This window comes from Sorex fumeus, unplaced genomic scaffold (assembly GCF_029834395.1).
Source record: "Sorex fumeus unplaced genomic scaffold, SorFum_2.1 ptg000043l, whole genome shotgun sequence".
Lineage (NCBI taxonomy): Eukaryota > Metazoa > Chordata > Mammalia > Eulipotyphla > Soricidae > Sorex > Sorex fumeus.
Genome location: NW_026606100.1, coordinates 39,605,122 through 39,676,226, shown reverse-complemented (window position 1 = coordinate 39,676,226; position 71,105 = coordinate 39,605,122). Strand labels below are relative to the sequence as shown.

General features: G+C 50.3%; 1 protein-coding gene across 1 annotated transcript; it reads right to left on the bottom strand.

Annotated features, from left to right (window-relative positions):
• Nucleotides 1–33,567: 33,567 nt before the first annotated feature.
• Nucleotides 33,568–48,523, bottom strand: DUSP5 (dual specificity phosphatase 5). Its single transcript, XM_056120533.1, has 4 exons — nucleotides 48,041–48,523; nucleotides 41,289–41,437; nucleotides 37,979–38,198; nucleotides 33,568–34,495 (listed from the first exon to the last, which is right to left on the bottom strand). The coding sequence occupies exons 1-4, from the start codon at nucleotides 48,417–48,419 to the stop codon at nucleotides 34,089–34,091; spliced, it is 1,155 nt and encodes a 384-aa protein (XP_055976508.1). The 5' UTR covers nucleotides 48,420–48,523; the 3' UTR covers nucleotides 33,568–34,088.
• Nucleotides 48,524–71,105: the final 22,582 nt, after the last annotated feature.

The window sequence follows — 71,105 nt, the reverse complement described above, 5'->3', positions numbered from 1 at the left end:
TGCTGGAAAGCGCGGAATAAAAGACCAACCACAGGTTCCACCTGTGATCAAGATAATGAACTTGGTAGGTAGAGATCAAAGCAGGCTCAGTTTGGGATTATTTTAAATTATTTAATTTTTTTTTATTTGGGGGCCACACCCAGCTATGCTCAGGGCTTACTCCTGGCACTGCTCTCAGGAATCACTCCTGGCACCACTTGGGAGACCATGTAGGCTGCCAAGGATTGAACTTGGGTTGGAAGGTAAGCATCCTGCCCACCGTACTATCGTTTCAGCTCCTGCCTCAGTTTTTGGAACGCTGTTTTTCGAAATAAGTCACAATTTCCCTTCAGACATTCATCTGGGGAGTGACAAAAAAAGTGCTAAGGCCCTTCTTTCTACACTGTTTCTAACGGAAGATGCTCAGCAGCATGGGGTTGGTCAGGTACATCATGGTAGGGCCACAAGGTAAGACCCTCTGCTAGCCACTCAAAAGAGCCTTTCAATATACACGTACGTGAGAAGAGAGGCTTACAAGGCCACGTGAGAGGGAGTAGGACTCCATTTTTATTTTAAAAGATAATAATACAGAATTGAGGATGTGGCACAACAATGAAGCTCATGCCTTGCATGCCTGCGACCCTGGTTCAATTCCCAGCATTGGGAATAGGAGGGGTGGTTGGTGGGGGAATAATAAGAGAAAAAAAAAGCCTTAAAAGACAGTGCTGGAGTGATAGTACAGCGGGTAGGGCATTTGCCTTGCACTCGGCCAACCCGGGTTCGATTCCCAGCTTCCCATATGGTCCCCTGAGCACCGCCAGGAGTAATTCCTGAGTGCATGAGCTGGGAATAACCCCTGTGCTTCGCCAGGTGTGACCCAAAAAGCCAAAAAAAAAAAAAACACTAAACTGCCACCAACTGTTCCCTCTGGATCACAGAGTAGTGGGAGGCTTTCATTGTTTCCTTTCCGTTTCAATGAATACATTCCGTGATCAATAGCTAGCAAATGTTAGGGAAACTTTACAAACGAGAGGTACTTCTACACATAGTTAAGGGAAGTGACCACTGGGTACTCTCTCGTTTGTGCCTGGATGTTCCCATATGTTTCATTTCAGTTGCACCGTAAAATAGTATGGGTTAGATATTGTTGGGTCAATTTTACTGACCAGGATACTTTAAATAATTTGCCCCAGGTTAAACAGCTAATAAACGCTGGAGGCACAGTTTGACTCAGGCTGTCTCTCTCTCCTACACTACCTGCCTTTCCAGTAACTTTCTGCTCACAGAGTTACTGGGAGCTGCCCTCGTCTTGGCATTGACAACGCTATCAGCTCAGGCATCTTTCTGCACTTGACTAGAGGAATTGCTTCCAAGCTAACACATCCTTTCTGATTTTAGTATTCCTTTTCTTGTTGATTATTTAGAAAAACTGAACCCCTTGGGGCCGAAGTGATAGTACAGCAGGTAGGGTACAGTGCCGAGTATGACCCCCGAGCTTCACTGGGTATGACTCAAAAAGCAAAAAAAAAACAAAAACAAAATAACAACAAAAAAAAACAACAACAACAAAAACTGGATTCCAGGGCCAGGGGAGATGGTATAAAACTCTAAAGTACAAGCTTTGCCCGTGCAAACCCCTCATTTGATCCCAGTACTGCATGGTCTCCTGAGAGTCCCATCACAGAAGTGACCCCCCGCCTCCACACCAGGAGTAGCCCCTGAGCACAGTTGGATATGGCTCAAGCCCCACCAAAGTGATTTCCAGGCTGATTGGGGGGGGGGGGCATCCAGTGAGTGGGGTTCAGGGTCCACGTAGGCAGGTTCTGGTGACCCCAACTGGTTTTCCACCTGCATGCCCCACTCTGGTGTCCTGTGGTTACTTGGATTAAGTGTAACTTCTTTTGGTTTTTTGGTTTTTGGTTTTGGGGCCACACCTGGCATTACTCCTGGCTCTGCAGTAAGGAATCACTCCTGGCAGTGTTCGGTGAACCACATGGGATACTGGGAATCAAACTGGATCGGCCACATGCAAGGCAAGCGCCTTACCCTCTGTACTAAATAAGTGTAGCTTCTTAATACAGAAAAGGCGTGTTCCCCAGGGCATTGGATAAGTGCTTAGTTTTCACTGGGCAAATTGGCCAAATTGGAGGGACTTGTCTTAATGGCATGGAGGAGACACTCACTTCACACAGAATGAGTCTGTGGCCACTGGCCGAGGGCCAAGTCACTGTCCTTGGAGCAGCTGTCCCCTTAGTTCAAACATTGCCCAAGGGGCAGAGAACTGAACAAGCTATTAGTATTTGCTGAAGTCTCACACTTTGTCCTGCCACCTAAAATGGCCCGAGGAAGGTGACAGAAAAGAGCAGCTTTTCCCTCCTCCCCCTCCCTTTGTTGTTGCTGAGATGCCCGGGACTCTCACACATTTGGTCTCGAAGCCCCTCTATTCAACTGTGATGCTCACCAGGGGCTGCACATCTGGTTGTGGTGCTCACACACTCGGCCAAGGTTGTGCTCTTCATTGTGCTCCTTGCACAGTGCTCTCGGTGGGAAATAAAAGAGATGCTCTAAACATTCTGGTTGTAGTGCTCCCTAGGGGACTGTTTCAGTGCTTACACAGTGCTCAAGAGGTGGAGGTTGGGGCTGGAGAGATAGCACAGCAGGTAGGGCGTTTGCCCGGGTTCAATTCCCAGCATCCCATATGGTCCCCTGAGCACCACCAGGAGTAATTCCTGAGTGCAGAGCCAGGAGTAACCTCTGTGGTCGCCAGGTGTGACCCAAAAAGCAAAAAAAAAAAAAAAAAAGAGGTGGAGGTTGCAGTCCTGATCACAGTGCTCCTATATCTTTAATGTCTGTGTTTACTCACACTCGACATCACAGTGCACCAGAAATTGCAAGCTGGGGATTCCCGAGAGCAGAGTGGTAGGGACCACACTCAGAGCATGTGGGGTCCACTGGGGGTTCCAGTTTGAGGCTTCAGGCTTACAAAGCAAGTGCTTTGTCATTGAATCATCCTGAGGCCCCGAAGCACAACTCTTGAGTAACAAGGATGAGCATTCTGCTCTTTCCAATAGTCAATCACTCATTCATTCAACAAATATATATTACCGCTGAATGCTTCCTATGCATTAGGTTTGTACTGAATGTTAGGAGAATAAGCAGGAAAAGAAGAATACCATGAAAGGAACTCCTAAAAGAACAGATTTTTTAAAAAAAAAATTGCTGATGGGATAGGGATGTGACTCAAGTCAATCAGCACATGGCTTGCATGTGCAAAGCCCTAAGTTCTGTCCCTGGTACGTCATGGCACCCTGAGCACCACTGGTGATCCTGGTAGTCTCTGAACACTTCCAGGCCTGAGCACCAAACCATTAATCACACATCACCTACAAGCATCTAAGTAATGGCCCCAGGCCCCTTCCCAGCATGGCTGGTTGTGATCCCTATAAAACTTTTATTGATAAATTATACAGTAAAATTGACTTTTTTTTTCTGGGCTGGAGAGATAGCATAGTGGGTAAGGCACTTGTCCTGCAAATGGCCGACCAGGTTTCAATCCCTGGTACCCTATCTGGTCCCCTGAGCCTCACCAGGAGTGATCCTTGAGTACAGTGCCAGAAATAAACCAGAAGCACCACTGGGTGTGCCCCCCAAAACAAAAAAAAAAAACAAAAACAGACTTTTAAAAAATTTTTGTGGGCAATTATGCACATGTTAATACATAAGAGATTCAGATAGTAGGATGAGAACCAGGATACAAAACCAATCGTGGGAATTTTATTTATTTATTGGTGAATTTTATCACGGTGGGAACTTTAATATCCACTTGTTTGTTGAAGAAATTGAAGTGCTGAGAGTTCGAGGTATGCCCCAAGATGAAGCAGCTCAATGCTAGCTCAGCTGACAGAGGAAGTAGGGTTTTGCCCTTGAACTAAGGAGAAGTTAAGCAGGGGCTGTGAGGGCCGGTACCGGTTCTTGAAGTGGATACCCCTTTTTCATGGGTGGTTTGCAAACTTCTGGAGGAACATGAAGCTTACCCTGAAGACTTTGGGAAAGCTTCTGTGAAATCAAATTTTGGAAATGAAGGGCCACACCCATCGTGCTCCGGGGTTACTCCTGTTTCTGTGCTCAGTGATGACTCCCGGTAGTGTTCAGGGGACCATATGTGATGCCAGGATGGAACCACCACGTGCAAGGCAACTGCCTTAAGCCCTGCACCATCGCCCTGTATCCATGAAGATTTAGGATTTCACTGAATTCAACTGTTTGCTCTATCTTCAGATATGTCTTCTCTGGCACAGCTAGTTTGTAGGAAAAAAGTATTTGGGTAGACTTGACTTAGAATATGTGAACAGAGGGCTTGGCAGGGGGCAGGGGATATCCCACCTGCTTGCAAATGGGTAAGGTGGGAGTCCTTGGAGAGAACAACAACTACTGAAGGGAAGGAAGAGAATGAAAGAGGGTGGGAGGGGTAGTGAATACGAGACTCTTTTTGCAATAAGTCCAGGTCATCTTTGTGACTGTCAGCTAATATACCCCAAAGGAAGCTCTTACTTACCCCTCTCAAGGCAGCATGTCTGCCTGCCTTTATCACAGGCCTGCTTTTTACCTAATGTGCTTCCCACTGGAAAAGAAAAATTTCAGTATTGGGGCAATTATTTGGGTTTTATTGTTACTTATTGGGGCTTGGGGGGCAGGGATACGCCCAGAGGTGCTGGACACTTAACCCAGGTTGGCCACACACAAAGCAAGCACCCTACCTTCTCTCCTATTTCTGTAGCCCCTAGGACAATTATTTGTAAATGAAAAGACAATACGTTGGGGAAAAAAATGACCAAGAATTCTTTTTATTAATAACTTTTATTATGGTTTAGATGGTAAGGTTAAAATAGTGTTCAAGTTTCTGGTGTTGATGTATGAAAATAGTGTCCATCCCTGCCACCGAAGTGCCCATGATGTTGCCCCATCCTTATGTCCACTTAGAGTCAATGTTCCTTCCCTCACGCTCCTGCCCTCATTATTTCTAAATGGACAGTTATGGTTTTGGTGCAGACTATTATTTCGCTTTATACCTCTAAGAACTTTTTAAAAGGAGTGTCACACACATGCGATACTCATTTGATTAAAATCTCTTGATTCACGTACTCTGGTGGTTGAAAGCATTTTGGAAACTTTTTTTTTTTAATTTTTATTTTGGGGGCCACATTCAGTCATGCTCCTGACTTACTTATGGCTCTGTGCTCAGAGAGCACTCCTGGAGAGACTCGGGAGACCATACAGGGTGCCGGGCATCAAACCTAGGTGAATTGTGTGCCAGACAAGTGCCTTATCTGCTGTAATATTCCTCTTGTTAAAATCAGTTAATTTTTTTCTAAGTACTTGGATGCCATGCAATGCCAAGGACCAAATTACATGTGAGTCACACCCTGGCCCAGACTTTGGAAATTCTTTAACTCGGTGTTTTGATCTTAGTTTATATTACTAATATGTGTCCATGATAAAAAAAAGGATGTTAAGCACAATGAGGAGGGCAGGGGGAGTTGGGAGGAGACGGGACATGGGGACAATAGAGACAATGGTGGAGGGAAGCGGACCCTGGTGGAGGGTGTGGTACTGGAACATTGCATGCATGAAACGTTATCATGAGCAATATTGCAAATCACAGTGTCTTGGATGAATAAAAGAAGAACGTCAGTTTCCTTTCCAAGCCCAGATTCCCCTTGTTTCTTTCTCTGTCTCTGTATGTCTCTGTCTCTTTCTCTCTGTCTCTGTCTCTCTCTTTATCTCTCAAAAAACATCATAACCAGCTCACCATGTGTCCAAGTCATTGAACTGGAAGGCATTTTATTTATTGCCTAAAGGATTTATGAACTGCCTAAAAGAAATATACCATCCCATTTCTCCCAACTCTGTTCATTCAAGTAATCCAACTAACGGCCTGCACCAGGAACAAAGAACAGTTGGGTAGTCCTGACTTTTTAAAAGTTCGCGGAAGGCGGGTTGGAGTGCAGGTGATATTAGCTTTAGCTGGAGTCCTTTGGCCTTGCCCATGGGGTCCTACCCATCCACTCTAATGCCAATGTGTAGCTATGGCTGGTTTTCCAAGGGTGGCTAGAGGGTTGTTCTTGGCTTGCCTTCCCAATGAAAAGGAAATTATTTCCTACAAGTCCCCGATAGGATCCTAAGTCCCAGGCCCACAGCTGGGGCTCGTTTGCTTGAAATAAGTCTCATGGAAATTTTCCTACTCCAGCACTTGGCACCCCCACTCTGGCTTCATTAGACCTACAGGGACCTTAGAGGGTCCCCTTCCAGGTGAACCCTCCCACACATCCCATCCCCATCGTAGGGAGTTCTGGTCTTGCTGGGGATGGGAACACACCAATGACAAGAAGAGATGTCCCTGGGGCCGCCTACTCAGTGGTGACACAGTACAAACACAGCTTTCCTCTGCTAATGGATGAGCAGCCCAGTGCAAACATTTTATTTCAGCCTTCCTGGGGCAGGCTTAGCCAAAGGACCAACTGGGACAAGGCCGTGACATCAGGCAGGGGCAACTGCAAGCTTACATTTCCCTCACAAGGGCCCTGATACTTGTGATACTTGGTGGTATATATTTTTTAAATGTAGGAGTACTGCTATTTATTCAGCCATTGATTAAGTTGATTGAATTGGGCATGAACTCCACATTACTTTTTTTTTTAATCACCAGGAGGTACAGTTACAAAGCTTTCATGTTCGAGATTCAGCCGTACAATGATCGAACACCCATCTTTTCACCAATGCACACTTTCCACCACCAGTGTCCCCAGTATATCCCCCCCCACCCCGCCCCATCCCGGTCCTCACCCTGTTGATGATATTTAAAAAAAAAATGTTTCGGGCCAGATAGTACAGAGGGCAGGGTGCTTGCCTTGCATACAGCCAACCAGGTTTGATCCCTGGCACCCCATATAGTCCCCTGAACCCTGCCAGGAGTGATCTCTGAGTTCAGGACCAAGAGTAAGCCCTGAGTACCACCGGCTGGGGCCCAAAACAAGCAAAAAAAAAAAAAGTCATGAAGTATCATCTTGGGGACAGAAACTAGGACTTTACAGGGCTTCCTGATAATCTGTTTGTAGCATGGCTTAATTTTGCAATTTGGAATACCAAACTCTTTTTCAGAGAAGTAGGGGCACTAACAGCTACCAGTGCTCAGGGCTTACTCTTGGCTCTGCCCTCAGCCTCTTGACAAGGCTTGGGGTACGGGGGATCAACTGGGGACACCCATACAAATAAAGTGACTTAACCCCTATACTATCTCTCTGGTTCCAAGAACTACCAAACTCTTTCAAAGCTGAAGGGTTCTAAAGATCTTCCACGGGCCCCCGTGGTCCTAGATTCTGTGTGCCCCAAGAGGAGATATCCTCCTCCAGACAGTCCCCCGAATAGCCAGTGACTCCCTCCTGGTTCCTTCCTTGCCGTTTGTCAGCCTCCAGGAAGCACATTCTGAGCAACTGGGAGAGAATTCGGATTTCTCCAAGACACATAATCCTGCTGTCCTCCGTGGTGGGCCCAGAGTGCGTGCCCACGGGGGGCCCAGGGCCAGTGACCACTCCTTTCCTGCATGACTGGACTGCAAGCATCGGTCCACCTCCTCCATTTCCCTCTGGAGGATGGGGACTGTCTTCTGCCTCCACGACATGACAACCGGGGGCTTCCACAGACCTCTCCCGGGAAGGGTGGTGACACGGGGCTGAAGCTGTGAACCCCTCAGCCTGCTAGAATGTGGGTGTAGGAAGGGTGACTCAGTGCCCCCTGCCCCAGAGTCCCATGGGTCATAACTATTCTGGCTCCCAAACGGGGCCTGGCAGAGCAAAGCTCCTGACAACAGGAGGCCCTAAACGGAACAGGAAGTGGTCACTGTGATTCAGCCCCAGAGCCTTCCCCTGCAAGTCATCTGTGAAGGGTGACACAGTTTTGGGGGAAAGTCACTCTGCTACCGTGGGGGCGGGTGATCAAAGTTCTGGGTTGACGCTGCCAAGGAAACTGGGTAGTGGCACCAGGCAGCAGAGTAGCCCCCTTTGCAGCATCCCGACCATGCTGGACCCAGGGCTGGGAGGCGGACACCCTGCTTCCTAGAGCCCCCCCACTGGGACAGGCGAGTGTCCTTCTCAGATGCTCTATTTCCTTGTCAATGAGAGAAATCTCAGTGCCCACATGCAGGGTCACTGGAAAGCAAATGAGATGCTCTGGGCTTATCACTCAGCAGAGACTGGAGCATGATACCTGGTAAGGAACAGTAGCTGTTAATATTTTATGTGTATTATCTATTATTGGGCTGGAGCAATAACACAGCGGTAGGGCGTTTGCCTTGCGCACAGCCAGCCTGGCCGAGCTGGGTTTGATTCCTCCGCCCCTCTCGGAGAGCCCGGGAAGCTACCGAGAGTATCTTGCCCGCACAGTAAAGCCTGGCAAGCTACCCGTAACGTATTCAATTAACAAACACAGTAACAAGTCTCAAAATGGAGACATTACTGGGCTCGCTTCAGCAAAATAATGAATAATAGGTGAACAGTGTTTGCTTGTTTTTATATATTATCATCAGAGAATCTCAGAGATAGAAATCTTAGTCTGAATAATCACACACACACACACACACACACACACACACACACATACACACACCCTAAAAAACAAAATCAAAATCCTGAAGTGTCAAGAGGGGCATGAATGGGGAAGGAGGGACAGTCCAGGGGTGAGGGTGAGTGTCTTGCATGTGGCTGACCCCAGTCTGATTTCTGGCTTCACACCATCAAGTGCAGCCCCGGGGGCTTTCCAGGGTGCCTGGGTAACGCCTGGCTCGGGAGGGCCCAAGCAACAGCATGTCTCAGCCCTTACCCTGAACCTCCAGCTCAGCCGGCCAAGAACGGCCAGGAAGGACACCAGGACTCCTGAGATATTTCTGTTCAAAAACATTAAAAGTAGGCTCCCCCCTCTGGAGAAGCCTGTGTTCTCTCTTGAACATGTGTCTCTCACTTTCTTGCCTCTCACATTTCTCTAACTTTCTTTTAATAAAGCTACTTAAAAAACAAACAAACAAACAAAAAATTTACAACAAGGAATAGGGATGATCCTAAGGTCTTAATCGCTACCCAGAGAAGCCACCGCGCTTCTCAGTTCTCAGGGTTCACGTCAACTGTTTCATGTATGTGATAATTCTCATCAGTAATACTCAAAGAAGTCACAGATCTGGTCCATCTTTCCAGTGTCACATTACTGAGAATTACTCACAATTTCTTTAAACTTGGTCCCAATCTCTTTCCCCCTTCAGGAAACCCTCCTGGTTTGAACATTCCCCCACTTTCTGCCACCACCCACCCCCACCCCCCCCCCCCCCCCCCCGCCACCCTGCCATCCCTATCCTACCCCTCCCCCTCCCCCCACCTCCCCAGGATTCTAATCCCTCCTTTAAGTCACATCCTTTCAATCATTATCCCACAGCCTGGACTAGCAGGTCCTTGCGCAATGATCAATAATTAATACCGGAGTCCTTTAAACGTAGGGAGAGGGAAGGCTTTCAAATCATAACAAAAATTTATTTTAAAAATATTTTAATAATAAACATAATGCAATAACAATATTTTTTCTAAGTATGTCTTTAGTATGTTTATATGCCAGGCTCTCTTGTGAGAGAGTTACACACATTATCTCTAAAGACGCATCTTATCACAGCGGGTCAGGAACATCCCTCCAGTTTCTCTCCTTCCAGGGTTTCCCCTGTCTTCCAGGGGCTCAGCCAAGACGGAAGCATCTGCGGGCGCTTGTCATTAGGAGAAATCCAGTCACAGATGAGGTCACAGAGCGCCACTGTGAGAGACTGGGAGACAAAGAGACAGAGAGAGAGAGACACTGGGAGACAAAGACTGGAAGGGAAGCAAACGCCCCAGGTATATCTGGGGACAATCAACCACCGATATTTATTGTGGGTTCAGTTTTTTATTTGGGGGCTGCTCTCAAGCAGTGCTTAGGGGTCCAGGGGCCAGTCCCGGTGACAGTCTGTGAGCCTGATGGTTTAGAACTTGGTGCTGCATAGCTGTTCCAGCCCACTGGAGCTCGCGGACCCTGGAGTATTAGGGAGCAAACCAGGAACCTAGTATATGCGAGAGCTTTAGTCCTTTCTGCTAGCTCCCTGATACTTTAGGCTTTTAAAAAATTGTTTTTGGTGAACCAAGGTAGTTTATATTGAAACTTATTAGAAAGATTGCCCACACGGCAGAGTCTGGCACACTCCCCGTGGCGTACCCAATATGCCAAATTCCAGTAACAATGATGGGTCTCATTCTCCTAATCCTGAAAGAGCCTTGAATATGGCACATTTTAAAAAATCTCAGGGCTAGGACGAAAGAGACGTGCTCGAGGCAATCGATGAACAACAGGATGGTCGTGATCGTGATTGTGATTAGAAAGATGTAAGGAGAGAGAGACAGAGAGAGAGACAGAGAGAGAGAGAACACAGGCTTCTTTTTTTTCTTTATTTCTTTATTTATTTTTATTATTATTAGTGAAACACCATGAGGTACAGTTGTAGATTTACAATTTTTTGTGCTTGGGTTTCGATTATACAATGATCAAATACCCATCCCTCCACCAGTGCCCATTTTCCACCACCATGGATAATATCCCTCCCACCGCCATCCCTCCCATCCCACCCTGCCTCTGTGGCAGGGCGATCCCTTGAGAGAACACAGGCTTCTTCAGAGTAGAAATAAGCAAGCAAAGAAACAGAGACAAACAACTGAGATACAATTCAAGGGAGAACAGGAACTGGAAGAGCAAGATTATTCTAAGCATATTTCTGAGGAAAGACCTGCCCTCTCTGATTTCCCTAGTTTCAGGGAAATGTCAATCTGAGCATCGTTTACCAGGCCTTGGGTGTAAGTGCAAAATTCTTAAGAGCATTCACTATGTCTTGGTGGGCTCTGCATTGCCCCCTCCTCTCTCGCTAACCTCTGCCACTCACCACTCCTTCCCCAGGGCTTTTTAACCCCACCTCTTATCCATCAATCAGCTTTGTGCAATTTCCGCTAATAAACCTGCAGTGTCAAATAGCTGGATTTCGGCAAATTTCCTTTTCTTCCCGGAACACCAATCCCCTTACTCCTTCTACCAGGCTTACCATCTGAGGACATTTATGGGGAGTTAAATATTCTAATTGGGCTATCTCCCCACAACTAAACTATGGGCTCCTCAAAACAGGGAGAGGTGGGGGGAGGGGGATGGTATACTCCTGGACATGCTTGGGAGATTATACAGTGCGAGGGATCAAATCCAGGGACTCCCACATGCAAAAAATACATTCAGGCCTCTGAGCCATATCCTCTGCCCTGGGATTTAATCTTAACAATTTATGGGACCTGGAGCTGGTGCAGGGGTAGAGCACTGGCCTTGCAGATGTGAGGTATCAAACTTGATCCTGGATGCCTCCCCTCAAGCTCTTCCATTTGGGATGCCCGGTGCTACAGGCCGTATACCAAAACATGAAAACTAAGTGTGCAACCCACGTTATGGAAATAACAAGGGAAAGGAAGGGGAGGCGTGTGGCAGAAGAAGACTTTACTTCCAAATGTAAGCTGCAGGTTTATGGAACACAATATGCTGGTTTCTTTGAATATGGCATTAAATTGCCACCCTCCACCACTTAGAGTTTGTATTCACTGAGAAAACCCCAGTCTCCTCACTGTTTCCTGCCATTTGTTTGCATTTGTGGAGCTCGGCAAACTCCCGGGTGTGAATGGAGTGGGAACGCAGAGCTGGGAGGCCCCGGCCTTGCCACACTGACTCAGGCGAGTTCCTTAATTCTGCAAACCTGTTTGCTCAGCTGGAAGATGCACAGCCCATAATCAATGACCTAGCAGGATTCTTCCGGCAAACACTTAACCAAAAAAAAAAAAAAAAAAAAAAACCTCTTAAAGTAATAGACTGAGGTTAGAAAGATGGGTTTGTCTCAGCTTCCTGCCCTGCAGTTGCTCACAGCTGAATGGATTTAGTAAAGCTCTGAGCCTTTGCTTTTTTTTAACTCTGGAAAATGGGGTGATTTTGCCAAGGGCTGTTGGAGAAGACAAGTGTCTACCTCATTTCTCTGTGTTCTCTCCAGCTCCAGAAATGGCTTGCACAACTTTACTATAATCCAGCTGACAACAATCCTCACCTTGCATTCTCTACCAGACTGTGCACCGAACTGATTTCAACCCTGCCTGGGAATTTACTGCCTGCGTAAGTGGTTCTAAGTTACTCCTGCGACAAGTTACTCAAGTTCCCTGGGCCTTCTTTCCTCCTCCGATGAATGGGAGTTAAGCTCAGGCTTCACCTTGCAGCATTGTGGAAAAGGTGACTAGAGATTGCATACATAGCAGGGCCTTGAAAAATGCCCCGTTTAGGAGGCCAGCCAAGATTCCCTCCACCAGGTAGGTGTCTAAGTGCCTTCTCTTCCTCCTCTGTCATGCCTGCACCCAGCATATATACCATTTCTTACAGGCACAGGAAGAGACTCCTGCCTGAGGAAGCTTAGCTCCTGGTAAAAAAAAAGGAAAGCAAGTAGGACTTGAGAGCCAGGCAGCAAGAGGAAGTTTGGAAATTGAGTTATTAAAGCCACAGGCAGGGGCCAGAGTGATTGCACAGCAGGTAGAGCATTTGCCCTGCACACAGCTGACCTGGTTCGATCCTGGGCATCCCATATGGTCCTCCCGAGCACCGCCAGGAGTAATTCCTGAGTGCAGAGCCAGGAGTAACTCCTGAGTGTCACCAGGTGGGACTCAAAAAAGCAAAATAAATAAATAAATAAAGTCTCAGAAAGATAGTACAGAGGCTAGAGCACTTGCCTGGCATGCAGCTGCCTGGGGTTCCATTCCCAGCACCACTTATGGTCCCCTGTCCAGCCAGGAGTGATTCCTGAGCACAGAGCCAGGAGTTAAGTCCTGGGCACTGTCAGGTGTGGCCCCCAAACAATAGCACCGTCTGTCCTCCCATTGTTCATAGATTTTCCTAGAGCGGCACCCCCAAACAATAATTAAAAAAAAAATCAAGAAACAAAACAGCAGGCAATCAACTTCAGTGTTTCCCAAAGTTCCAGCTCCTCTTCTTAAGTGGCCATTGAAGACCATTTGGGGTTGCAGGGTAGGGGGGAACGTGTGCTTGGGACACACTCGGCCATGCTCAGGGAGGGGGGGCTGGGGAACTATTTACAGTGCCCGGCATCAGGGTAGCTGCAGGTGAGGCAAGTGCTTACTCTTGAATGGTCCCTTCTCAGCGGAAATTTGAGGAGAGCAATTCACTTGAGGAGAGCCCAGTTTCCTTGTTTATAAAAAGACAAGAGGTGGACACCAGGGTCGACCCCAGCCCCCATCTCCACCCCCTGCTTCTCTCCGGCTGGAATAGAGCCTAGGAAGGGGGAGGAAGAGGCAAGGATTTCCCTTTGTCCCCTCTCAGAGGCCCCCCCCACACACACGCGCGTCTGGCCGCAGCAGGAGCCTTCTCAATGCCACGTGGGTGTCGCCTGGGTGTCGCGGCGCAAGAGCCTGGGGGGGCAGAGGTGAGCGTTCCGCCCCTCTGGCTCATCTTCCGTCTGGCCGGCCAGGCCCCGGGTGCCGCATTGCCCAATCGTCGCCCGAGAATGCGGCCGGGGCAGTTCCCACGGGGCTGCCAGCCTGGGCCGGGATCCCCTCCTCGGCGGGGCGATCAGAATCAGGCTGGGCAAAATATTAATTATCGCGGCTTCTGCAGCCGCACCAGCGGCGGGGCCGGGCCCTGCCCCGGAAGCGCCGATCGCCACCCGCGGCGGGGAGCCGGCGCACGTGACCCCCGGCGGCGGGACTCGGCGGTGGCGCGGGCACTTCCGGGCGCCGGGCGGGGCGGGGCGGGGGAGGAAGGGCGCGCTGCGGCTGGGCCCCTGCACTTCACACCCTGCCCTGCTCCCCTGCCCCGCTGGGCGTGGCCACAAACAAGCAAACCCCAAACAAAACAAAACCTATAAAAAAATTGACCAAGTTCGGGGAGCTGGAGTGAGAACACAGCAGGTAGGGCGTTTGCCTTGCACGCGGCCGACCCGGGTTCGATTCCCAGCATCCCATATGGTCCCCTGAGCACCGCCAGGAGTAATTCCTGAGTGCAGAGCCAGGAGTAACCCCTGTGCATAGCCAGGTGTGACCCAAAAAGCAAAAAAAAAAAAAAAAAAAAAATTGACCAACTTCCCTCCCATCACCCCTCACACACACACACACACACACACACACATTATGGCAGGCGCTTTCTCTCATTTGCAATATTGATACTGAAAGGTTATCAAGAATATCCCTTTACCTGTCATTGTCCTCCCGTTGTTCATCGATTTGCTCTAGCGGGTCGATCCTGTGCAAGGCAAACGCCCTACCCGCTGTGCTATCAATCTAGACCCCCTTTACCTACCTTTTTTTTTTCTTTTTGGGCAACACCCATTGATGCTCAGGGGTTACTCCTGGCTCTGCACTCAGGAATTACTCTGGGCAGTGCTCAGGGATGCCAGGGATTGAACCTGGGTAAGCCGTGTGCAAGGTAATAACTCTACTGGCTGTACCACTGCTCTGGCTCTCCTTTACCTACTTTTCACCTCCAGATCTTGTCCCGCGTGATCATTCCCAGCAATTATTGTCATGGGAAATGTACACGGGACGGGTGTTGGAATACTGTATGACTGAAATCTCATCCTGAACAGCTTTGTCAGGGTCTATCTCATGGTGTTTTGATTAAAAAGTTCAAACGAAAATTGACCAAGCTGTAAGTTGGCAGCGCAGCTCTGCCCTGCCCTGCTCTGCTCTGCCGGCAGGTAATTTTGCCTGCAGGAGGAATCATCCCAGAGCGGCCTGTGGGTGAGCGAGCAGATCGGGAACGTGAGAAAGCAGTGGGCAGGCCGGGGTGGCAGGGTGGCTGCGCCCTCCTCCAGGTGGCAGGAAAATTGCCCCGTCAGAACCCCAGGAGGTGGGTCGAGGTTCCCAGGGTCAAGCCTCCAGACCTGCTGCATCTGATTGGTGTGGATTTTAGGAAACAGCTTCGTGAAAGAGCCTCGGAACAAAGTCAATTGCTTAATTGCCCTCAATTAGCATCGTTTGGTAAGCCAAGGAAGCCCTCCAGAATCAGGGCTTTTTGTTCTTGAAAAACACACTCGTAAATGATTGCCTTCCTCTCCCAACCCCTCTCCTACAACTGGGCCAACACCACCACGTGGGAAATGTTTCTCTCCTCCTTCGGCAGGCTGGTTTGCAGCTGCCTAGGATAATCGTGAAGAGTCTTTAATAACTTGAGGAAATGTATGTGCTATAAGGCAAGATATACAACTGTGCTGGGCTACCAACTTGGGTATGGGTTTATTGGAGGGGGGAGGGATTGTTTGTTGGTTTGTGGCCACACCCAGCTGCTCTCAGGAGCTGGAGGAGGACCAAAGGCAGAGGGGCTCCTGTGCCATGGAGGGACCACAGATGAGAGGAGCTCTTGGGAAGGAAAAAGAGAAAGGAGGAAAGATTCAGCACCTGTATGTAGAAAACAGACTGTCAGGAAATGTCAAGCTTAAGCAGCGGTTTTCTGCAGGTGACAGTGGAGTTTCTGTTTTTCTTTCTTTTTTTTTTCTTTTTGGGTCACACCTGGCGATGCACAGGGGTTACTCCTGGCTCTCCACTCAGGAGTTACTCCTGGCGGTGCTCAGGGGACCATATGGGATGCTGGGAATCAAACCCGGGTCGGCCACGTGCAAGGCAAACACCCTACCCGCTGTGCTATCTCTCCAGCCCTGACAGTGGACTTTCTTTCCCAAAGCCTTGGAACTTTTGAGTATTTCTCAATTTTTTGATCAATGCCATGTCTACTTTATGGTGAAAACTATGTGCTTTACTTGAGTAGAGAGAAAGTGGATAATAGTAATACTAATATTTGTAATGACAACAATAGTAAGCTGAGTGTATGGAGCACTTAAGCGATGTTTGGCAGGGTACTAAGTAAGCACTTTAATTCCCTTTTTGAAAAATCTTTGGAGCAGTCCTGTGAAGCAGACATTATTGGTGTCTGTTTTACAAAGGCTCCAAGAGCTTTAGGGTTTGGGGGTGTCTAGGCTAGGAGGAAGCAAACACCCACCTCCTCCAAGGAGGCAAGGGCAAATCCTCCCTGCTCCACTTCCTGGCAGTGGGTGTGGGTGCGTGACCCATGTCCAGCCAGTTGCATATTCCTGCTGCTGCAGCCCTGGGTACTGGGCCTCTGAGTGCTGGAGAGTTAGAACTGCCCTGGTACCTGACAGCTGTGGCGAGAGAGGGTTCTGAGCCTCTTGCCACCCTAGGTCTTAGCGCTGCTACCTGCATGTCTGCGTCTTTCCCGGGAATTGCACCTTCGGTTGCATTGGCGCCCTTCTCTGTTGAAGAGTGGCAGTCTCCATCTGTGGTCGGGTTCCAAGTGCCCTCTTTGGTGAGTTTTCCGGAGCAGATGGCAGAAACAGGACTCCAACCCGAACCTGTCCATCCCTAGCCCCGCATTTAACTCACTCTCCCCCAGAGTACATTTCCTGAACACCTAGAAACAGCATCTTGGAGGTTTAGTGTAGAGAAAGTGGTGGGCCATCGTTCACCAGCTGAGGGAGCCTGACAAGCCTGTTGTGAAAGGCAGGAAGCTGGAGGCAAAAGCCAGGGCAGGGAGGAGCCTCTCAGCTCTGGTGACTGGGGCACGATGGGTTTGGCGAGGGAAGTGGAGGCGTCCCTGGCCTCCATGGCACTTCCTGAGTGGTGCCAGAAGACTGAGTCAGCTGGGGGGTGGAGGTTGGGGGAGACTCTTCTCCCTAGAGTCTTCTTTTACTTTTGGAGGTTGACTGACTCCTCACATTTCCCTCTCCCTCACCAGGTTATGGTGACACTTTTTTTTGTTTTGTTTTTTTGCTTTTTGGGTCACACCCGGCGATGCACAGGGGTTGCTCCTGGTGGTGCTCAGGGGATCATGTGGGATGCTGGGAATTGAACCCGGGTCAGCTGCACACGCCCTACCTGCTGTGCTATCGCTCCAGCCCCAGGTTATAGTGACTTTTGTTAGTCTATCATTCCTCAGCAACCATGAAGTTGTAGAGGATAAAGACTAGGTTTTATTCCCCTCCCCCGCTTTTTTTTAAATTCTGGGGATATTGTCCAGGGTTCTCACCTGCAAGGGATCAGTCCTGGCAGGACTCAGAGGACCATATGAAGTGCCAGGGATTGAACGTGGGTCAGCTGTGTACTATTTACACTCTTGGCCCCAAGACAGTGTATTTGCCTCTGAATTTCCCTTGCCTGGTACATAGGTGTTATTGGATTGCATGAACAAAAAGTTTTCCCTATTCCCACATAAATCCTTGGACTTTGCCAAGATATCTTGGCGAACTAGTACAGCCTCTAGGCTTTGGAGGTGAAAAATGTTCCTTCGAACACTTTCTTACACAAGTAGATATTTCCTGAACCTCTCAGGACCTGGTTTCTCACCTGTGATATGGGGATGGCCTTTCACACTAAGCTAAGGGAAGGTAGGAAAAGTGATGGGGGCACAGTAGGGCCTCAGTCTTTTGTGTGGGGGCCACACCCAGCAGTGCTCAGGGGTTACTACTGGCTCTGCACACAGGAATCTCTCCTGGCAGTGCCCGGGGGACATATGGGATGCTGGGGATGGAACCAGGATGGGCCACGTGAAAGGCAAACGCCCAACCTGCTGTACCATTGCTCCAGTCCCAGACCTCAGTCTATTTTAGCTTGCTTCTTCCTCCCAACACTTTTTTTCTGACTTGCTTCCTTCCCCCTGCCCCCCACCCAAGTAAATGTGCAACAGTAAAGAAAAAGTTAAGTAAACTATGGCATGTGGATAAAATGAAATGAAAAAATAAAGATAAAATGTTAGTCAATTGAAATGTTGTTTAGCTGCAGAGACACCAATCTGCGAATAATTTCAGGTACCCCGTGCCCAGGGTGAGAACTCTTGTGTTCTTTTCAGAGTCAGAGTGGGTAGCCCTCCCCCATGCCCGCCCCCACCCCCCCAAGCCTCCTCTATTTCTGGAACCTCTGGCAGCCACACCCAATTGCCACAACCTCAGCTATGCCAATTCACACACCGGCCCTGCTCCACCAAATCCCAACTAAATCTCCCAGGAGCTCCACACCAACCAGCTAAGCTTCATGCAATCACTGGTCCCCACAGCTGAAAACTCTGGAGCATCCATGGGAGGCACCAGGCCATAGATCGTGAAGTCTCTGGACACCTCCTAAAGCAATAAACAGCTTAATAAATCCTTAGACAAGTACTTAACAACCTATGATCAGATATCACAATGTTCACATGCATTGATTTTCTAGATCTATTGATATTGCAACTTTGTTATCTAATCCAGTTTAATTCTAGAATTGTTTCAACACTTGTGACTTTTCCCCTACATTAAAAAAATATTTTTTAATAGAAAAAAGATATTTAACCAATTACTTCTTTGGTGTGTGCTAGAGCAGGTAGGGCGTTTGCAGGTAGGGCGTTTGCCTTGTATGCAGCCGACCCGGGTTCAATTCTTCTGCCCCTCTCGAAAAGCCCGGAAAGCTACCAAGAGTATTCTGCCCGCATGGCAAAGCCTGGAAAGCTACCCGTGATGTATTTGATATGCCAAAAACAGTAAAACAATGGAGACGATACTGTGTCCGCAAACCGATGAACAATGGGAGGACAGTGCTACAGTGCTACTTCTTTGGTAGGGCGTGCACCCACCAGATCCTCAGGAGGATACCCCCAGCTCGATGCTCAGGATAACTCTTTGTGGTACTCAGGAGACTGACCCCTGGCTCCTGCATGCAAAGTGTGTGCTCCAGCCCCCTGAGCTCTCTCTCCAGCCCTTAGCCTACAATTTTCATCAGAATAGAAGATAGTCTTGTGTTCACATGAAGTGATGAAAAGGCTACACTATTCAGAGAGTATGACCTCAGTCATGTAAACTGTGAAGCGAGTCTCCGTGAGCGTGCCTGTATGCTCGAGACAATTTCTGGAAGGATACACAAGAAAATCCTAACAGTGACTTCCTCTTTGCTGGAAATACAAAGTTGGATTGGAATTTGACTTCTCGCTTTAAGATCTTCTGTTCTATGATGTTTCCAAATATCGTGGTAGAATTTATACCTTTTGCCCTGTTATATACGAAGTTTTAAATAAAAGCAGAAATACATAGCCAACATATACATGCTGTAAGATTTCAACAGTGGTTATTTGCGGGGGGAGTTGGGAATGATGGGAGCATTACAATCATTTCTCCCCTTTCTATTTGTTTCCAAGTTTGCTTCTTTGTATGTGGATTATTTCGTTTGTTTTGGGTTTGGGGGTCACGGCTTACTCCTGGCTCTTTGATTAGGCATGATTCAAAGGACCATATGAGGTGCCCTGGATTGAACCTGGGCAAGACAAGTGACAAGTGACCTACCCACTGTACTCTCTCTCCGGCCCCTGTATTTGCCCAGTTTTAAATGATAACTGTATAGTGCCTCCATAATTATCTGTGGCTATTTTTTTCTTAGAAGTCTCACTTGGGGAGTCAGGGGCTGCTCCCAGGGGACCAACCAGTGTCAAAGATCCAGTCTGGGGCCTCCAGCATGCCAAGCATACACTCAGCTCTGAGCTATCTCTCTGGTCCATCTCTACTCAGCTATGAGGCAGGCAGTGCTTGGAGTCAGTCCCCTGGGGAAGGGGCCAGAGGGGAGGAGCAGGTGACCATGTACAGAGGGCAAAGCGAGCAGGAGGTGGAACTGGACAGAGGCAGTTGTATTTTTGGAGCCATGTGGTTCCTGCTGAGTCAACTAACTAGTTGTTTGGCCCCAGCCTGCCCATGGAGGCAGGAAATGCTCCCACTCCTGCCCTGGTTCACCCTTAGTCATCCTCTGGGAAAGAGGGTGGGCATAGGGGCAGGAGGTGGCAGTCTCCATCTGCCCCTCAGCCTTCTGGACAGAGAGGTCCTGGGAAGGAGGCTAAGACCGAGGCATCTGATCGACCTCCACTGCCATCCTAGAGGTAGGGCGAGCAGGAAGGGTGGGGAGGGACTGGAAATGCCCCTCTGGCCTTTGGCAGACAGCTCAGCACCCTCCTGTGGGAACTCTGTGAAAATTAATTACCGTTTGTCCAGGGCTTCGAGATTCCCCAGATGAAAGACTAGGCAGGAGTGTCATGATGAATAGGTGTTTATGGTATTGACTTTCATCCGGCACCGGCAAGACAATCACGTGCCTGTCCCCTGACTTCCCACTGCCCCAACATCCTGACACAAAGGCAGAGCTTGAGCATCCGTGTCAGATTTTGCTGAAGGGGAGGTGGGAACGAGGGGAAACAGATGATCCCCCCTGTTTTCCTGCATTTCAGATGGGGAACACAGAAACTGTTACCCCATTGAGTAATAGGAGGATAAGAAAGCAAGCTTGGAAAGAAACCTTGGAGAGAGAGGCTGTGGGTATTCTGAGCCTCCGGTTCAAACTGTGTCATGGTAAGTAGGTTCATCACTAAATGCTCCCAATAGTTGGAGTTCATTCCCATTTCTGGCATCTCAAGCAAAAGACATGATTCTTTTTTTACTGATTCTGAGCATTTGACCACAACTGAATTCTGTTGCTTCATGATTCTGTGAACTTGAGTGGAAATTTTGGATTTTTGAGTTCTTCTTGGGTTGGAGCAATAGCACAGCGGGTAGGGTGTTTGTCTCGCATGAGGCCTATCCGGGTTCGATTCCTCCGTCCCTCTCGGAGAGCCTGGCAAGCTACCGAGAGTGTCCCGCCCGCATGGCAGAGCCTGACAAACTCCCTGTGGCGTATTCCATATGCCAAAAACAGTAACAAGTTTCACAATGGAGACATTACTGATGCCCACTTGAGCAAATCAATGAACAACAGGAGGACAGTGCTACAGTGCCACAGAGTTCTTCTCATTCTGTCCTTCCATCTTCATTTTCAACAAGAAGATAGTGGATCTGTAAAGTTGCCTAAGGTGTCTCTGGGCAGGTATGCAAAGCAATGGAAAGAGAACCATGATGTGGAGAGCAGATCGTGAAGGGCTCAGCCCTCTCCTCCATGAGACCACGTACTTATTGAGAGACTGATCTTTACTCTCTGAAGATAGGCGGGCAGGAAGAACAGAATAGCTGTGGACGGTGGCCTTCTGAAGGTTTTTCTAGGTATGGAGCTACTAAAGGGATACATCTACGTGGTTGGATTGAAGATCATTTTAGGGCCAGAATAGAAGGGTTGTGTGAGAATAGGTCAACAGACAAGAAAACTGTGGGATGTGAAGACTGAAGATCCTTGGATGCCCAGCTAAAGAATCGGGATTTCTGTGAGTCAGGAGCCAGCTCAACTGTCTCTCTAACTCGCTCAAGGGGTCAAGTTGGATCCCTGGCACAGCATGACAGCCTTCTGCCCAGCAATGCTGGAGGCCCTGAACCAAGCCAGGCCTAAGCAACTCCAATCCCTGGCCTGAGCATTGAACCCTCTAGCCCAGTTGGCCGAGTAGAACCCAGGAATGGCCTCAGAGCTCCCTGAGCACTGTTTGAGAGGTCTCCCATGCATGGTCCCCTGCACTACTCTTCTAAAGAACTGGGATTTTGTCCAGAGGGCAGTGAAAACCCACCCAGAGTTTCCAGTCAGGGAATGATATGGTGTAGAGCTGGAGAGCCCTCCATTATTTTCACCAGGAGGTGAATCTTAGCTTCTCTGAGTCAGAGGCACTACGTGAAATTCACCATCTTCCTCCTCAGGCCAGCCCTGGTTTCTGTTTAAGTTCACAATGGAAGCACAAATGCCACCTCCCTCCCGTGTTCTCTGACACACCACCTAGTGTTATTTTCCTCACAGCACTTACTGCCTTTGCAAATTTTTTTTTTCCCCCAGGGGGCTGTATCCAGCAGTGATCAGGGCTAACCCCTGGTTCTGTGCTCAAGAATCACTCCTGGTGGGGCTCAGAGGAGACCATATGGAATGCCCGGGATCAAACATGGGTTGGCTACATGCAAGGCAAGTGCCCTGCCCTCTGTACTATGGCTTCAGCCCCTGGAAATGTTCTGCATGTAATTGTCTACATCCTCTTTCTCTGATGTCCCATACAAAGTAGCCAAATGAAGTTGGCAGTGGGGATGGGAGGACCTTTATCTGTCCTGTTCCCTGTTTGCTCTCTAACGCAGATGACAGATCCAGGCTGGTGGCAGATGCTCCATGTGTCTTTGTGGGACAAATGAATGAACAGATGGATTGATAAGTGAATTAATGGTGCCATTTATTTTCTCAGCCAGCCCAGCCCCGAGCTCTAAGATGATTCTTGACTCGTCGTCCCTTTCCTGCAGAAGCCAGTCATTCGTTCCATGTCTAGCAATATCATCTTTGCGCCTCTCCCTGCCCTCCCTTATGCCTCAACCCTTACAAACAACTGACTAAATTTCTTGAAGGCAGAGAGAGACTCCTCCTCCTCCTCCTCCTCCTCCTCCTTTGCCTCAAGGGGCCCAGAATAGGGTTGGGGCAATCACAGCCCCCAGGCAGCCAGTCTTTAGAGTTTTCCAAGTGTGCTTCCTGGCATTCTCCTATTCTAAGGGCAGAGTTAGAACTCAAACCTCAACTCTAGGGGCTGGAGCGATAATACAGCTGGTAAGGTGTTTGCCTTGCACGCGGCTGATCCGGGTTCGATTCCCAGCATCCCATCTGGTCCCCCGAGCACTGCCAGGAGTAATTTCTGAGTGCAAAGCCAGAAGTAACACCTGAGCATCGCCGGGTGTGACTCAAAAAAGAAGAAAACAAACAAACAAACAAACCTCAACTCTATCCAACATGTTTCTTTCCCTCTTGACCTGATTTATGTCCAATTTGGGATGAATGAGTGAATGTGGGGATCGACCATAGAGGGAATGGGAAGAGCTGTTGGGGAAAATGTTGATTCATACTTACACATAAGAAAACATGAGAGAGAGAGAGAGAGAGAGAGAGAGAGAGAGAGTTGGGGACAGCCAGATGGTAGGACCGAAGGAAGGGGACTGACTTACTGGAGATGAGGTCACTGTCCTGGGTGGCATGTCCCTCTTTACCTGGTTCTTGTTACTAAAAGCTGAGAGTCACATAACTCACCCAGGAAAGGCCCCAGAGACTTCAAAGCAGTAGGGAGATCCTAGTTTGTGTACTAGTTTATGAGTTACAGTATTTTGATAAGAGAAAAGAATGAACAATATAAGCAATTCTGTTGGGCAGAAATTACAAATGGCAAAAATGTATGAAGACAGAGCAGAGTGGCTCAGTGGCTCAAGTGCCTGCCCTGCAAGCTCAAGGCTGTGAGTTTGATCCCTGGTGTCTCCCCAGGTATTGAGCTCCCTCCCGGCAGCCCTGCAGTTTCTGTCTGGATCTCTGCAGCCTGTGATCGATCCCTGGTGAGCATGGCAACTAAAGGGTACAACCCAGAATGAGCACCGAAAAGAAACATGTGTGAGCATCAGCACTCAAGACCGTGACTTGACTCAAGACAAGCACTGTGATGGACTGTGCAAGCACCACAACTAACCTCATTTTTTTTTTTTTTGCTTTTTGGGTCATACCCAGTGATGCTCAGGGGTTACTATTGGCTCAGGAATTACTCCTGGTGGTGCTCGGGGGACCATAAAGGTTGCTGGGAATTGAACCCAGGTCAGCCGCGTGCAAGGCAAATGCCCTACCCACCGTACTATTGCTCCAACCCACCACAACTAAACTCTTAAGCACACACCCAAGCATGTGTGTGACATCTCTCTCCTCTGCAGAGCAATGATAACATCAATAGAGGGAGGAGAAGGGAAGAAACAAAGACCAGTTAGTGGGATGTGGTAAACGTGTGTGTTCTGCATGCATGAAACCTGGGTCTACAATCTCTGACTCCCCCATTCCCAACACCAGTTATTTAACCATCCAGAAATAGTCATTCTAATATTGTCATATACACTCATTCAGACTAAGTAAATGTATTGATATGAATAAAAGTACATATGTGGAGCGATAGCACAGCAGGTAGAGCATTTGCCTTGCACACGACTGACCCGGGTTCGATTCCTCTGTCCCTCTCAGAGAGCCCGAGAGTATCCCACCTGCATGGCAGAGCCTGGCAAGCTCTCTGCGGTGTATTTGATATACCAAAAACAGTAACAACAAGTCTCACAATGGAGACGTTTCTGGTGCTCGCTCGAGCAAATCGATGAACAACGGGAGGACAGTGCTACAGTGCTATATGTATATAATGTTGAAAGTAGGCAAAGGGATATACTTTTAGTATCTGTATTGCAAACCATAATGCCCATTAGGAGAGAGAGAGAGAGAATGAGAGAGACAGAGACAGAAACAGAGACAGAGAGAAATTCCTGCATGGGGAAGGGGTGAGGGGAACTGAGAACATTGGTGCTGGGAAAGGTACACTGTGTTAGAACGTTGGAACATTGTGTGATTGAAACCCAATCATGGGTTCCATGGCGTAATGGTTAGCACTCTAAACTCTGAAGCCCAATCATGAACAACCTTATAATGGTGCATCTCATTGTGATTCAATTCACAATCATGGTCCTCCTGTTGTTCATCAATTTTCTCGAGCGGGCCCAGTAAAGTCTCCATCATGAGACTTGTTACTGTGTTTTGGCATATTGAATACGTCACGGGTAGCTTGCCAGGCTTTGCTGTGTGAGCGAGATAGCTTGCTGGGCTCTCTGAGAGGGGCGGAAGAATCGAACCCAGCTCGGTCGGGCCAGCTGCGTGCAAGGCAAATGCCCTACTGCTGTGCTATCGCTCCAGCCCATGATTCAATTACAATAAATAAATACAAATTTTAAAATATTTATATAATGTAATCTACCATGTATAGTAGATATCCACACTTTGTTGCTTTTAATAAAATGGGCTATGTACAGTGTATAAAACTGCTTTCTTTGTTTTCTCAATAATACATAGTGAACAAAAAAGAGATTTTCTAAGTCCTAAGGGCAGCTTGAAAAGATAACCTTTGGGAAAAACAGGAAGCCAGACAAGATGTATGAGCATAAAGTGAGTGGCTAAACTCTGTGGTTTTGATAAATATTATTAAAGTAAATAAAGCAGAGAGGTCCTGCCAGGTTAGGTAATTATTAGCCCTCTTGCAGCAAGGACTCGAATTCATAGGTTCATGAGATGTTGGTGCTTGAAGGGGCCTTTGAGAGGATCTAATTCCAGCTCCTCTCCTTAGGTATTGAGAAATAATGATCACGATCACGACCATCCTGTTATTCGTCGATTGCCTCGAGCAGGCCCCAGTAACGTCTCCTTTGTCCTACCCCTGAGATTTTTTAAAAAGTGCCATATTCAAGGCTCTTTCAGAGTTAGGAGAATGAGACCCATCATTGTTACTGGTATTTGGCATATTGGGTACGCCACGGGGAGTTTGCCAGACTCTGCCGTGTGGGCAGGTTACATTCGGTAGCCTGCCAGATTGAGAAACAACAGGCCAGCATGATTCTCTGATGTGCCTTCAGAGGCTGACAAGCTGGCCACAGAGCTGGCCACAGAGCACAGAGCGGCAGAGGGTCAGGGGCGTTGTCTGGACCTTCACCCCATACTCTCTCCCTGGTCCCATATTCTTTAGTTTTCATGGTGTTACATCCCATACACACACACTTGTCAAAACTCATCTAACTGTAAAATTAAAGAGGGGGGGTGGTTATACTCTGTAGTCAATTGTATGTCAGTGAAGTTGCTTTTGGCACTATGACCTTCACTATCTGATTTGCACTGGGTCATATTCTGAAGGGAGGTTTTTTTTTTTTCTTTTTCTTTTTTGAGGTTACATCCAGCAGTGCTCAGGAGTTACTCCTGGCTCTGCACTCAGGAATTACTCCTGGGTGTCCTCAGGAGGACCATAAGGGTATACCAGGGAACAAACCCAGGTTGGCCTCATGCAAGGCAAATGCTCTACCTGCTTTATAATTGCTCCACTGCCCGGAAGGGATGTTTAATGTAGAATCCTGATGCAGAGCAGGCTTTCCTGAGGAAGGAAGTCCTGGAGGGCACACAGGCGAGAGACTGAGGCAGAGGTGGATGTGTGCAAAGGTCTAAAGCTTGAGGCCTCTCCCCTGCAGCCTATTTCTGTTCGCCCATACCTCACACCAAGTGAGCAGTTCATAGCTGCAGACATTGTTCCTTAATAATCACGACCTCACACTACTGAGGACTGTCTCTGACTTCATACTAGTCAAGTATTCCACTCCACATTGACTCTTCCAAATGCCACCCACTGGGGAGATTCAGTTAGTGTGCTCCTTCTATGGTTAAAAATTTGGAGAAGTTGAGTGGTTTGTCCCTGTCCATACAGTTAACAAGTGGCAGAATTCAAACTCTGGCTCTTCAGGCCAGACCTCACTACCTTTCCCAACTCATCCTTATAAACATCATTTCTAGGCCCTTCATTTCTCATGATCGATAAACACACCAGCAGGTCCATCTTTCCTTCTTGAAATTCAGCTCACAAACCCAAACTCCATTACACTGGAAAAGAAGCCTTTGTGAAGTAATTGATGAAGTAAATGAACAGTGACCAAGAGATACTCAGCACCCTGCTCCAAAGACCCCACAGACTCCACACCTGCACTGGAGTCATCTAGACATGGAGAAACAGAACTGAGAAGCATGTGAATTACTTTTCTAGAAAATAGTGTTAATAAAAGGGAAGATGGCTTTGGGGATCCAGCAAAAGTTGGGTGTCCTGGTTCTAATATTCACAAGTGTTGAGCTCTGTAACATGTAGCTGGGTGTGTAAGCTCTTGGTTTATCTTAGCTATAAAACAAACAATCTCCATCTGGCAGGGTTTTTGTGGATCTTAAGTGTGGGAATATATGCAAAACCCCCAGCAGGCAGCCTTCCCTTTAAACATCGTTTTAGGGGATGGAGAGCACAGTGGGTAGAGCGCTTGACTTGCATGCGGCTGACCCAGAATCAATCCTCAGCATCCTATATGGTCCCCTGAGCCCTGCCAATAATTATCCCTGAGCACAGGGCCAGGAGTAAGTTCTGAGCATCATCAGATGTGACCCCAAAACAAAACAAAACAAACAAAAACAACAAAAATCTTTAAAAAGGGCTAAGCAATTTGGTTTTCCAGGGTCTGACACTCTGTTTTCTGATTCTAAGTGTACTATTCTTTTCCTCCATTGTTGAGCATTTTTCATCTTCTCTCCATAGGAATATGTTAGACATTCCACTGAGAAGTTTATTCTTCGTAAGCAGCATTTTCCACTGAACACCAGAGTATCCAGAATGGAAAGTTTATGGGAGTTTCAAGAATTTATTTTACATTCTCACCTTGTGAGTTCTTGGTTTCTGTAAACTTTATAAGTAAATAGGTGTAGGTTTATGAGTAGGAAGGAATCTGAGCTGCTGCTGCAAATACTATCAAATACAAAAATACAAAATACAAGATTTAAAATTGAGGTTTACCATATAGACTCCCCATGGGTCCTCACTAGAGATGGCTTTGGGGTTCATTGGGCCCAGACCATATTGCAGTCTCCTGGGCCTTTTTTTGGGAGCATTTCATCTTCAGGCATGAACTGAGTTCCTTTTCTTTTCCCCAGCCATTTACTTTTTCTAATTTTATTTATTTATTTATTTATTTATTTATGTTTCCTTTTGGGTCCCACTCAGTGATGCTCAGGAGTTACTCCTGGCTCGGCACTCAGGTACTCGGGGGACCATATGGGATACTAGGAATCAAGCCTGGGTCAGCTGCGTACAAGGCAAAAGCCCTACCTGCTGTGCTATCGCTCCAGCCCCATGAACTGAATTCTTAGCCTAGTGTATGACTGCATCCCTGCCTCTCCTAGCAGGAACCGGCCCCATCTGCAGTCATGCTCAAGGAGTCTGAAGCGGATGAGTCTCTTAACTTAGAGACACATGGACACCTGACTCAAGGGCAGCTCCTCCATAGACTGACGAGTAACCAAGCAGGTGATGTGGCAACATGGACCCAAAGGGAAGCAGTAATTATTAGCTGTGTGCCCATGTAAATGATCCGATATCTCAGAGGCTCAGTTTGTGCATCTGGAAATGATAATAAAAACATTTGTGCAGTCTTGAGGTCTGCAAACATGCCCAGCTGGTTTGTGGCACACGGGAGGTGCTAATATACACATTTGATGTTAGGCAGTGACTGAGAAAGAATCAGAACTCAATAATAACTCACTTTCAGGGGATGGAGAGATGATACAGAGGGTAAGACTCATCTGTGTTCAATCCCTGACACCCATGTTATTTCCCAAGCCTGCCAGGAGTGACCCCTGAGCTCAGTCAGTAGTAAATCATGAATATGGCTGGGTGTGACCCCAAAACCAAAGGGAAAAAGTTATCACTTTTATTTTCTTTGTATGCACTCTGGTGAGGAAGTGGGATGGGACCAAACCGGAACAATTTTGAAAAATATTCAACACAAATACAAGGTAATATAAAGGGATGAACCAAGGCAAGAATTAAATTGTGAAAATTATGGTTGGAGGAATCAGTCGGGATGGGAGATGTGTGCTGAAAGTAGATGACAGACCAAACATTATCTAATGGACCTCTCGGTATCTGTATTGCAAACCATAATGCCCCAAAGTAGAGAGAATATGGGGAATGTTGTCTGCCATGGAGGCAGTGGGAGGGTGGGAAAGGGGGGGTATTCCAGGGATATTGGTGGTGGGGAATGTGCACTGGTGGAGGGATGGGTGTTTGATCATTGTGTGATGGTAACTCAAACATGAAAGATTGTAACTATCTCATGGTGATTCAATTAAAAAAAATTGAATTGTTTATACAGGTAGACCTAGCCGGTAGCAGGTAGAGGGGCTGGTATTTCTGAGCTGAGCATGAAGCAGGATGAGCTCAGAAGGGACGAGGATAGAGCTGGATTCTGGGAGAAGAGGGAAGATGGGAATGTTACTGGATGGTGTTCGGACAGGGGTCCAGTTTCAGATGCCAGTTCCTGTGGAGCACAGACAGCCCAGTGAGAAGTCGTGGTATTTATGCAGATGTCTTTTTGTTTGGCAGGGGTGAGAGGGAATCACACTCAGTAGATTTAGGGGACTTGAAGGTCCTGGGGAATGAATCCAGATCTCTGTTCGTGCTGTGCTCCAAGACAAATCAACATGGATGGATGGACGAATGGACACACACACATAGTATATGCCCCCAGCACTTTCAGCTATAGCACTTAATTTTTTTAAAAAAGTTTAGCGGCCAGAGAAATAGTAGTGCAGGTAAGGTGTTTGCCTTGTACACACAGTCAACCTGGGTTTGACCCATATGTTGCTCTGAGCTTGTCAAGAGTGATCCCTGGGCATAAACCAGGTGTAAGCCCTGAGCACTGCCAGTATGGCCTCAAAACAAAAACAAACTCCTAAATACTTTCAGGAGTGATCCCAATGCAATTTGCTAAAGTAGTTCCTGAATACCACCCAGACACAGGCATCCCCCCAATTTAAATATATATACATATATATTTGGCACCTCCGACTTGGTGTTGGGGACCATGAGGGCTAGACTTAACAGTGATTAGGAGGACAGGCAGTGTCAGAGACCAAGCCCAGGTCCCTATGAACTTCTCCTGCTCAATACTTGTGAAGTGCTTCAGGGCAGGTCCACACGACTCCACAGAGTGGTGATGGGTTTTTGGCCAGAGTCACACATTCATCACATCCAGTGAGGGAGTCATCCTAGCTTTTGTCAATCCAGGCCAAGGGGTCCCACGAAAGATGCCAGCAGTGACCAGGGACGTGGCTCACAGGGAGAGCACTGGCCTGGACTACATGAGTCCTGGTTTGATTCCAAGGCAAAATAAATAAATAAATAAATATGATACTAAAAGCAGAATATAGGGTGGGAAATGGAGGGCATGGGGCAGGAGAGATAGAGTGTGTTGTACGATGCTTGGGGTTCCATCCCCAGCAGCCCACATGGTTCCCTAAGCCCCACCAGGAGTGACCCCTGAGCACAGAGCCAGGGGCAAGCCTTGAGCAACACTGATGTAACCCCAAAACAAAAAACCAACAACAAAAAAAAATCAAGGCAGGGCAGTGCCACGTATCTGGATGAGAGGCTTTGACCATGGGGACTGGATTGGGTCAGGGTTTTTATTCATGTTATTACTATTGTTATTATGGTGCCAGGGATTAAACCCAGGTCTCACTCACTTGAGGCATGAGCTCTGCAACTAAGCCACACTCCTAGCTGATTATAGAAAAAAATTTGCTCTTTTTTTGTGGGGGGAGTCACACCCAGTGATTCACAGGGGTTACTCCTGGCTCTGCACTCAGGAATCACCCCTGGCAATGCTCAGGGGACCATATGGGATGCTGAGAATCGAACCCGGGTTGGCCGAGTGCAAGGCAAATGCCCTACCCGATGTGCTATTGCTCCAGGCCCTATAGAAGAAAATGTGATAGTTACCCAGAGGACAAAGGAAGCCAGCCCCACAGATGAGTCCTTCAGGGTGACACAGAGAATAGCAACCCTGGGCGTGCAAAGGTGTCTCTCAACATGAATTTGTTCTCCACCCTGTTCCAGAAATGAATTGTGACATAGCCTTCACTCCCCAAGGTTTTGAGTTTTGTTTTTGCATCGTGGATACGGAAAGAAAAATAAATTGAGAAATGTTTATGGAAATGTGGTGGAATTTATATCCCCAACACATGCTAATAGGGGAGTATTGCCAATATTTTGGAGATTTGATTAAAGATTAGCAAAAGACTTGCTTCTGAGTGGCCTGAGTTAAGAGGGAGCCAGGGGCAGTCGGGAGCTGACAGAGGCTGTCAGGCGTTCGGAAGAAAAATCACCAGCAACTCACTTCTAGTCCCACCTGGGGACAATTTTTCCTGGACTGGTCGGAGCGATAATACAGTGGCTAGGGCATGTACCTTGCACACGACCGACCCGGGTTCAATCCCTGGCTGGCATCCCGTATGGTCCCCCGAGCACTGCCAGGAGTAGTTCCTGAGTGTAGAGCCAGGAGTAACCCCTGAGCATTGCTGGGTGTGACCCAAAAAACAAAAATAATAATTTCCTGGATGCTTTCACAATAATCCACAGGTCCACAGGGCTCCCAACAGCGCAGGGGTGCCCATCAGTCATTTCTTGCTGCCGTCCCTCAGCTCAGTCAGGAACAGAAGTGACCTGAGCGGGCTCACTTATAGAACCTCTTAGGAAACAACAGGGGAAAATGAATTTCTCTATTTTTCCAGCCACCTCTTGACCTGAGGCGGCTGGAAAAAACAGAAAAGTTTCTTCAAGTCTGGGAATAGAGCAACCGGATAGCAGCTTTAGTTCCCCACCACCTGGCACTGGCAGCCTGTGCAAAGTTGGTGGTGGCAAAAAAGGAGGAATAATTAATGAACAGACTATTAGGGGAGTGAGAGTTAGGGCCATTGCCAGCTGTGGGGCTTCACTTGGCTCACCCCTCAGTGACTCACTGGCTTATGAGCAATCCTCAGATGCCTGATTTAGAGGACTTACTCACCCTTCAGAGAAAGACTTGAAGGCAATAAAGCAAATGTCAGCAAGTGGGACGCGGCTTAGCACATCATCCCTACTTCCCACTCCCTGACTCTTCCTTGCTGGAGGCCCAAGTCACTGCCACCTGGACAAGCTTGCACCAGGCGCAAACTAGCAGGACACATTCCCAGGTTGGGCTGAGGCATCAGCTAGCCTGAAGAAGTTTGGTTCATGGAGGTCAGAGGTTAGCTCCACAGCAATGCAGTTTGTGACAGAGTGAGGGCTAAGGACCCAGGACCCCTCTGTCCCATCTCTACACTCCAGTTCTCCAGGGGAAGTCCTCCTTGGACTGTGCAGGCGAGTAGCATGGGCTGAGGAAATGGGCCCGTCTAATCTGATTGGCTTTCTGACCTGTGTGCTTTCCAAGGAATCTGGAGGGTCAGCTGGAAAAAAGAAAAGACCCGTGAGAAATAGGATCTTAGTCTATAAAGTGCAATGTTTAGGAAGATCTGGGCAACTGTGGGCCCTGGCTGCCATCTTGTTTTCTAACCTGATACATGCTTGGAGAGCTGGAGGCCTTCTGGGTCCTCCAGAATTGAGGGCATGATTGGAACACCCCACCTCGGCCCCACTTGACCTTGTGTCAGGGACCAGCTCACTAGCGGTGGCATACATTATAGCCAATTTCTGGTTCTCCTCTGATTAGAAAAGAGTCCTCATGTTAGCCTGGCATGGTAAGAAAAGGCATGGAGAGAAAACTGTATTATACTGCTTCTTCCTTCTTCCATCAACCTAGAGGGAGTTACTCAGGAGGCAAGTGGATTGGAACTTGGGATTTCAAACTTCTCAATGAGGAACTTCTTATGGAGCAGCGTCTGAGGGAATGAGCTGGAAAAATTAGTTCCAAGAGTGAAAAGAGGGAGACAGGCAGTAAGGTGAACCTTGGTTTCACCTTCCCTGAGTGAACATCTGCAAAGTGCCAAGTATGACAGGGAGGGAAGAGGCTGACCACAAGCTTGGCTCTTAGGTACGCTGAGAAGTGCGGGTTTAAGGGACTGTCAGGATCATCTAAAGCTGTCCACTCATTTCTTCGATTCAAAGTTCAAAATTCAAGGTCAGCATGAGCAAATGCTCTTGACCTACAGGATGGCTGCATCTAAGGACTCTCGAGCCAGGGAGCTTAGGGAAAGGTCTGATTTGAAAAGAGCAGGATTTCCTATCATTACATTCCCTGGCTGGCGCGTGGGGACACGCACAGCCTCTGCCACACCTTCCGTTCACTTGGAAATAAAACCCAGGAAGTAGGCTGGAGCCCCACTGAGAGCAACTTTCACCTTGGGGTGTAGTTGAGTGGAAAGCTGATGTCCTTGTATGTGTGACACCTTGGGTTTGAGCACAAAGGTGAATGCCACCTCATCCCAATTCAACAACATGAAGAGCTTTTTTTCTTTTGCTATTTTTATTTTGCACTTATATATCTATCTATATATATATATATAAAAAACCCCAACAAAAACAACCAGTAACATACTGCTTTCTTCACATTCATATGGATTGTAGGAAATTATTGCCATTTCCCCTGGAGATAATAACCTGTAGACAAAAAAAAAAAGACAAAAGAAAAAAGAAAAAAAAATAGTACCACATTGTGAAATCGGAAAATTTCCGAAGTCAACAGCTTGGAGACAACCCCCAGGGGCAGGGAAGGAAACAACAGTTCACAACAGACAGACCAGCACACTCCGACGGCAAGCTGGGAGAATGGCCCCCTTGGTGCCACTGGTGTGGACTACAGGTCTCTTCTCTCCTGGTACCCACCGCCATCACCTCAAAGAGCTGATTTTTGGTCTATGGTTGAAGAACTCTTTGCAAAGGACGTAAGAGTTGCTTTGAGGAGAGGAGCGATGAGAAAGGTTCAAGTATGAGGAAGAATCACCCCAAGTTCGAGGTCAGGGAAAACCCTCAGTGACAAGAAAACCCAGAGGCAGTCCACGTCTTGTCCCTGCAATCAGCCGCCTCCACGGGACTCAACAAGGGGCAGGAGGGGGCAGTATCTGACAGACATCTGAAGGTTCAAGTCAGCGCCCTTGTCGGTGCGCCCAGACCCAGGAGGGTCTTGTCCTGACCACACGGTGATGGAGCTCGTGCCTGGAAGCGACAGAGACAGACACTGGGACTGCCAGAAGGACAAAAACATGGTGGAAATTGTGCTTCCTTCAAAATGAGTTGGCTTTGAAACTGCCTTTTCTCCTGGTCAAGCAACTGCTTTCTGGCCCCGCGGGGGCAGGATATTTATTGCCTTGCGCTTGAAATGAAAAGGCGAACTCTGAGAGGTTCGAGGCCCGGGCAGCCCTCGGGCGGGGGCTCTGCGAGTCCAGTGGTCAGCACACGCTGTGCCCGCATCATGGCTTGGCCTTCCTTCGGTCCCGAGAACCGGTCCCCGAGGTCTGTCCGAAGTTCGTTTGCAAGCCTGGTGACCACTCACTGGCCCGTCGGGATCACGGGACGGAGCGAGGGGGGTCTTCAGTATTGCACAGGTATGAAATGTCCACGAGTTTAAAAAAAAATGAAATCACAGTAGTTCTTGGGCCCGGGCGGCCTGGCCCACCCCGGTCTTAGCAGGACGTGGCTGTGGGCCTGGAGCCCCTGCTGAGCTCGGAGACGGCCGAGTGGGTGGGGGCGGGCGCCAGCGCTGAGGTAGGGAATGTGCAGTAGGGGCTCGGCAGCTCGGGGCTCAGTGTCTGCAAGTGGGCCAGGAAGGAAGTGCTGGCCGCCTCCCCCTGGCAGGAAGGCGCCTGCGGGGTGGGCGTGGAAGGCAGGATCTCTGACTCGTACTGCAGGAGCTGGCCCATGAAGCCGAAATTCGGTGAGATCACGCCCCTCCTCTGCTTGACGTAGTCAAAGGCCTCCTTCAGGCGGAGCTGCTTGGTCTTCATGAGGTAAGCCATGCAGATGGTGGGCGACCGCGAGATCCCCGCCTCACAGTGGACCAGGACCTTGCCTCCCTTTTCCCGGATACAGTCTGGAAGGAAGGAAGGAAACAGGGGCCGTGAGTTGGGGCTGGGACCCAAAGGCAGAGACGAAACCCAAGACTTGACCAGCAAAGGCACCTCACTTCGAAGACCACCCCTGCCCCCCAAGAGTCTCCTACGATGGACTCGAATCTCCAGAGTGGGAGCTTCGGGGTCTTACCCAAGCCTGTCTCCAAAGAGGACTTTTATTAATCTTGTAGCTGCTAGGGTCAGGGATGTGCTCACTGCTACAGCATAGTTCTTGCATGTGGGAAGGCCCTGGGTTCAAGTCCCAACACTGCCCCAAACAAACACAAACCTGTGAAATTTTTTTCTGGGCCACACTTGGCAGTGCTCAGGAGACCATGTGGTACTGGGGACAAAACCTGGGCCTCTGGGATACAAAGCACTTGCTGGAGCCAGTTGAGTTTGTCTCTCTAGAGCAAACCCACTACGTCTTACAGGTGAGTCTCCGTTCTCCCAGGATACCTGCACAGACTCTCACTGGAGGTGTGAGAATTAAAACCATCCCTTTCCTACGGATTTCATCTACACATGGGGTCCACGAGGGAGTTTAAGAAGGTGCATACAGGGGCTGGAGCGATAGCACAGCAGGTAGGGCGTTTGCCTTGCACGCGGCCGACCCGGGTTTGATTCCCAGCATCCCATATGGTCCCCTGAGCACCGCCAGGGGTAATCCCTGAGCGCAGAGCCAGGAGTGACCCCTGTGCATTGCCGGGTGTGACCCAAAAAGCAAAAAAAAAAAAAAAAGAAGGTGCATACAAGTTAGCACAGAGGAAGGCACCTCTTTCTGAGTAGGTTCCAAACCCAAAAGACTGGCTTGGAGATGTCATTTCTAGCTCCCGGAGTCTGATTCTAATGGCGATGACCTAATCCCCAGGCTGGTAGAGGCCTCTGGTTATGTCAGTCTGGTTATGTCAGGGAGGGATGCTTGGCTCAGCTCCCAGGGTTCCCACCACCAAACATGCAATAAATAGAACATGGCCACTAATTATAGCTTGGGCTCCGTGACGCTTAGGAGACGAGGGTAGAAATGGCTTGCGCAAACCCCACTCTGCACAATGGGGTAAAGCTACCACCGTGGGTTGGCATTCTGCAGCTCAACACGACAAAAAGGGGGGGATGCCCACTTCTAATCCACTCCTCTCGCCCACCAAGAGCTATGACCGCTACAACAGGATGAGACGCAGCACATGTACACATCCAAACTGAGGAAACAGTGACAACGCAGGAGGTTAGATGCGCTGGCACCCTGGAAGGAAGGCCAGTGTGCAAAACGCTTACATTTTATTTCAGGTGGGGCTGGAGAGATAGTATAGCAGACAGGGTGCTTGACTTGTACACAGTCGACTTGGGTTCAATTCCGGGGACACCATATGGTCCCCCTGAGCCCTGCCAGGAGTGATCCTTGAATGCAGAGCCAGGAGTAAACCCCTGCTACACTGGGTGGTCCAAAACAAATCATGTAGCACTGTCCTACCACTGTTCATCGATTTGCTCAAGCAGGCCCAGTAACGTCTCCATTGTGAGACTTCTTGTTACTGTGTTTGGCATATTGAATACGTCACGGGGAGCTTGCCAGGCTTTGCCGTGCAGGCGAGATACTTTCAGTAGCTTGCTGGGCTCTCCGATAGGGGCAGAGGAATCGAACCTGGGTCACGATAGCACAACGGTAGGGCATTTGCCTTGCATGCGGCCGGCCCGGCTGACCCGGGTCCGAAACGAAACAAATAATTTTTTGAGAGGAAAAGTTAACTCTATCACCCACCTCACTCCCTCCTCAAGTGCATGAATTTTGCAAATGCATCTATAAAATCTGCAAATCAAGTTTCTGAAGTCAGGAAAGAACCCTGGAGTTTCCCCGTTAGAAAGAAAACCCCAAAGGGCACCCCAGGGTAACACATTAGCGCTCCCCCCGCCCCAGCCTGCCCAATTCAGTCTCTGAGTCAAAAAAAAAAAAGTCCCTATGAACTAGTTCAAAGGGGAGACCCCAATTTCAGGTTGTGACTCAAGAGCCCAGAGTGCTCTGCCTCTGCCTTTGAGGGCCACTTCCGGCGGGGCTACAGGCCCCTGCTGTGGTCTCCCCTTCTGGTGTCTCCTGCAGCAGAGCATGCACTCCAGGGCTGAGCACTCGCCCTGCCTGGCCTGCATCGCTTCCAGATCTCTCTCATTCTCAGGCAACGAGTCGGGGGTGGGTGGGAGAATGCTTCCTGAGCTTTCCAGATGCTGTGGGTTTGTGTGTTGGTGTACAGACACGATGTGCACACAGGATGGAGCGGCTCCTGAGAACTGAATGGGGGCGGGCTCCATGACCTCACCCGGCAGCTATCTAGGTAATTAAGTAACAGGCTAGGAAGGGCCAGGCATTCCCAGGGAGAGGGAGAGCCCAGTCCGGGTTCCAAGCCGGAACCCATCATTCTGGTTCCTTCTCAGGGGAATGCATGGGACAGGATAGGCTTGGTCTTTATATGTTTCTCACAGGGGTTTCCCGTGGGGCTGAAATTGTGTGCACTGAGTGGAATGGATCTACTCTTGTGTCTGGGGAGGAGCCCGTTCCTGGCTACCTGCACTAAGAAATTATCACGGAGCTCAACAGCTCTCAGAACAAGATATAAGAAAATCATGTCTTAGCTTTAATAATGATGCAAGTTCAAAGAGGCAGGTCCAGGGGAGAGGGAGCAAGCCCGAGGGCATGGGAAATGGTGCTTGGAAATTGGAGGGAGAAAAAACCTGAAGAGAGGTATAGAGGCGGAGAGGCCGGATAGGAAATCCCGGACCCCATGAGCACTGGGGACCCCGAGGCCTCCAGAATCTCTCCCTGGCAGAGAGGCCGGAGGGAGGCCTCGGCCCTGGATTTCAGGCCCACACTGTGGAGCAAATGTGACAGCTTCGTGCCTCCCAGATTTTCAAACGACAATAAGAGACGCCAACTTTTCTGTTTCTAAAAGCATGAAGCTGAGGCAAGTGCTATCTTTAATCCAAAATTAGTTGAAAACGCAAAACAAATTGCCCCCAAAGCGGTCTGTCTGCCAAGAACTGCAGAAAGCTTCCCGGGGCCCTTGGGGCTCTGTGTGAAAGAGGCGTGCGCCCCAGCCTTCTGCTTCCTTTGAAAAATATCCCAGCCCACGTGGAGGCCCAGCTAGGGCGGTGCCGACTCGCCTCTGCTGCCCTCAAGGGGGTGCCTTGAGCGCAGACCACTGGGCTACCCACCCGGCTAGGCTAGGAACAATGACAAGCGTGGCAGCGAGGAGCACGCCACACAATCCTATTCATTCATTTATCTGGCAAATTAAGGCTCCTATTAATAGCCACAGCGTCCTCCCCCTCCTTCCTTTGGTGGCAGCACTCCTTCTCAACTGCAAGCTTTAGGGATGGTGCAGACAACGGGCTTTTTCCTCCAGGAAGGCGCCCCAGCAGGATGGGGGTGTGGGGGGTGGGTAGGGGGCTGCAGTGGCCCCGGTGTCCAGACCTACCGATGAAGTCTATTGCTTCCGGGAAGTGGGAGCTGATGTCGGCCGTGTGGCTGTCCTCCACGGGGATCCATTTGTAGTGGAGGTGGGTGGTGCAGGCCTCGGACGGCCTCCGCGACACGTTCAGCAGCGCCGTGATGTGCAGGTTGGCCAGAAATTCGCACTGGGACGCGTGGTAGGCACTCCCCAGGTAGAGGAACGGGAGGATTTCAACCGGGCCACCCTGGAAGCAGGGGCAAAGGACAACCAGGTAAGCTTGGCTGCACGCCTGCCCCGCTGAGAGGAAGCACATCAACCCTGGGCTTTTTTGGTGGTGGGGTTTTTTTTTTCTCAGTTCCGGGGATTGTGGGGAGCTGCTCCCAGCAGTACATGGGGAGGCCAAGCAGACCTACATCTCCCACACGCCTAACACGCACCCTGACTCTGGGCGCTCGCTCCCCAGCAAGCCTGCATCTACTCGCTCTTAGAAGTGGGACTTCCCTTCCTGATTTCCAGGTTCAGCGCTCAGAGTCAGGGTAGCCGGGCGCAGCCTCCATCTCATGCAAACTCCTTGACCGGGAAACCCACGCAGTGAGTCTTTTCCTTGTCCCACACGTCCGGTGGCGTGAGAAACAGCACCATCCTGAGCAAATAAGTATACGGAGCCGAGTTCCGGCTGCTCTGAGTCTCGGGGTACATAATCCCACTAAATCCTGGGGCTGCCCCTGATGTTTTATCTATTTCGGGTCAGGGGTGGAACTGGGCCACACACCCAGGGGTGCTCAGGGCCTCCTGGCAGTGCCAGGGCCTGAACCACGGTGGGCTGTGAACAAGGCAAGTGCCTCAACCCCTTGTGTTAATCTCTCTGGTCTAACCCTGATGTTTCCTACAGTGTATTTCATCGGACGCTGCTGACCCCAGGATGCATCCAGCTTTCTGAGATCTAAACTCACCCTCCACCTCCACACACACACACACACACACACACACACACACACACACACACACAGACACACCAGAAGGGGGCCTTCCCCCACGTAATCTTTTCCATACGGGGCTGGACCTTCAGAGTTTCAGTGAGAAACACGTAGGTCCTCATGCTACAAGGGGCCACCCACACATCAGGTTTCTAGTTAAGGTTTCTCCCACTCAGCAGGGAGGCAGAGAGGAAGTTAATAGCGGGCTAGCAGGGACTCTGGCTCTGGGGGCATTTATAGAGCTGCAACGATGGGAACCCAGGGGGCTCAGCGGAAGGGGGAAACACGGGGCTGGCCACAGGCGCCTTTCCCATCTCATCCCTCTGCTTCCTGTGTTTCCTTTTCCTGTGCTGAAACGGGGGAGGGCAGGAGAGGAAACGGTCTGGCAGACCCGTGACCGGGAAAAGGGGCGCATACCGGGAGGGGGCACAAGTGACCCTGCAGGCAAGGGGCATTCGCTCTTCCTTTTCTAAGAGGTGGTGAAGCAAAGGCCGGGGGCCACTGGGAAGACAGTGACCGGGAATTTTACAAAAGATCGGAATAGAAGCAGCAGCGTTTGATTAGCCCGACAGCGGTCCCCCGGTTCACCTCCAACTGAGATCTCATCCCTCTCTGGGGTGCCTAGAGAACGCCCACATAGTGGTCTCGGGCCCTCTCCTGTTTTCTCTACAGTTTGGCCTGGCGCACCTCCAAAACTCTATCTTTCCTTTCCTGAGTCTTCCGTTCAGACTTGAAGGCAGACTGCAAAGGCGGGCAGAAACCCCAAAGGTTAGCACGCTCTCGCCTCTTCTCTCAACACACAGCACTGCTGAGAAGTAACACGAGGGGTTCCCCAGATAAGCCTTGGGGACTCATCAGGGCCTCCCCACTTGGCCAAAGGACAGATCTGCCGCACTTTCACAACATCCTGCCAATTCTTGTTTCTCTTTCACTTTCTGGGAAACTGGAGGAAAACACAACCCAAACAAACAAGCAGAAATCCAGTTGGGCGGGATGCCCGTGGCTTCAAAGTTGAGGGTTCCTCATCCACGGCGTGTATTTAATGAGGGAAAACAAACACAATAATAATCTTGGCACCTTGCCACACTCGGAGGCTTCCTGACCACAGGGCCCCTTCATGGAAAGGTCACCTGGCTACTCTCCGAAGTCTGTCCCCAGGGACAGAGCTCTCTCTGCTTGGGGCAGACCACCAGCTTCTTAGGCAAACTCTGTCTTCCTTCTTAGAAGTTGGATGCATCCTTACTGGGGGGAGGGGGGGGGCAGGAGGGGGCTGGATAACGAGAAAGGCTCCTCTGATGGAGTCAGAATGCTGGAATGGGCCTTCTTCCAAGACAAGGGGTGGAAAATCCAAGAACTAGGTCATGGAAAGAGTCAGGACAAGTTGAGAAGAGGCGCTACGCGGCCCGAGATGCAGCTGCCAGATTCTCAGGAAACCCATCGCCTCTGTACCCACGGAACAGCTCTGGCCTGTGTGAAACGGGCAAGGGGGCTTTAGGCTCAGGCTTATCAGAGTCGGATCCTCGCCTGCCTTTCCCTCATCCCCCTGGTCCATAGGTACCCTCCTGACAGAGCCTTCCATTTTATTCTTCCTTTAACACATCGTCGCAGCGTACAATCCTCTGTTCTCTTTCCCCTCATGCTGGGGCAGGGACACAGGCCTCAGGCAAGGCAGGCGCACGCTGGCTCTCCCACTGAGACACATCCCCGGCCCCTACCACATGCAATTCTTTGAAGGAAACGTGTCCACATGTTAATAGCCACGTGCAGTTCAAGCATCCCAGGGATTTCTTGATCCCAGAAATCAAGGAAATGGAGGCGTTAGAAACGCTGGGAGGAGCTGAAGTAGCTACCCAAACAGCAGTTGTCTTCCTCACAACCCTTCTTCCTCAACCTGTCCCCGTCAAAAACCAACAGGACACACCTTTGACAGGTCCTGGGCTGGGCTTTTCAGAAAATACAGAGCAGGAAGAATCAGAGCGAAGATCAACACAGGAAGCCCAGAAGTCAGCCCAGAAAGGCCTTCAGGGAAACCTGAGCCCGTATTTCATATTTCAGAGTTTCTCGGCACCTCCCAGGCCAGCTAATAACGTCTCTCTCACTTCCCCCTTTTCTCCAGAAGCTGCCGAGCATCCTCAGGCTCGTTTGCGCTTGTCAGCTTGTTCGCTGGAAGGAAGCCATGAACCCTTGGATGGAAACTCCAGCTGGCAAGCAACAGAAGCTCTCGGAAGCTACAGGCCCCTGGCAACACCCTGCTCTGCAAAGGAACCAGCCGCGGCTGGTGAGCGGAGGACGCGCGAGGGCGCCGGGGAAGGAAGAGCCAGGAGCTGGGCACCCCCTTCATGTCTCCACCCGCCTACCTGGTCATAAGCCGGCCGGAAGCTGATGTTGAGCACTGGTTTCCCACACGGGCTGATGAGGCTTCTCTCGGTTTCAATCTTCTCTTGGGAAATGGGTTTTACATCCACGCAACACTCAGGATATTCAGAGTAGAATGTCTCATACCCCCCTACGAGGAACGAGAAAAGGAGGGGGTGAGACAGATGTAAGCATTGATTTCTCAGGCTGTCAGGAAAAAAAAAAATGCCAAGGGTCAATCAATACTCTGAGTGTAAAGGAGTAAGAACTACAAAACTAATACAGATGACATTAGAGAGAGAGCACAGCGGGTAGAGTGCTTGCTTTGCAGGCAGCTTACCCAGGTCCAATCCCCGGCATCCTATATGGTTCCCTGAGCATTGCCAGGATTAATTCTGAGTGTTAGGAGTAACCCCTGAGTATTGCCGGGTGTGGCCCCAAAACCAAAATAAATGGACTACAGACATTTACCAAAAAAAAAAAAAAAAAGAGAGAGAGAGAGTCAACCCTAGAGTGGAGATGTGGCTCGCCTGTAAAGGCATGCCGTGCACGCAGACTCAGGTTCGATCCCTGCTACCCAACACCCCCAAATCAGAGAGGTAATGATTAGCTTTTTGTGTCTATCAGGAGAACTTAAAATTGTGAAAGGGGATATCTAATACCAGGCAAATATTAACCAAATCCCTCTAGGAAACAAAAGCAGCTTCTCATTTATCGAAAGCCCAGGTGTGACTGTGCAGACTTTCATTAACTTACGCGGGGAAGGAGACTCCTACATTCGAGCACGTCTCCTTGGCCCACAGCAGGGTCACAGATGGAGCCATGTCCACTCATAAGGGACTGGGGGTGATAAGACCAACAGGGGCTTTCAACTCAGGACAATCAAAGGGCCAGGCCCTTCCTCACTCCCAAGGTGCTAAAGAACACTGCTGATGGCCCCTTGCAGGGGCCAATTTAGTCATCCACCGAGAGAATTACCTTCCAAGCCAAACTGGAGGAATAGCCCTCCAACTCAATTCCCAGCCCCCTAAAGGAAAACCAATCACCCTCCCTTTCTACCTCTGTTTTAACCTCCATCCTGACACCCAACTACCCCCCGCCCCCGCCCTTAAATCAACTCCTGGCAGGTCTGAGTTTTCTAAAAATCCTTATTAAATTTCCCTAAAGGGATCACTTACGGTAAAATGACAATTGGGTCAAGTCACAAAAAACGTGAAAAAGCCTCCTCAAGCAGGGGAAAGGGTGGGGTGACTGAAAACCTGCCCCTCTGCACCCTCAGAACAGTGAGGGCTACTGGGTGAGGTGGCCGGTCTCGCCTGAGGAAACCCTGGGTTTCCAATCCAAGGCAAGCTAATCTGCTTCCACGAGCCTCCAGTAAAGGCACTTTTTTTCTGGCCAAGAAGATTCACCTGGCATCAAAACATCAATTAAATATGCATCCTGAGGGGGCCCAGAGTGACAGGACAATGGGCAGGGTGCTTGCCTTGCATGTGGCCTACCAGGGTTCGATCCACCACACCCCACAAAGTCCCACTAGGAGTGATCCCTGAGTGCAGAGAGACAAGACTAAGTCCTGAGCACTGCTGGGTGTGGCCCCCAAACCAAACCAAAATATAAGCAAGCAAACAAAACAAATAAAACCTCCCAAATCAACATCTGGAAAACCTGTATTTTCCCCCAATGCCCTCCGTTTTGTCTCCTGTTGGTATTGACACAGCCCTGCCCCCAACCCGTGGACCACCAAGTGCCTCTTTTCAGCCCCTGGGCGGCAGACAAAGGGTTAATGGATTACAAGGCCATCTTGATCCCCCTCATAGCTGCAGCCAATTCGTAGAATGAGTCATGGTGCCATTACTGCTTCCTCTCAGCTCCGGGGAACTGCCCCCACCCCTGCTAATACCCCTAAATCTCCCTTCACCAACTGTCCTCTGGGCCCCCATATGGGCTCCGGTCCTGCCCGGTGATCGCAGTCCTGGTGCGGATGACAGGAGGTCAGGCCATCGAGGGGCAAAAAGGAAGCAGAGGTCTTTGTGCCTGACTTCTTTTTGATGTTGCTCATGGTTGAGCCACACCCCACAGTGCTCAGGGGTTGCTCTAAGCTTGGTGCTCCAGGGTCTCTGCTGGTAGTGCTCAGGACACCAATGGGTGCTGGGGATTGAACCTGGGCCTCCCACCTGCAAAGCCCGCACCCTGCACTCCCTCTGGCCCGAGCCTCGCTTCTTGACTCCCCGGTCCTTAGAAGCAGCCTTCTCCCTGCTAGAAGGCAGAGGAAATTCCGTTTTCAAGGGCCCCCAGCTTCCTCAGAGGACGGGTCCCTACTTAGGAAGTCACTTCCTGTGCCTATGGCTCAATATTTTCGGTTCCAGGAATCAAACCGAGGGCTGTGGGACAGGAATGTGGAATAAGAAGCTGGGACCGAAAAGCCATCCCCGTCACTCGGCTTTAAATAGAGCACTTAAGAGGTGGCCACGGGAGGACAGACGGGACGCCAGGGTGTGGGCTAAGCCTGTCTGCTGACGAGAAGGCAGGCGGACAAAGAGTCTCAGTGTAGGTGAGGGGCAGATAAACAGCCCTGCCCTGCCTGTGCGAGCCGGGGTCAGGAGGAGTCCTCCAGATTAGAAGGCTTCTGCCTTTCACCCACTCCCATCAGAGGCGTGGAGAGACAGAACATTCCTCTCCGCTGCCTCACTGGGCTGCCACTTCTGTGGCTGCTTCAGCTCTCATCAGAGAGATTCTGCTTGGGTTCATCGCCATGTTACCAGGGCGAGCCGGGGCACAGACACCCTGTGTAATACACGCGGACGACGCCATCTGGTCGTCTTCTCGTTGGCAGTTTTTTGTTGCTGGGGACGCCCTTCCGGCAGCGCTCAGGGGCTTGGGCACCATGCCACCTGATCCCAGCAATGGGATCTGACATAATTGTGCCCAGGAATCAAACTTAGGGCCTCTCCTTTGAGAGATCTCCTCGGTTCTCATTTTTTTTTTTGGGCCTGAGGTTAAGGTTGGTGTAGAAGGCAAATGGCCCCAAGATCTAAAATTAAAACCTAATTCATGTGACAGACCAAAAAAATTTCTTTCTTTTGAATCAGGAAGATGGTTCAAAAGGCTGGGGACAGGCTTGGCATGTGGGAGAGCCCCGTGTTCAACCCTTGGTACCACGTGGCTTGCTAAGCACCACACTAGGCATAAACCCCAAGCACTATCAGGAATGGCCCCAAAACAAACAAATAAAAAAAAATTCTGGCACCAGCATAAAGTATATTAGTGTTATAAAGGTAGATATTATGTAATTTCCCCTGAAACTTAAAAACACATACTCTTCAACCTCGCGATTCTCATTTTACTGAAAGACAGTGCACACTCAAAAGCATATGGACAAGGATGTATTCTGCACACATGCACACTGCTTCAAATAGTGAGGCGAGACACGACCCACGGGGGCCCGGGAGAGCGCATGAAACAAGGCCAGGAATGGAATTCTGCAGTAGCACAATTGCCTTAGATGTGTGGGACCTGGGGTTTGATTCCCGTCACAAAAGTGGGGGAAGGGGGGAGGATATATCTATATCTATATGAGAGCTTCTAACTGTTCACATTTTTAATTTGTGCATGTTCCTTCCCTTAAAAAAAAACATTTTAGGGACTGGAGCAATAAAGCAGGAGGTAAGGGGCCTGCCAGGCACACGACTGACCCAGGTTCGATCCCCAGCACCCCTTAAGGTTCACTGAGCCCACGAGGAGTAATCCTCGAGTGCAGAGCCAGGAGCACAACCAAGTGTGGCCCCAAAACAAATGAAAAATCAAATCATTTCAGGGGCTGGAGAGATAAATACAGCAGCTAAGGTACTTGCCTTGCCCATGGCCAACTTGGATTTGATCCGTGGCACCTCATTTACCCCAGGGCACTGGCAGGAGCGATCCCTGAACTCAGAGCCCAGACTAAGCCCTAAGCACCGCACGGAGTGCCGCCCCCCCCCCCCCATCTTCCACTCCCCCAATAACTCCAAAACATTTTAGACATTAATTTCCCTGAGGTGGTGCTCTATAAAGATGCCCACTTCCTGTGGCAATAACTTCTATACCAGGAGCATGGCCTCCCCTGGAGAGGGTGGGGAGCAGGGGCAGGCAGGACTGGAGGAGTTTCCTGGAACATGTCTTTTATGCTCCTGAGAGGCGGAAGCTTTTCCTGTACTCAGAGCTAAGAATAGGAGACAAAAACCACATCAGGAAGAGACAGAAATCAGAGGACACGTGGGAAACCTCTACAAGAGCTTGGAGGGCATCCCTCATCCTGGCCTCCCAGGGGGGTGCTGAGACTGCAAAAGGAAGGATTATCATCTGCCACAGCTATTTCCCCAACAGGAATCAACAGGAGGGAGTTTGCTCGAGGTGCTAATAGTGGTGCGAGCTGCCAAGCCCAAGTGCCTCTGGAATCTGGCCTCGAGTGTGAAATTCTCCAAGTTTGCATATTTTTATTAATTTAAAATACTTTTTTCTTTTTTTCGTCTTTTTTTTTTGACCATTCCAGCAGTTCAGGGGTTTATGTATGCCTGGCTCCGTGTCTGGTTTGCAAAGGGCATCGAGCCTGCAAAGCATGCATTCTGTTCCAAAAGCAGTATCTCCCGATCCCGTGCATGTTTGAAAAAGAGGGTCCAAACTCAGCAAACTGCACCCGAGTTCTGAACTACATCATTGTTCCATGCAGGCGTCTGCGCCAAAGCTACAGGGCCCTAGGGTTCTCGTCTCCGCACTGCAGACCAGGCTTCTATATTATTTGCTTTATAAAAGACTCAGATGCAAGACTGGAACCGTCACAGGAAGTGATGACCCAGAAATCAATGCTCTGGCAGTTGAGAGTCAATCTCCCACCCCCTCCACAAGTCAAAGTCAGCTCCCCAACTGGAAATGCGGGCAAACTGCTAGCCCGGCTCCTGGTGGTGGTGGTGGTGGGGGGGTCCTCAAATTAAAAGGGATGGACAACCCCCCACTGCATGGGCCTCCCCTCTTAGGTCGCTGCCTTGGGCTCCAGCAGGATTCCGCTGGGGACCGTTTTTTTTTTTGGGGGGGGGGCACGGTGAAGACAGGAGGCGAAAAGGGTGGGAAAGCTATCAGCTACAAATTGAGGCGAGAGAAAACTCCAGGGAGAACTGGGGCCAGGGCGGGGTGGGAGGGAGTTAAAGGCCGGACGAAAACAGTAAAAAAAAAAAAAAGCAATAAAACAAAATGGGAGGGAAGAGGAGGGTGCTCGCTAGGGTCAAAAAGCCAAGAGGGGTCGTAGAGATACGGACTTGCTTTCGTAATTGTCCAGGCCGGAGGCCAGGGGACACCTCCGCTCGGGGAGGGGAGAGGGGGAAGGGGGCGGGCAGGAGGGGGCTTAGGGTCACGACCCGCAGATCCCTCCAAGATCAGCCTCATCCCGAAACCTCAAGAGTCTGGAGCCGGATCCAGCCAGAGCTGCAGAGCTCGCGCCCGGCACGCGCCGAGGGGGGACTGTCCCCCAAAGTGCTAAGCAGCAGCGCCCCCAGCTGCGTCGCCAGCCCCACCCGGCCAGGCAGCCCAGGCGCTTTCTAGGAAAGAGGGTGGCGAGGGGACCTTGGGGGGGGGGAACTCCCCGAGAGGTCAGCACTGAACGCGCCCCTCTCCCACCCCAAAGTGCCGCCCTTCCCTGGCTCCGGGGTCTAAGGCGCGGGGGGCGCACACCCCGGAGCGCGTGCCGGAGTCCCCCCACCCCTCAGACGCGCTCAGCACCTAACGCGCCCCCCATCCCACTCCAAAGTGCAGCCCTGCCCCGGCTCCCAGGTCTAGGGCGCGGGGGTGCACACCCCGGAGCCCCCCCCCCCCCGAGAAGCGCTCCGCATCTAACGCATCCCCCATCCCACCCCAAGGTGCAGTCCTCTCCCAGCTCCCAGGTTCAGGGCGCGGAGATGCACATGCCAGAGCCCCCGAGACGCACTCAGCAGCGAACGCGGCCCCCCAGCCCACCCTCAGGTGCAGCCCTCTCCCGGCTCCCGGGTCTAGGGCGCGGGAGCGCACACCTCGGACCGTATGCCTGAGCCCCCGCGACACGCACTCAACGTCTAACGCGCCCCCCCATTCCACCCCAAAGTACAGCTTTCCCCCGGCTCCGGAGTCTGGGGCGCCGGGTCGCACACCCCGGGGACCCTTGAGAACGCGCCCAGCATCTAACGCGCCCCTCATCCCACCCCAAAGCGCAGCCCGGCCTCGGGCTCCGGGGTCTAGGGCGCGGGGGCGCACACCCCGAAGCGCGTGCGGGAGTCCCCCCTGCTCGAGAAGCGCTCAGGACCTAACGCGCCCCTCATCCCACCCCAAAGTGTAGCCCTGCCTCAGGCTCCGGGGTCTAGGGCGCGGGGACGCACACCCCGGGGACCCCCGAGACGCCCTCAGCACCTAGCGTTCCCCCATCCCACCCCAAAGTGCAGCCCTCCGCCGGCTCGGCGGTCCAGGGCGCGGGGGCGCACACCCCGGAGCGCGTGCCGGAGTCCGCCCCCCACCCCCGAAACGCGCTCAGCACCTAAAGCGCCCCCCATCCCACCCCAAAGCGCAGCCCTGCCTCGGACTCCGGGGTCCAGGGAGCCGGGGCGCACACCCCGGGGACCCCCGAGAAGCGCTCAGCACCTAACGCGCCCCCCATCCCACCCCAAAGTGCAGCCCTCCGCCGGCTCGGCGGTCCAGGGCGCTGGGGGCGCACACCCCGGAGCGGCCCCCCCCAACATGCCCCCCAAGACGCGCTCACCTTTGAGGAAGTAGACGCGCGGGCCGGCGGGCAGGCAGGCGAGCAGCGAGGTGAGCACGACGCGCGCGGCGCTCTCCTCGCGCAGCTTCTGCCAGTGGCGGCTGCCCTGGTCCAGCACCACCACGGCCGCCACGCCGCCGCCGCCCTCCTGCAGCAGCCGCGCGCGCGCCGCCTCGTCGGGCAGCACGTAGCGCGCAGACACGGCGCCGCCGCGGGCCCGCCGCAGCACCACCGAGTTGAGGTTGACGTTGAGCGAGCCGCGCACGCTGGACGCGGCGAAGGCCAGGTAGGGCCGGCAGTCCAGCACCACGCAGCGCGCCGCCGCCTCCTTGCGGAGCATCTTGCGCAGCTGGCGCCCGTCGAGCGACGTGACCTTCATGTCGCCGCCGCCGCCGCCGCCGCCGCTCAGCGGCCCGCAGGTGCCCACGGCCAGGGTGGCGCCGCCGGCGACGCTCCGGGGCGCTCCGGACCGAGCCCGGCGCCCGAGCGGCCGCGCGTCTCCGGCTTGCCCGCCCCGCACGCGCACGCGCGCACCCGCTCCCGGCCGCTCGCCGCCCCAGAAAGCCGGGGATTCCGCCGGCGGCGCCGCGTTTTATGTGAATGAGCGAGCGGCCCGTGACGTGGCTGCCCATATAAGGCCGCGGCTGGGCTGCCCTTCGGCGCTGGCCACGCCCCCGGGGCGGGCCCGCCTGAGTCAGCCGCGGGGAGAGGAAGTGCCGGGCCGCGCCCCGCGCGCTCCGTGGCCGCGCGCGGACACACTCACTCGTGCATCACCGCCGGCCGCCGGCGTGGGGGTGGGGGGTCAGCTCGCCACGGGGCCGCGGTGACCCACACCGTGCGGGAAGAGGAGGAGGAGGAGGAAGAGGAGGCGGGGGCGGGCCGCACGGGGGCGCTTTGCGTTTCCTAGACGTCGGTTCCGAACCCACGGGCCGGTGGCTGGGGGGTCCGCTAGGGCGATCGAGGTGCTGGAACGGGGGGCGCGGTGGAGGGGGCCCCCACAGGGATCCAGTGGATCCCGAGCCGAAGTCTGGGCGCGCGAAACGAACTGTGAGCCAGGATGTGCCTCAAGGGCTGATTTTTTTTTTTTTAAACAGGACCCGAGGATGGGTTTGTGTCGGTAATTGCCGAAATGCTACCTGCCCAGGGGTGCCTTATCCTTGTTTTTCTCCCCGTTTCCGGTATGTTTGGAATTTTCCGTGATAAAAGTACACCGAAAGGGGGGAAAAGGCCCGACCAAAAAAAAAAAAAAGAGCCAAGCGGTGAATCTCCTCCCATGGAGTCAGCCCTAAAAGGATGGACAGAAGAACCTTCCTGTGCGGCTGCCCCACGCCAATCAGGATCGAAATGATGATTAATTTGGAGATCAGTTTTCTGGCCACTGGGAAATGTCGTGAAATCAGCGGCAGCCTCAGCAGGCAGACAGGGATGAGGCTCAGTTCAGCCAACTGCTGCTGTCCAGGTGGTTTCTGGATCGGGGGGATTAGCTGTGGCTCAGGAATAATCCCAGCTCTCTGCCCACACCAGTCCCTGGCAGTGTCAGGCGGCCCAGCCACATTCTTCGGGGACCTGGACATCATCCACCCATTCAGCAAGTGTTTGTTGAGGGCTCAGCTAAGTGCAGGGACACATGTGAGCAAAACAACCCCACCACCACCACCACGCACACACCCCAGGCTAACTGCCAACCGTTTTCTTGTTAGCCTGGGACTGCTGGAAGAGGAGCAGCCCATGTCCACTACAGAGGGCCTTCTCTCCTAGGCTTACAGGGGAAAGGAAGCAGAAGTCAACTTCTGAAGTCACTGCATCAGGTGGCCAGCCAGAGAGCTGTTTAGCCACTGGGTCGATGTTGTCAGTCGTAAAGCCCAGGCCCTGCCACTGCATGAAGCTGAATGGAATTTGGATTCTCTCTGGGGTTATTCGTGCCTCTCCTGAAACCTGCATCTCCTCCAGGGCTTCCAGGTCCACCTGCCCCCAGAGCCAGCACACTCGCCTGACACCTCTGTGAGGCCAGGCTGTGTTGGGCTCAGCACAGGGAAGTTCACGGGATCCACTGGGCCCTGGTCCTGGGTCCCAGTGCCTGTGGAGCAAGGCAGGACCCTGAGAACACCTCCCAGAGCCAGCAAACTCCAAAGAATGAACTGAGGTTCGAGGTTTGTCAGGCCTTGGAGTGGGTGGAAGGCAGAGGAAACTGAGGGAGTTAAAGAGGAAGGCCACCTAGTTTTGTCAGAGACAGCGCACCCTTGGCATTGAGTGGAAGGTTAAAATGGGTCCTGGGGTCAGACAGCCTCATGTGTCATTTGGGGCATTTGGAGTTTCTCCTTCCCTGAAGCAGCCCCCTGAGGAGGGTTTTGTGGGGTGCAGGGGGGAGGGAAGGGCAGGTGCGCATGTGAGGACCTCCCAGAGGCTCTTTGACCTGAGGTGGGGGTGGGGTCAGGACCCAGGCTAAAGACAGATAGTAGGCTTTTGTGGGTAATCCAGCCCCCAGCTGATAAGGGCCTGCCGGAACTTGGCAGTGATAGCCAGGGATTGAAGAGGCCTGGCCCTTCGGAAGAAACATTTAGGAAGTAAATTGCCGGAAGGGAAGGGACTGGAGAGAGGAGTGACTTTTTAACAGGGTGGCTGGGTAAATGGTGACACCTTCAGATAGGGACCTAGAGGGAACAGATCCGGAGGGCAGTGAGGAGAGGGGACAGTTAAGTTTAGATATTAGTAAGTTAGAGATGAGGGGGGCTGGAGGGATGGCAGGTGTGCAGGCTTTGTGGGTGGGAGGCCCAAGATCGATTCCCGGGCACTGCATGGTTCCCCTGAGCATTACTGGAACTGACTCCCAGCAACAGACCAGAAGTAGCCGCTGAGTATTTGTAGGTGTGAAACCCCAAAAAATGAAAAAAAAAAATTCACAAAGAGAGTTACAAGGATGGAGAGATAGTACAGCAGGCGTTTGCCTTGCCATGTGGCCAACCGGGGTTCAATTCCTGGAGCCCCATAGGGTCTCCACCAAGAGTGATCCCTGAGCACCACAGGGTGTGACCCAAACCCAAATAATAAATAAATGATTTAAAATAGAGTTGTTCTGAAGACACCCAGTGGGATGGACATGAAGTAGCAGGTGATCCAGTAATTAGGACCCAAAGCCATTAGCCAGGCTCGCTCTGCCTAGCAGTCTCAGGGTTCTGCCTTCCCAATATTTCTTTTTGACCACAGGGCAGGACTGACTGTGGGTGTGTGGCCTATGGCAGCACAGGGCCTCACACTAAAAGGGTCCTTGTTCTTGGCGATGCTCGATTGTCCCTGTCTTGAAATCCTTAATATTTTTGGACAATCCTGCGTTTTCCTTTTGCACTGAGCCTGGCAAATTGACAGGTCCTACCCATAACTTGCAGCTGAAGGACTGCTGTTACTCTCCCCTCCCCCAACCCTACAGATCCATCCTCTATTCTAATCTCAAAGCCTTGTCCTTTACTCTCATCCTCAGCCATAGTTGTTTATTTTTTTTATTTTGAGCATAATTGAAGATGTTTCGGATCTCCTCCCAGCTTGGCGCCCTAAAATCATTGCTAATGGTGCAGTGCAGTACAGGGGATCAAACCCGGTGCTCCCGCATGAGCCCCAGCCCTTTGAGCCATCTCTCCAGCCCCAACACCATCTTTTCAAGCACAGACCTATGGGTCCAGAGTCCATCTGCTCTGCTCAGAAACCTTCAATGACACATAAGGGTGAAGCCCACATTCCCGAAAACACCAAGGTCCTGGTTCTGGCCAACTGGCCATAGTGTATCTCTAATCTCGTTTGTCCCTTTCCTTCCCTGCTGCCTCAACCCCCCACTGTCACCCTAGTCCCAAACTCCAGGCCCATGAGGTCATCTGTTTCTGAAGCTTTCCCAGTTTTTTTTTTTTTGCTGCCTCCACTTTGGCTAGGACGCACAAGCCTCCCCCATTCCTCTGAAGAAGAATCTTCTACCTTCGCCCACCGGCTCCAGAGATGTTCTGCACCTCTCCTAGTGCACCCCCCCCAGCCTCCAGCCTGTACACCCTCCTGGGGGTTCTCTTTCCGTGCAGTTCCCTCTTCCCCAGCCTGACACCTGGGTATCATCTGTAGCCTGCAGCCTCAAAGGCCCCCGGCCTGACTTGCTCACAGCCCTCAGCACCTGTGGGAGCTCAGTTGGTGGCTGGGATTCAGTGCCCGCTGAGTTCTGAGCGCCTCTGGTCCTTGCCACAGCAGAAACTAGCCTAAGGCCCTGGATGAAGAGGCCAGATGGGAGGTTCTGGGCTGTGCATGCAGGAACCCCAGGTTCTATCCCTGCATGGTCATCGAAGAACCACAGGGCAGGAACTGACCCCTGAATAAGAAGTGTTCCCTATCAGGATTGCTGAGTATGCCCCTAAAACAAAACAAAGAAACAAAAGCAGGGTTTCTGAGACTGAAAGGACTGAATTGTGTGAATAATCATGACTGTCCATGAATGATTCCCTCCTGCTTTGGATGGGGCTAAGTGTGGATTCCGAAAGGGAAAAAGCAGACTTAATTAATGTGAGAACCAGGGACGTGACTCAGTGGTAACAAGCTTGCCTGATGGTGTGAGGCCCTGGGTTTGATCCCTGGCACTGCAAATAATAATAATAATAATAATAATAATAATAATAATAATAATGTTTTTTAAATGTGAATTCATCAGGCAGGATCTTTCTTAATCCACTGCTAGTTTTTGACAGTAGAACACAATTGTTAGGTTTCTTGCCTTTTTCTAGATGGTTGTCATCTTGAGTCCTAACTCTTTGGAAGGTCATGGGTGCTTCCTTTTAAAGAATGTTGTAGGTCTGTGCCTGGGAAATAACTCAAAAGGGTAGTCTGCATGCTTTGTATGTGGGAGTTCTGGGTTCAACCCCCAGCACCACATGGTCCTTGGAATGGAACGCTGCCAGAAGTGACCTCCAAGCATGGCTCTAGGAGTAGCACCTGGGCACTCTGGGTTGTGTCCCTAAAACCAAAACCAGCCAACCAAGGAAACAAACAGGATTTGTGGATCTGTGTCTTGAGAAACCGAACACTTAACAGTTTCCCGTGTCAGGGTCTTGGGGACTCCTGTGTCTCGTGTACCCAGAGCTCATGGCAGCCTGAATAGATGCTTCTGGAATTTCTCCCCAGCCTTGCTTCACTTTCCACCAAGACCTCCACAGCATAGAGGGACCAGGTAGCCTGCGGGGATAGATCAGAGAGTTCCCAAGGAGACCAGAGCAACCTGAAGCCAGCCTGAGGGCATTCTGCCCACCCAGTGCTTTTTGCCCCTTCTCCTTCTTTCCTCATTTATTTGTGATCATGAAAGTATTGCCCGTTCATTGTTGAAAAGGTAGAAAAGGCAAAGAGTCTTTCAAAAACAAAACTGATTTCTCTGGCTCAAGATGTCAAATGAAGATGGCTGTAATCAGGTGGGACCGGATCTCTGCCCTCCATCTCAGATAAAGGAAAGTTCTGGACTCTGATCCTAACAGAGTCCAGAGAGGAACCTAACAGCCAATTCCTATCCAGTCTCTGCAATTACCAGCTTTTATTCACTTACTTAATACTTAAAAATGCATTTTATTTTATTTTTTACTTTTGGGGTCACACCCGGTGATGCTCAGGGGTCACTCCTGGCTCTGCCGTCAGTAATTACTCCTGGTGGTACATGGGTGGACCATATGGGATGCTGGGCATCGAACCCGCATGCAGGACAAATGTTCTACTCACTGTGCTGTCACTCCAGCCCCGTTGCCTTTTACTTTAAAGAGGCATTTCTCATTCCCATTTCCCTTGTCCTCCAGGTTGAGAATGGAGCAAATGGAGTGCTGGGGCACACTGTGAGTGTTCACCGTGGGACTGTGGAAAATCCCTTTCAGTCAGAGTCACAGTTTCCTCTTTTATAAAATGAGACACTAGAACTTATCAGTTGATAGTGTCTGGGCAGTGACAAGACTATCTATAAAGCGGAATTTCGTGATGCAGTTACCAGGCATGTTTGCATGGTGGTTGTTTCTGATAGTGTTATCCATCAGCAAAGCCATTCTCTCATGTTCTAGGTCAAACACATCGTTTCCTCTTCTGTAAAATGGGAGTGAAAATAGGATTCAGCTCATAGGTTACTCAGTAATTCAGTGAGACATGTAAAGTACTTAGAACAGTGCCTTATGTATATTAAGAACTCAATAAATGTTAACTGGTGGAACAGACTGTGTAGTACTTGTTCCAGCCAAGAAAAGACTGTTTTCTAATGGCACAGGGGAAAAAAAAAGATGGGGGTGGGCATGGCAGGGAAGAGGGAGTTACTTGCTGTCCAATTCAGCTGGCAAAGAAAGAAGCGTTAGAAGCGTCTGAATGTGTTCTTCCGAAGGTCTACTGAGTACAGGGGGATATTTAAAGAGCAAAAAATTTCCAGAACCACTGACAGTAAGGCCCACACAATAATCAGTGCAAAATTGGGTGGTTTGGATACGAAAGCAGGAGAAATTTTTACAGAAGAGAGATCAATAAAGGCCGGAGTGGGAGAGCGGGCGATTCCGGAGGAGGGTGGCAGGCGTGATCAATTGGCCCTGCAGTTGAGAAGTCAAGGCCTTGGAGGGGGACAGCCAGAGGTTCCGGTTCTGGTCAGCCACTTGCTGAATTTGTGACCTTGAGCAAGTTACTTCATCTTGTCTTTATGCCACAATGCTCTCATCTGGACCAAAAAAAAAAAAAAGAGGATAATAATAGTACCTGCCTGGTTGGTTAGTGAGATGTCTAATGAGGTACCTACGCATGCAATGCCCTTCTCTTCGTGACTGGAGCCTCCGAGGGCTCTGTGTGAGGCAGCCAGTACATTGCTTGATGAGAAGTCAGGGGTAGCACGGAAGCACGGAGTCTTGGCAGTAAGGGGTGATGATTCTACCCTGAACTGTTCAGGAGTGGGAGTTATTTTTCAAGGAGGCCAGCAAAGCCAACCAGCATATCCTGGGGGTGGGGGTGGGGGCTGATGGATATGAGGCCTGATTCGGGCATGTCCCTGAGTCCTTACAGCTGTTTTGACCCCCAGGGTTTGGAAACTTCTGTCCCCCAACCTAAGGAAGACTGATAGGAAATGCTAAACCTCAAGAATCCAGAGCACGACTTGGCACAAGGTTTCACTGCAACTCCGATCTGCTGTGTGGACCGCATACAGTTTTTCCCACCTGTGTCGGCCTGTCTTTGCTCCTCTCCAAAGTGGGGTTGGTTGCAGCAGCCATCTCAAACCCAGTGGGAGCCTCTGAAGATGCAGATTAGCCAAAGCCTGAGCATCTGCATTTCTAACCAGCTCTGTGCTTTGGGTCTGTGGACCAAAGTCTGCGTAGCAAGGCATTACAGTGCATACCTTCTGGGTGTGTTGGATTGGATAATACATCCCAGACCTTTTGAGGAGCTCAGTGGTCAGTCTTAGAGCTCTGTGGCCAGTCCTAGAGCAAGCAGGATTCATGGAATAGGGGTGGGTTGAGGGGTCACTCAGGGGATTGGAGAGGGCGTGCCCCAAGAGTCAGGATACCCAGGACTGAGTTCTAATTTTTTATTTATTTCGGGTTGGGGACCACACCCAGAGGTGTTCAGGGGTGACTCCTGACTCTGTGCTCAGGGATCAGTCTTGATGGTGCTGGGGGCACCAGACGCAGTGTCAGAGATCCAACGGGAATTGGCCTGCGTAAGGCCAGCACTTGAACTCCCGTCCTATTTCTCTGACCTTTGAGTTCTGACTTTGAAACTCACGCATAGCTGGATGTGTCTGGGCAAATCTCTTGACCTTTGTAAACCTCACATCTCCTTTACCTAAGGGGGGTTGAGTTAGTTGGTGTCTCAGAGTTCTCTCAGCTTTGAATCAGTGAAATTTGAGGCCAGTGACACTGTACCGCCCCCATATTACCTCAGCAAATCTGACCTTGGCTATAACCTTGAGCCACATCTGTTGTGAGGATCAGCCTGCTCTAAACTCACCTTGACCTCCGAGTGGGAGAAAAACCGGAAAGCCTAGCCTCATGTCCTTAACTCTCCCCGCCTCAGATAACCTCACCCTGGAAGCCCCTTTCCTCAGACCTCATCACTGTCCTCGGGGTGAGGAGAACAGCCTGAATGCAAGTGAGTTTGCAGCCAGGCCAGAAAAAGGATGTAAAAGGAAGCCTTTTTCACATTCCATCTCACTGTGTCAAGGCACCGGAGGCAAAGGTGAATCACGAGCAAAGTCCTTGTAGGCATGTGTCACCCCCGCCAGATGCCAGCCCCTATCTATACAGGCCCCTCCAGACTGGGGACTCAACACTGAAGAAGCAGCCAGAAACTTGCCTCTTAGTGGAAGTCATGCGCGCTGAGCCACCCAGGCTCCGGGTAAGAAAAGCTCATAAAGATGGAGAGTCCCGAGCCCAGAGTGATAGCACAGTGGGTAGGGCATTTGCCTTGCACACGGCTGACCCGAGTTCGATCCCCGGCATCCCATATGGTCCCCTGAGCACTGCCAGGAGTAATTCCTGAGTGCAGAGCTGGGAGTAACCCCTGAGCATTGCTGGGTGTGACCCCAAAAAGGAAAAAAATAAAGATGGCGAGTCCCATGGCCCCTGGCCTCTCCCCAGGCAGCCCCCAACCCTGACCGCACAGGGCGTGTGACCTGGACCAGGCGTTTCTAGAGCCCCTCCTGCTTGCCTCCAGCTATGCAATTCTTGAATGACTACATTCAGTGACTTTTTCCGGTCACACAGCGAGACACACAGCAAGACATACAGCCTGCATCACCCCCGGGGTCCGCCCAGCCCACCTTCTTCCTCTGGTGTAACCTTGCAGCAGAGCCTCTGCCCTTCCTGCTTGTACCTAATGATTGACATTTTCCTTTCTCCCCGCTGATTAAGGTCGTTCCACCCCCTCTATGGGGCCCTGAGAGACAGGGCACCAGGTAGGGCGTTTGCCTTGCATACAGCTGGCGCGGGTTTGATCCCTGGCACTCCAAGAACTCCCAAGAGTGGTTCCTGAGCACCGAGCCAGGAATAAGCCCTGAGCATTGCTGGGTGTGGCCCCCCCCAAAACAAAAAAAATGAATAAATTCCCTCTCTGATCCCCAGCTTGGCCCTCCCCTGACTCCAGGGGGGTGTTTTGCCGATTGGATACAGCAGGTGGGGATTCAGTGTCTCTGGCACTACAGGAAACCGTCCTGGAGAAGTGGAGAAGGAAGAGAAGACCAAGTTTCCCCCTCCCCTTAGTGGCTGCTTGTCTGCCTGTCAGACTCCACTGAGTCGGAATCACCATTGGAGGAAGGGGAGCTGGGGGGCTTCCGGCAGTCAGATCGGGCTGGCAGAGGGTTCGAGCTGCAAACCAACCAGGTTCCCAGCCAAGGAGAAGGGCTCGGCTGCTCAGGGAGACGGGCTGGGAGGCAGCCAGGGAGGAGGAAGTGGGTGGCAAGGAGGTCCTGGGAATGGGAGGGAGGTGGGGGAGGCAGGGCTAAGGATGAGCGCCTCCTTTGTGCCATCAGGCATTAAGAATATGAAGTTTTAAAATGTTTATTATCCTCTGAGTTAGTGATTCCACTTCTGGGAAATGATCTTAAGGAAAATCTCCAAAATATGGGGGAGGCAAAGCTATATTCATAACAGTGTTTATCACGGAGCTATTTATAAGCGGGCACAAATGGAAGCAACCCAGACATTTCTCACAAGAGAACGGTGAGGAAATCAGTTATATATCCAGTGGCCATGAACGGTGATGGTCTTTGCAAACACCGCGAGCAGCCTCTAAAATCAATTACGGTAAAATGTTAAGGGAAATGGCAAGCTACCGATCATAATAGCTGCCCTTTTTTGAGTGTTAGTTCCTAAGCACTGCAGTTTAGTCCATTCAACAACCTAGCCGGGTATGAGCACCTCTGGGGAGACAGATTTGGAGACTGAGGCTTACCAGGTAGCGAGAAGAGCTCCGGTACTCTTATGGAGCGCAGCTACTTAAGCGAGGAGACCCGAGAGGAAGATAAGTATTAGTGGTGGCTCTTTTTCAGGCAGGGAGGTGAGCCAGGGGGTGGGAGTAGGCTCCCTACTTGCTATATTTTGCAAAATTTTCCTTAGGGAGGCTGGAGTGATAGCACAGCGGATAGGGCGTTTGCCTTGCACACGGCTGGCCTGGGTTTGATTCCCAGCATCCCATATGGTCCCCTGAGCACCGCCAGGGGCAATTCCTGAGTGCAGAGCTAGGAGTAACCCCTGTGCATCGCCGGGTGTGACCCCCCACCCCCAATTTTTTTTCCTTAGGAAGTCGTGTTGCAGCCTTCCTAATCTCCAGGTTTTTTTTTTAAACTCTGCTGAACATTCCCCCCTCCCCCACTTCCCACAAGATCTCAGTGAGCTTATTATAGTATCTCCTCAAGATGCTCTTTCATTCTCTTTGGTTCTGGGCGTGGGGAGCCCAGACACTTCCATGGCAGGAATCTGGCACCATTTGCTCACATGGGTTTTCTGTTGAAGGGCCTCTTTACCTGCCACCCCTTGGGCCGAGGATTTTGTTGAGAGAAATGAATGGGCTGGAAAGAAAAGAACTTGTCTGTGACTGGGTGCGGCTTTGGCGGTTTGGAGTTGGAAGGATTTCATTTCAGGCTGTAGCTCGAAGAAAGGCCCTTCTTGGTAAAATGGCCAAGTGGGGTCAGTCTCACTTCTCTTCTGCTAGTGACACGGTCTCCACACCCCACATTCCTCCTTGAACCAGTTTTATCAACTGATCCTCCTTGACAGACTTGGAGTCTGGATGAGGACCCCTGGCCCTGATTAGGATAGACACAGCCTCATTCCATTTAGCTCTGGGCAAATCCTCTCGTGGAAGTCGGTGCTTGCAGTGCCTCCAGGATGTGGAATTGACTGCGCTTCTTTCAACTCCAACAGCTTCCCTGGAAGTCTTTCGTCACCAGTGTAGTTTGAAGACGAACTGTAGCCAATTCCTTACACTTGCTAGGTGGCCTGCAGTGAGCTTTCTCCCACTTCGGGGCCTCTGCTTGACTGGAAATAGAAGATCCTCCAACAGTTTCAACGTGGCCTTCTTGGATGCAGTACCCCTTGCTACTGGTACAACCCTGGGCAGGTTATTAAGTTCTTTCAGGGTCAATTTTTCACCTGTCAGACAGGGACAGTGAGCCCTACCGGGTAGGCGCAGAGTGCCCTGAGCTGACACCTAGCACCGTGGCGATGATGGGAAATCGAGCACAAGTCACGAATCTAATCCCTCAGGATCCTGAGAATGGAAGCCAGTAGCTGGAGGTAACGAAACCGGGGCTCCCCCAGGAAGATAGATATTTAGAGCCTCTAACCCAGGTTAAGCTAAAACAAAAACAAAATTCCTTAAGACCCCCTCCCCACCAACAGCCACAACAGAAGCAGCAACAACGCCCCTTCTAAGCCTTTTTTTGGTTTATTTCTTGTTTGTGCTTTTTTGGGGGGGAGAGGGGGTGGGAAACACCTGGTGGTGCTCAGGGCTTACTCCTGGCTCTGTGCTTGGAGCTCAGAGATTTGAGCCTGGGTCTGCTTTGCCTTACCCCTGTACACTCTCCCTGGCCCCTAAGCTTTCTTGTTTTGTTTTGGTACCACATGCTGCAGTGTTGGGAGTGAGGGGCACCCCCTGGCATAGGGCTGGGTGGTCACTCATGGCAGTGTTCAAGGGACCACACAGTGCCAGGGATTGAACCTAGACCCACAGAGCCATGTATCCAGCTCCCAAAACCTGTTCTTTCATAGCCATGCTTTTGTTTCGTTTCTGAGGACAGAGTAATGGCATAAAGTTCAGAGATGTGTGTGTAGAAACATTCCCTGCTGCCGACGGCGGATTCTGGAGGTGCACAGGTGTGCCTACGAAACTTGTCAAAGAGGGGCTGGAGCTATAGCACAGTGGGTAGGGTGTTGGCCTTGCACGCGGCCGACCTGGGTTCGATCCCCAGCATCCCATATGGTCCCCTAAGCACCGCCAAGAGTAATTCCTGAGTGAAGAGCCAGGACTAACCCCTGTGCATCGCTGGGTATTGACCTCCCCCCTCTCCAAAAAAAAAAAGAAACTTGTCAAAGAGTTGTGAGAGGAAGGAAGAGGAAGGATGGGCTGCTTAGGAGCTAGCTTGGAGTCCCCTTCCCCTGCCCAGTCTCACAAGAGGGGAGACTGATAAGATGCTTAGGGGAGCGGATAAGATGCTTAAAAGCCAGCAGTTCCCCCATGCCGCCCCTTGCTCCGCTTCATAGTAGCCGATGAGAGGGCTGGAGAAGGGACACAGGTTTGTCCAGTCTCCGATCCCAGCTCTTCTGGGACAGGAAGGAATGAGAGCTGTCCAGTCATCCTCTTCTCTGAATATTACTGAGTGCTTGCTGTGTGTTAAGTCACAGTTCTCAGCTCTAGGTTATGGCTGTGGATGAAGAAGACCAAAACAAAGCATCAAAGAAAAACCTCATAATCAGAGAGCCCGAATCCTCAAGGAGGTGGACAGACACTAAACGAGATGAGCAAGACTTGTGGCATGCGGAATAGTGATAAAGGTGGGAGGAGGGTAGCCCGGAAGGGCTTTAGGGATTACTGGGAAGGGATTGCAGTTTTAAATAGGGAGGGTCTCAGGGACCAGATAACCTTTGAGTAAAGACCCGGGAAGAGGATCTCACTCCCCTTCCCTCCCTGGGAGGATGTTCTTGAATAAAGACCCGGGAGATTCAGGGAATGAGACAGGAAGCCCTCCAGGCAGAGGGGGAAACCAGTGCAAAGACCGGGAGGCGGGAGGCGGAGGCAAGAAATTCCACAAGGGCAGAGGATGGAATGGCTCTGAGTGGTCTCCGCCCTGGGTACAAGGGGGCCCGGGGCTGTTTCTGTACCTTTCCGCTTTTCTTTGGCAGTTTCTGGAAGAGTCTTTGTAAGTCGCAGTAGCGTTTGGCAATATTGGTCCACATCCTGCAATACTCAGGGCGACTTTCCTCTCCCTTTAAAGGATTATTCAACCCAAATGTCAGTAGTGCCAAGACTATGAAACCGTGGTGGGGACTTCGGAAGAGCCGCAGGGAGGAGACAATTCCAAGAATTAACAAGTGGAGGATGATGGGGGTGGGCAGGAGAGCCAGCCTTGCAGATACACATGTAAGCAAGTCAGCTCTTACTAAAGTGGAAAGACTGATCACTGTGTAGCCGAGAAAGGGACTATGGGCACGGTGCTGGTGCTGGCTACCCTGGGCTTCCTGGGGGGGGGGGGGGGGGCATATCCGGGGCTGGAAGATGGAAGACTGGTCACTTCCAGTCCTTCAGAAGACTCCACCAGCAGTTAATTCTCTGCTTTGTTAGGAAGTGGTTGATCTCTATTGAGTGAGAAAAGCCCAGCCTGATTTAGTTACTCGGAACCATGACCAAAGGCTGGTTATAGTGTGAGACTGGTGCTTGGATGTAAAAATCTTCTATAATTTTTTTTTGATGTGGTAGTGGGCACTTCCTACAGTGCTCTGGGGCTCCTCCTGTCTTAGAGCTCAGAGATCGCTACTGGCAGTGCTCAGAAGACCATTTGCTATGCAGGGGATCGAATGGAAGCAAGCTGGCCTCATGCGAGCCAAGTGTCTAAACTCCCGTTTTATCTCTTCAGTTCACTAGGAATATTTTTTTCCCCCAACTCTGAGCATTGTTTTGTTATTTGGGCCACAAACATCAGTGCTTAGGGCTTACTCCTGGCTCTGTGTATGTGGTGCCAGGGATTGAGCCTGGGCCAGCCACATGCAAGGCAAGCACATGATTCACTATCCTGTCTCTTTGACCCCACTGCTAGGAATTTTTCATGGAATGAGGGAGGAGGGAAGGGAAGGAAGATTAACCCTCAGTTTTATGCCCGCAACACTGATGGCAGCATCTGGTGAGTGTGCTGTTGGGAGTCGAAATGGAAGGTATGCATGAACACGGTGTGCCAGGGAGGGGATTCAGATTGGAAGATGATGAATCCATCCACCCTGCAATACGGTGAGGTGGGAATCTCGCTGGGAGAGAGAGACTCATCTCAGCCTGGGATCTGAGCTGGACAGACCTTGGAAGAAAAGGAGCTCAGGGGTTCCAATGGTGGAGAAGAGGCAGCCGAAACAGAGAACAGAGAGAGCCGGGTTTTCCTGAGCACAACTCTGGGATTTGGGACCTCACCCTTGTGTAGATTCTCATTTAGAAGTTCTCTTTGGATCCAGGATTCTGTTCTTTACTTAGCCCCCAGGGGGCTGTGAGCCAGGTGTTTCTCTGGCCTCATTTAGAAAGATCAGCCCCAGGAAATGCAGATTTCCAGCCTTCATGGTGCTACCAGGAGAAAGGTATCCAACACTGCTATTTTGAAAGGCAAATACCAGAGAACACCGGCCTGCTGATATGGCCATACTGATGACAAAGGGGAACAAGGGCGTTGCTTGTTTAATGGCTACCCAGTGACCTATCTACTGATTTTGATGGGTCACCAGCTTTTTATTGAGCACTTACTGGGTGCAGGTCCTGTGCTGAACACTTTCCATTTTGTTTTGTCCTATAAGACTCAGAACAATCAAAGTACATTGAATTCTTAAGAGGAAATGAGCCATGTTATCTATAGGACCAGGTCAGGGAGGGAAAGGAGAGGATAGAAAGGCTTATTTAGCATAAACTAAGGGTCAAGCACCAAATTAGGTGCTACCTTCATGACTTTAAATCTTCCCAATAGGGAACTCTTTTACATATGGGGAAATTGAGGTCAAAGGGAACAGTTCCCTCTTGAAGAGGACAGCAGCAGGAAGCTGAGGGTCCAGGAGTCCCCTAAGCTTCAAATATCTGTGTCCCATGATCCTGGTAAGCACTATCTGAGAGCATGGTTGACCTTTGATTCTTAGAGTTGTTTTTTTTTTTCTTTTTTGGTACTTTGGGGCCACACCCGTCAGTGCTCAAGGTGTACCCTGGTTCTGTGCTCAGGAGACTGTCTGGGATGCTGGGAACAAATCTGATTGGCTGTATGTAAGGCAGGCACCCTAAGTGCCACCCACTCTTAGTGGTAGAGGGGGATCATATGCGGTGCAGGAGATTGCACCCGGGTCAGTTACATGCAAGGCCCCAGCCACTGAACTATCTCTCAGCTTGACCTTTGAGCAATGAGGATTGAAGTGTGGGGTCTGCTTAGACATGGACATTTCTGTCAGCAGATTTCCATGTCAATTGACAGTATCTGTAAATATAGCACTGTTATTAATGTACCTTCTTTACCTTAATGTTTTTTAATTAATTATCATTTGGGTCACCTTTTTTTGTTTGCCTTTGGGCTACATGCAGCGATATCCAGGGGTTACTCCTGGCTCTGTGCTCTGGAATTACTCCTGGAAGTGCTCAGGGGACTGTATGGGATACTGGGACCGAATCTGATTGGCTATGTATAAGGCAGGCACCCTACCTGCTGTTCTATTTCTCCGGCCCCTGGGTCACCTTTTTACAACAATGTTAACGCTTATGAGATAACTATAATGTACACAGTTACATTCTCTCACCACCACCTAAGTGCCCATTTAGGCACTGTGGTTTATACAACTGTCAATGGTTAGGTTTCATGCATGAAGCATTTCAGCACTGCACCCTGCACCAGAGTGTTCACATCTCTCCAGTGTTCACTGCCCCTCCCCTGATAATGTTTTTATCTTTATTGGAATAATAGACAAAATATGTCTTAATGAGCTGTTTAGTTTTTAGGCTATGAATAGTTAAGGGTTTTCTGGGCGGGTACAGGGGAGGAGCAGTTTGAGCCCATCAGTGCTCAGAGGTTACACCTGACTTTGTGCTCAGGAGTCACTGCTGGTGGGCTTGGGCCACCATATGGAATGCTGGGGATCGAACCTGGGTTGGCTACATACAAGGCAAGCTCCTTCCCTGCTGTACTATCTCCTCTGGCCCAAGAAGAGAATCGTTAAGTTTGGGGGCAGGGAGAATCAACAGTTTTCCTCGGGTCTTTGTGTCAGGAATTGGCGCCCCTAATCCCCAGTGTTGTCCAAAGGTCAATTGTATTTTCTGCCTAAAACAGCAATAATGCCTTCCCTTTATTGATCCCTCCTCCTTTGTCTGAGTTAAGTATTTAATCCCCGTAACAACCCCACCACTTAGGTTTATTATTTTCAAATAACAGAGACGGATACTGAGGCTTAAGGTGATACAACACAGAGATGTGGTTGGAATTAGATGCCAGAACTAGGACTTTTCTTGAAATAACATTATTAATAATTACTACTGCCTCTCTGTTCCGTCTCCCCATCCCTACACTTTCTCTTTAGACCCCAATCAAGTAAACTGTTGGAACAGTGCCTGGTGCACCAGGGAGAAAATTCAAGTCTTCAAGAGACCTGGTCTCAGGTAATTTCAAAAATAAGGAGGGAGTGCCCACAAGGCCTATTACAGGAAGCCCTCCCTGGTTACTCTAGTCCACAAAGATCTTACCTTTCTCTCCCACTCTTGTAGTGGTTTTTTTTTTTTTATTTGTGAGCAAGTGGCCTATGGTGCAATGGATAGTCCATTGGACTTCTAGTGTCATTTACTTGTGAGCAGACCTTATAGAAACCATTGTTGTCTCACATGTACATTTATACTTGTAGCTCCTCAAGGAAAGGAGATTTTTTTTTCACTGCTGGATCTTAAGTACCTAGAAAGGTTCTGAAACTTGAGAGAAGCAGATATGTTCCTTGGCAAGTGCATGAGCACCACAACCAAGTGTGTAATCCTGGACACTGCAACAATGACAACAAAAGTGAGTGTGTGTGTGTGTGTGTGTGTGTGTTGCTTGGATAAATCTATTATTCTTGCAATTCACAAGGACTAGGGTTGGTGGGCCAGGCTCCCAGAGATGCAAGAAGCCTGGGTATGAATCCTCCATTACACACACTCACTCCTATGACCTCACACCAGCTATGTAGAGAACCTGATATCACCTGGCTCAGCCTGGCTAAGGACCTGCTTTAGAAAGGCCTGTTAGGTTATTATGAGTTGCTATTATTGTTGCTGCTATTACTATTGAGTGCAGGGATTAAACTCAGGGCCTCATGCTGCAAAGTCTGACGTCTATCACTGAGCAATATCCCAGGCACCTGTATCTTATTTATTTTACCATCATTCCATGGTTTATTATAGACAGTCCTCAGACCAGGCTGGGAAAACTGGTTCATAGGGGGGAGATGTCATGCTAATCAACAGATTGGAGTCACAGGTGTGTGTCTTTGTAACATTTTGAAGAATGGAATAATAAACTATCATTTAGGGCTATATACTTAGATATTATACTTTTATTTTGGGCCAGAGCGATAGCATAGTGGGTAGGGCGTTTGTCTTGCATGCGGCTGACCCGGATTCAATTCCTCCGCCCCTCTCAGAGAGCCCAACAAGCTACCGAGAGTATTGGCAAGTATTGGCAAAGCCTGGCAAGCTACCTGTGATGTATTCAATATGCCAAAAACAATAACAACAAGTTTCACAATGGAGATGTTACTGGTGCCCACTCGAGCAAATTGATGATCAATGAAAGGACAATGCTACAGTGCTACAGTGATACTTTTGTTTTAGTGCTGGGGTCACTTCCAGTGGTTTGAAGCATGCAGCCAGATCTTTGAGATATCTCCCCAGCCTGACCTTTTGACATCAGACTATCCCATAGATGCCATGAAGGAAGCTTCAGGATGGTTGACCAAGGAGGACATCCAACAGCCCGGATCTCCCCTGAGCTTGCCAGGATATACCCCAAGGGCCAGAGGAGCCATCCCAAAGCTGGACCTGCAGGGTGACTCTCTGCAAATGTTCAATGTTTGGTCCCAGTGGTGGACATAGGGGTTGAGCTCCGGCTGATTAGGTTTAGTCCCCCACGGGTTCTGAATGAACTACGTGAACCCCAAGGAGGGGCATGTTGACATGGTGACTCAGGAGATGGTGGGCAGCCATCTTTTGGGGGGGCCACCCCCAGCAGTACTCAGGTTTACTCCTGGCTTTGCACTCAGGGATCACTCCTGGCAGTGCTTAGGGAACTGTATAGCATTTCCTAAGGAGTTTCATATGGAGTTCCCTGGGAGCAAACCCAGGTTGGCTATATGCAAGGCAAGCACCCAACCCACCATATCATCATCACTCTGGCCCCTACAGTTCAATTTTGAATTATTTAATCACATAGACCTCAGACTCAGAAAATGAAACAGGTTTCCTAGGTCATGTATTGACTGATTGGTGCTGGGAACCCAGGCCTTGCGTATGCCAAGTTCATGCTCTGTCACTGAGTTGCTGTCCCAGTGTCTAGGTTACTTCTGTGTAAAGGGGCCAAACTGTAGCACTGTAGCTCTGTCGTTCCATTGTTCATTGATTTGCTCGAGCGGGCACCAGTAACATTTCCATTGTGAGACTTGTTGTTACTGTTTTTGGCATACAGAATATGCCACAGGAAGCTTGCCAGGCTCTGCCATGAGGGCGGGATACTCTCGGTAGCTTGCCAGACTCTCCGAGAGGGACAGAGGAATCGAACCTGAGTCAGCCGTGTGAAGGCAAATGTCCTACCCATTGTGCTATTGCTCCAGTCCAGGGATGGGAGGGAATTCAGGGCCTGTTCTAGAGCCCTGCGCTCATAATGAAAAGATGGCATTGTTTGTTTGAAATAGTTGGGCTCCGATACCTCAGCCCCGGCCTTCTATAATGCAGGACATCTTGGGCCTGGAGGACCCGCTGTCCCTCAGCCATGAGGATGGCCCCCACCTCGTGGGCTGCCGCTCTGGCACAGAGCTGAGTGTGGGACTGCGGGGGGTTAAGGTCTGGGGGTGGTGAGCCAGATCAGCCCAGCTGGAAACCATCCTTCTGGGCAACTCCGACTAAAAGGAAGAGTTCCGAGCTCAACACTGTGTTCTGTTCCCAGCCGGCCTGCAGCCTGCCCCCTCCGCAGCCCCAGACATCCGCTTGAGTCAGCCCAGGGCCTGTGTGGGGGCGTCCTCCGGGCTTCTGCACCCCCTACCCCCCCAAACTCTGTCTCCTGTGCACCTATTTTCCATTTTCAGGAACTCCCTTCCCTTCAGGATTTGTTTTCATAACCGGGGCCCACAAAATAATAAAAATGACTAGTGTGTGTCTGGGGGGGGGGGGGGGGGGGAGTGGAGAGGCAGATGGGGAGGGGTCAGGCACCAGAATCCATTTCTGCATTTCAACCTTCTCTTTAGTATGCAGGTTCCTGCCCAGGGCTCCCTTCTCTTTTCAAGGTTTTATGTTCTGCTTTGCCCTTGGTCCACTTGCTTAGGTCTGTCTCTTCCAAAGGGGCTCTGGATCATTCCCATCCCCAGAGCTCCTAGTTTGCTGTTCGAGTTCCAGGATCTCTTCCTCGGGTGATCTCCTCCTTTCTCTGGGGAGCCCATCTCCTTAGCTCCTTGAAATGAGATGGGAAGCTAAGCACCCTTTCTCCTGGCACTGTGATGGGCTAAGATCAAGCATGTGACCCAAACAGGGCCAATCGAATCCTTGCCTGGGAATTTGTTTATGGAACCCGGAAGAGAGAAACTACTCTCTTCCCTTCTTTGGCTTGACCATCAGCTTGGTGCAGCTCCTGTTGGCACTGTCCGCTTCTCTTCTCCTCTTCTCCCTACAAACTGAAAGTTGTGGGCCTGTAGCAGGAGAAAAGGCATCAACTTGGGAGATGCAGGGAGTGAGGAAGTGAGTGAATGGCTCCATACTCCACTGTCTGGAGTCCCCAGCCCCCGCCCCGCCTCAGTGAGCGAGCCAGATTTACTTACTTGATATTTACTTAGTTCTTACTTTTGCTTGAACAAGTATGAATTTGGTTTCGGTCACTTGTAAGTGAGAGTCCAGACAAGTAGAGTCATTCACCAGGTTTTTGTCTTGTGCGGTGATGTCTAAAATGCCTTTTTTTTTTTTGTGCTTCTACCTTAGGTAAACAGAAATTTTCAGCGCAGTCATTCTTTCATAGAGGGAAGCAGGTTCTCAAGCAGCGCAGGGGGCGAGGGGTCACTCTGCTGGGAGGCTGTGCTGGGGTCCAGGCCCAGCTGTGATAGGGGACACCAGGACCGTCCTGGTAGTGCTCAGGGACCCCGCTGTTCTAGGTGGGGCCCCTGCATGCCAGCTGTGTGCTCCAGCCCATGAGCTTACTTCCTCACCCAGAAGTCTTTCCCTTTTCGTGTGGGGGAAGGGGAAGGGTGTTGGTCTACACTCAGCAGTGCCCAGGGACTGACACCTGTTCCGTGTTCTGGAGTCACTCACAGAGGAGCTTGGGGTTGAACAGGCAAAGTAGCACTCCAGTCCATTAGGTTATCTCGCTCATCCTCAGCAGTTCTTCCTTTCAAAGAGTTCACATAACAAATAATTCAAAATAAAATATTTCGATTCTGCTTTAGGGGCAGAGGTTGGGGTTCGGGATGGAAACATCTGAAATACGGTGGTGGGAAGGTGTAATGGTGGTGGGATTGGTTTTTGAATATAAAATATAGAACCAAACATTGTGAACTACTTTATAAAAATAAAATTAAAAAATTAAAATGTACTTTAAATTTTTAAATTTAAAACATTTTTAAATTGAATCACTGTTTAAGATAGAGCATTACAAAATTGTTCATGATTGTATTTCAGTCATGCAATGGGCCAACACCCATCCCTCCACCAGTGATTTCCCAGACCAGTAGTTTTCCTTCCAACCTTTCAAGCCACCCCCCGACCCCAACCTGTCTCTATGTCAAGCACCTCTCCTCTGTCTGTCTGTCTGTCTGCCTGTCTGTCTGTCTGTCTCTCTCATTTTAAGTATTATAGTTTGCAATACAGATGCTGAAAGGTTATCGTGTATAGCTTTTTACCTGCCTTTAAAACTTAGTTCTTGTCCAGAGTGATCATAAAATATACTTTTGATTTAAAAGAACTCAGTGCAGTTAACCAGGTATGATGGCAAAATGGACACTGGTAATATATGTGACCCAAGAACTAGAACATGACGGGGACTTTTGACGTTACCTTTCCTGTTTCATACCTGTCCGCCCCCAGAGTGAAACAGGGAAACACTCTTCTAGAAGTTGTGCTTAATTGTCCCTTGCTCTAAACAAAATTTAAGTCGTATTTGTATTATTTCCCTAGATGTTGTTTCGGGGCTGGGAGAGAGTACAGTTAGGGTGTTTATGGCTAGCATGTGTCCAATTGAGGTTAATCCCCAGTACTCCATGGTCCCCGAGTACCACCAGCTGTAGCTCTGCAGGCCTCCTCCACCCTCCTCCTCTCCCTCCCACCCTCCCTTCTGGAGCCTGCGGTTTCCTGCTTTGCAACCACCCAACCTCATGAAGGTGGGAAGAAAGGAAACTTGGAACTTCTTCCCTAGATGTCAACATCCACTCTTATCTCTGCTCCTCAATTCCATACTCCTCCAGCCAGTGACCTACTTCCCATACCCTAATAAGACTCATTGACACCCACATCCGGGCCTCAGGCTGGCGCAGGCAGGAGTGCAGATGACAAGACTGGGTCCCGCGTGGAGTGGTTTCTGGAGCTGATCTTTCGCCTGATCTCTTCTCATCTCTAATCTGAGTCCTCTCTTCCCCCAACATTTTTGCCAGAGCCTGAGTATCTGTGAAGGCAGCCGTTGCCTGGCCTGGCCTGCCGGAAGTTCCTCACTGTGGTTTCTGCCCTTTCTGTTGGTCATAGTAAGTGCCGAGGCATTGCTCTGTCCCGGGGCAGGTGAATGGCACATTCTCATCTGCAGAGTCGGGTGGGAACATCCGTGGCAACTGCTGGTGGGCTTGCACGCAGCATGGACAAGTGGTCAGATGTCAAGAGATTGGCAAAGGGACATTTGGACACTGCCTTGTGTTGATATTGTGCAGGGGATGCGCTCAGGGTCACCTGGGAGTGTGGGTGGGAAATAAATTGGCCCAAAGAGCAATCTGTCAATATTTATCCAGACAGAAAATATGTAATTATCCTTTGAGCTTGAAATTCCACTTCTAGGAATTTATCCAACAGAAACAGCGAAGACCTACATATGAAGATGCTTGTTTGTAGTAACCCAGACCTAGAAACCAACTAAATATCTATTTTCCCATATGGTAGAGTGGTATACTCTGTATCTACTGACAAAAAAAGATGAAAATAGTGAAGCATGGGCTAATATAAAACAATCTCCGAGAACTATTATTTCATGATGAAAAGAACAAAACAGTAGACTGTGCTGTTTCTGTGTTTGAAAGCAGAATATTGGGCAGGGGAGAGGACCCAAGGGGCTGATATGCATGCTTTCTTCTGCATACAGAAGCCCTGAGTTAGCTCCTCAAACTGTACAATCCTCAAGCATCATCAGGGTGGTACTCCCACACCCCCCACAAAACTAACCCAGGATATTATGCATGTGTGTGCATATGCTGAGAAAACTTTTGAAAAAATAAAAAGTGAACAGATAACACTATCTCCATTCCCGTCCCATCCCCTCTCCTCTCCTCTTTTTTCCTCTCCTTTTTTGTTCTTGGGCCACACCTAATGGTCTGACTCTGAGCTCAGGGGTCACTCCTGTCAGGCTTGGGGGAGCATATGGGGTGCTGGGGGTCGAACTCGGGTTAGCTGTGTGCAAGGCATGCACCCTACCACTGTACTATTACTCCTACTCTAATGATGTTATTTTCTAAGGGAGAATAGAATGGAAGAACAGTTATGTTTCTCCATGTCCTTGCATGCTGGAACTTTTAAAATCATGTATATGTACCATTTAAGCAAACTTTTGAAATAAAGAGCGGAGAGATAGCTCAAAAGACTGGATTGATTGTTTCACATGAGGGAGGCCCTAGGTTCGATCTCTGGCACTGCTTGGTCCCAGAGCACCAGTGGCAGAAGCCCATAAATACAGCAGGTGTGACCCAAACCTCCCCCTCCCACAAAAAAGAATCATTTTTGATTTATGAAAACAAAGGCTGAGAATGTGGCTTAGTGAGAGAACTTATGTGTGTGATCCCCAGAACTGTAAAATAGAAAGAAAGAAAAAAAAGTTTGGAGCATTGTATGACTGAAATCCAATAATAAACAACTTTGCAAATGTGTATATCACTGTGATTTAATTTAAAAAAATGCAAGAATACTTGAAAAA

Excerpts from the sequence above, each read along its gene's own strand:
- DUSP5 (XM_056120533.1), bottom strand. The coding sequence starts at position 48,419 with ATGAAGGTCACGTCGCTCGACGGGCGCCAGCTGCGCAAGATGCTCCGC. Across the intron at positions 41,438-48,040 it reads GCGCGTCTACTTCCTCAAAG|GGGGGTATGAGACATTCTAC; the intron begins GTGAGCGCGTCT and ends CGTTCCTCGTAG. Across the intron at positions 38,199-41,288 it reads TCCGGCCGGCTTATGACCAG|GGTGGCCCGGTTGAAATCCT; the intron begins GTAGGCGGGTGG and ends CCCTGCTTCCAG.